The sequence below is a fragment of the Engraulis encrasicolus genome, unplaced genomic scaffold (genome assembly GCF_034702125.1).
Source record: "Engraulis encrasicolus isolate BLACKSEA-1 unplaced genomic scaffold, IST_EnEncr_1.0 scaffold_151_np1212, whole genome shotgun sequence".
Classification (NCBI taxonomy): Eukaryota; Metazoa; Chordata; class Actinopteri; order Clupeiformes; family Engraulidae; genus Engraulis; species Engraulis encrasicolus.
In genome coordinates this window covers 23,708-95,796 of record NW_026945032.1, presented here as the reverse complement: position 1 = coordinate 95,796, position 72,089 = coordinate 23,708, and the positions used below count along the sequence as shown (strand labels likewise).

At 41.1% G+C, this 72,089-nt stretch overlaps 2 protein-coding genes across 2 annotated transcripts in view; both read left to right on the top strand.

Moving 5' to 3' along the window:
* The window catches only part of LOC134442402 (NACHT, LRR and PYD domains-containing protein 3-like), a 5,669-nt gene extending 1,270 nt beyond the window's left edge, over positions 1-4,399 (top strand). The window contains exons 3-7 of the mRNA XM_063192574.1: positions 854-2,645; positions 2,755-2,928; positions 3,267-3,440; positions 3,663-3,836; positions 4,226-4,399. Of these exons, the coding sequence (XP_063048644.1) occupies positions 854-2,645; positions 2,755-2,928; positions 3,267-3,440; positions 3,663-3,836; positions 4,226-4,238 (2,327 nt within the window). The 3' untranslated portion in view covers positions 4,239-4,399. The remainder of the gene's footprint in view (positions 1-853; positions 2,646-2,754; positions 2,929-3,266; positions 3,441-3,662; positions 3,837-4,225) is intronic.
* Positions 4,400-51,568: 47,169 nt separating this feature from the next.
* LOC134442401 (NACHT, LRR and PYD domains-containing protein 3-like) lies at positions 51,569-71,340 on the top strand. Its single transcript, XM_063192572.1, has 6 exons — positions 51,569-53,313; positions 60,797-60,970; positions 61,384-61,557; positions 63,723-63,896; positions 69,921-70,094; positions 71,334-71,340. Exons 1-6 carry the CDS (start codon positions 51,569-51,571, stop codon positions 71,338-71,340), a joined length of 2,448 nt encoding a protein of 815 aa, XP_063048642.1.
* Positions 71,341-72,089: the final 749 nt, after the last annotated feature.

The window sequence follows — 72,089 nt, the reverse complement described above, 5'->3', positions numbered from 1 at the left end:
CCCCCCCTCCCAGCACACACATCATATGCAAGTCATATGGAGAGACAGAATATCAAAAAGAAAATCCAGAAAATAACTTTGAAGAATATATTTTAATTGATTTGTATTCCATTGAGGAAAATGAGTATTCGACCCCTCTAGTCACAGAAGACAAAATACTTGGTGGAAAAGCCCTTGTTTTCTTGTACAGAGGTCAGATGTTTCTTTCAGTTAATGACAATGTTTGTGGATATATTAGAAGGGAATTTTGTCCACTTTTCTTTGCAGATCATCTCTAGATCATTTAAGTTGTATGACTGTAGTTTGCCAAATGGGATCTTTTGTCCCCTTCACAAGATTATTATAGGGTTAATGTTTGGAAACTGTCTGGGCCACTTGATGACCTTAATGTGCTTCTGCTTGAGCTACTCCTTCGTTGCTTGGGTTGTATGTTATGGATTATTGTCATATTGGGAGGCCCATCCATGACCCACCTTCAATCTAGTGGTGGTGGGAAAGAGGTTGGCATGCAGCATTGTACGTTTACATGTCTCCCTCCAACCATGAAGTGACAGGTGCATTCTACTAGTCAGCGCTGATTCAAAACATTAACACATGCATCAATTGTTAGTTACACATTGTGTTTGCATACAACTTACCGCTCAATCTCAATCTTTTAAATCTTTTAAAACTGAGGGAGAGAGAAACGAACAGTTTTGCACATAGGGGGCAGTATTGGACCACTCAGAATGTGAATGCTAGAGTGCAAGTGGAAGAACCAAAACCTATACCGTTACATATGCATACAATGAATGCTTGTTCTATGTGTATAAATGAGACACAATTCTAACATCTTATATCGTATTTACTATAGATGGATTCTTTAAGTGCCAACAAAAGCTGAAAAACAGGCTAAAATCTAAGTACGAAAAGGTGTTTGAAGGCATAGCAAAGCAGGGGAACCCTGCATCTTTGCAGAAGATCTACACAGAGCTCTACATCACAGAGGGAGAATGTGTCGAGATCTGTACGGAGCACGAGGTCAGACAGATTGAGATAGCATCCAGGACACAAGTGACAAATGGAGAAATGTCAATCAAATGCACTGACATCTTCAAGGCCTTACCTGGACAAGACAAGCAAATCAGAACAGTGCTGACAAAGGGGATAGCTGGAATTGGGAAGACAGTCTCTGTGCAGAAGTTCATTCTGGAGTGGACTGAAGGACGAGCCAATCCGGACATTCACTTCCTGCTTCCTGTGCCTTTTCGGGAGATCAATTTAATGAAAGAGAAGGACTACTCTCTTGAGGACTTCATCCATCACTTCTTCAGTGAAACAGATGGCCTTCTATTTTCCACTGACGACAAATACAACATTGCCTTCCTCTTTGATGGTTTGGATGAAAGCAGGCATCCTCTGAATTTCCAGGATAATGAATGCATCTACAATGTATCAGAACCTGCCTCAGTGGATGTCATTCTCACAAACCTCATCAAGGGGAACCTGCTTCCCTCTGCTCTTGTGTGGATCACTTCCCGGCCAGCAGCAGCCAATCAGATCCCTCCTGAGTGTGTGGACCAGGTGACAGAAGTACGGGGTTTCACTGACTCACAGAAAGAGGAGTATTTTAGCAAGAAAATCAGTGAACAGGAAGTGGCCAGCAGAATCATTACACACCTGAAATCAAAGTCATGCAGGAGTCTCTACATTATGTGTCACATTCCAGTCTTCTGTTGGATGGCAGCCACCGTTCTGATGTCTATCCTGACTAAAGCCAAGAGTAAAGAGATTCCATCCTCCTTGACCCAGATGTACACACACTTCCTCATCATACAAGCCAAAAAGCACAAAGACATCTGGAACTTGAAGACCATTGTCTCCTTGGGTCGACTTGCTTTCCAGCAACTGGAGAAGGGCAATCTGATCTTCTATGAAAATGATCTGAGAGAGTGTGGCATGGATGCCAAAGAGGCTTCTGTATACTCAGGTGTGTGCACCCAGATCTTCAGAGAGGAGGATGGGCTGTACCAGGAGAAGGTGTTCTGCTTTGTTCATCTGAGCATTCAGGAGTTCCTCGCAGCTTTATATGTGTTTCTGCACTACAGCAAGAGAGAGAGCAACATGCCCAATATGTCTGCCCAAAGCCAAACCTCTCAGCTATATTCACTGCTTAGTACTGACAGACTCCATGAGCTACACCAGACTGCAGTGGATCTGGCCTTAGGGAACGAACATGGACACCTGGACCTTTTCCTGAGGTTTCTTCTGGGCCTCTCACTGGAGTCAAATCAGAAACTGTTACATGATCTCCTACCACAGACAGGAAGATGCACACAGGACACAGAGGAAACAATCAAGTATGTCAAAGACAAGATCAGAAAAGCCCAAAACCCAGAGAGATGCATCAACCTGTTCCACTGCCTGAATGAACTGAATGACCACTCTCTGGTAGAGGAGATCAATGAGTTCCTGCGGATGCGTAAAGAAGACAGAGAGGATCTCTCTCTTTCCCAGATATCAGCTCTGGCCTTTGTGCTGCTCATGTCAGGTGAGGACATGAATGAGTTTAACCTGGAGAATTATGGGAGATTGAGTTCACCTGCCAGATCAGATGCAGGTCTGCTGAGGATGCTACCAGTGATCAAAACATCCACAACAATTAAGTGAGTATTGCAGTATTGAGTATTAACTGGGTGGGTGTGTCTGTGTGTGTCTATGTGTTGTATGGTTTGAACATTAAACAAACGTGTTACTCATGTGTTTGCTTCTCAGGCTGGCAAAATGTAACCTCACAAAGGAGAGCTGTTCAGCTCTAGCTTCAGTTCTTAGGTCAAATCCCTCCAGTCTGAGAGAACTGATCCTAAGAGAGAATAATGTGGGAGATTCAGGATTGGAGTTGCTCTCCACTGGACTGCAGCATCCAAATTGTAGATTGGAGAAACTGGAGTAAGTCTGACAGTGTGTGTGTGTGTGTGTGTGTGTGTGTGTGTGTGTGTGTGTGTGTGTGTGTGTGTGTGTGTGTGTGTGTGTGTGTGTGTGTGTGTGTGTGTGTGTGTGTGTGTGTGTGTGAGGGAGAGAGGGGAGAGAGGGGTGGATCTGATTTGATTGTTGTGTTTATTCATTGTCATAAATGTGTTTGTATTTTGTATTTTTTATTTTGTTTTCCATGTGTGCATGCAGAGGCGAGTGTTAAATAGCCCTGCCATATAGGTGTTATATACGTTGAGCTTTGGCTTGAGTTTGTTTTCAAGATGTTGTTTTACTGACATGTGTGTTTCTCTCAGGCTGCAGAAATGTAACCTCACAGAGAGGAGCTGTTCCTCTTTAGCTTCAGCTCTCAGATCAAACCCCTCCAGTCTGAGACAACTGGCTTTGAGTTACAATAATCTGGGTGATTCAGGAGTTAGGCTTCTTTCTGTTGAACTGGGGCATCCAAAATGCAGACTGGAGACGATGCAGTAAGTCTGACACTGTGTGGACATGCACATTTGCATTTTTGAGTCTGTCTGTGTGGTTGTGCTAATGATTGAGTATATCATGACATTGATTTATTTTATTTTGTACAAGTACAGTATGCTTTATTTGTGTGTGTGTGTGTGTGTGTGTGTGTGTGTGTGTGTGTGTGTGTGTGTGTGTGTGTGTGTGTGTGTGTGTGTGTGTGTGTGTGTGTGTGTGGCCAGGCTGTGGAATTGTAACCTCACAAAGGAGAGCTGTTCATCTCTAGCTTCAGCTCTCAGATCAAATCCCTCCAGTCTGAAAGAATTGGACCTGAGTTACAATAGAATTGATCAATCTGGAGTGGAACCACTCTCTGATCTTCTGAAAGATCCTGCATATAACCTGACACAACTAGGGTAAGTAATGGCTCCATGTCACCCACTGTGAATTCACAGGCACACAAATATTATGCTGTGATGCGTGTTTTGTTTAAAATATTGTTAATGCGTGTAAATATTGTGAAGAGATTTTAGCTGTACAACGTCCTTAGCAGACCAGGGGTCCGTTTCTCGATTCTTGTCGTTGCTAACCGTCTTAAGACCGCCTTAAGACCGTCTTACCGTTCCCTTGGATTTAGTGGTGAGCGTCGCTGTCGAGAGAGAGTTGAGTCACTCATACGAAGGACTTTGCGAACGACGATAGCAAAGACGCTTTCGAGAAACGGACCCCAGAGCAGCTCCACATGTGAACAATGTTGAGGAAGACCACACTGAGAATTTTGTCCTCTGTTAAATCTCCTGCACAGGTATCGCTGGTGATCCGTCAATCATCCATCCATCTGACTGGAGCTGAGCTGCTGCAGAGGCTGCCCTTTCCCGACACTCACTAAGATACACACACCACTGCACCACACACCAGCACTGTGTGTCCACATCTTAACTGCCACACCTCAATGATTTAGTTTTTTTTAAGATTTTTTTTTTCGACTTAATTTCATAGGACAGTGTGACAGGTGGACAGGAAGCGAATTGGGAGAGAGATGGGGAGGGGTCAGCCACGGACCTGGGCCGGGAATCCAACCTGGGTCAGCCGCATGGCAGGCGAGTGCCCTACCGGTTGTATCTTCTACATGGGGACTGCACATTCAGAGTTAGATTTGTTTCGATTTCAGAAATGTTGATCCCTACAGTATATGTGATGTTTTTGTATGGTGTGATTGAGGTTAGTTAGGAAATGGATCGCACTCAGTTTTTTCTTCTTTCTTCTGATTGTCATATCAGTCCCTGCAATGACTAAATAAAAAGAAAAGAACAAGAAAAAACTGAGTGCGATCCATTTCCTAACTAACCTTGATTACTTCGGAGACGCACCAACAAGACGGGAGAACGCGGTGTGTGGAAGATAATTAGTATGGTGTGATTGACAATGAAGTACACTTTTACTCTCACATGTGGGTGTGTATTGTATTGTCAATCTACTTGTTATGTGTGAAATGGTAAATGGATAGTTGGTTGTAATCACCCAGTAGACTATATGTAACCGATGTGCCAGGTGCGTTCATTGCTCTAATTTTGTAAGATATTATTTTCACAATGTACATTGATATGAGGACTTAATCGTGTTTGTGGGGGGGAAATCAGCCTACTATGTGGTACAGGCCACTGCAAATGCTTATTATGATTCAATATCTGTAACTGATGTGTAAATTGTTACTTATACTGCAATGTAGAATTGGTTGTTCCTTATAATGTTGTTCATATATATTTTCACCAACTGTAGACAGTTTTCATATTGACCATTGGGATGTTGGGTAACGTACCTGATCTGTAGGTAGTGTCATGAGGACCATTAAACTGTATTTTCTGATAAACTGTAGTCTGTTGTTGTGTGTTTGGTTTCCGCTGTTCCATCCTCAGCACTGTAATACAGAAGAACAGCAGCAGTGTTGCCAAGTCTGCTTATTATAAGCGACCTTGGGCTTCTTTTTTGAGCAGTCACTTTTAATTTTGCAAAGTCGCGGTTGCGTTTTTTTTTGGGCTTGTTCTTTTCAGGGTTGGGCTTGCTGTTTTCTCCTGCTCTGCCCGTGATTTGAATGTGTTTGGATATGTGTTTCTCAATGGCAACGCGTTTTTTCTCACTCATCCTTACAAGTGACCCTACTACAGCATTGTTAACTCCAACCACTTTCTGTGGTCACTTGTGTGGATTTTAGCTGCTACGCAGACCCACGCAAAAAGTCTTCCCTAGGCACGCGACTGATGACCCACCCCTTCGGTCGCTTCATTTGGGCTTGTTTTCACGACACCAGTCAGTCGCTTCTTTTGGGCTTGTTTTTAGGACGTCAGTCGCTTCTTTTGGGCTTGTTTTTAGGACGTCAGTCGCTTCTTTTGGGCCTGTTTTTAGGACGTCAGTCGCTTCTTTGTCTTGGAAAATCTGGCAACACTGAACAGGTACATTAGCACCATTGAGTCTGGAAAGCAGCCGCCAGCAAGATGAACTACAACTGATTGTAACAGAGTGGTTACTTCAATCACAGATGACTCACTTCTTTAGTGCAGGGTCAAATCTTTAATGCAAAAGTCTGTCTGTGTGTGTGTGTGTGTGTGTGTGTGCGTGCGATATGTTGAAACGACCCTGTGTGTGTGCTGTGCCTGAAGTAGCTGTACAAACAATAAGGAGTGTGTGCATGTGCATGTGTGTGTGTGACAGAGAGATAACATAATCTATGTTTGTGTCCGCGTGTGTGTAGAGTAGAGGATGAGTCTGTGCTGTGCCTGAGGCATCTGACCATGATGTGTGTTAATGTGCACGCGTTTACGTGTGAAATTTCTGTGTGTGTGTGTGTGTGTGTGTGTGTGTGTGTGTGTGTGTGTGTGTGTGTGTGTGTGTGTGTGTGTGTGTGTGTGTGTGTGTGTGTGTGTGTGTGTGTTGAGCCAACCGTGGCCTATAGAGGTGGTCTTAGCATTGGAGGGTTGCAGATTTGAATCCCGCTTCCTACACCTCTAGTCGTGGCTGAAGGCTGAAGGCACTTAGCCCCACATTGCTACAGGGACTGCAACAATACTAAAACAATAATGAAAAGTAACTGTAAGGCCCATGCTGTCTGCAAGCATGCAACCACGTGTGTCAGAATTCGCATACAGTATTTTCTTCAGGATCACTTCAAACGATACTGGAGATTTCATACATATCTCATTAATATTTCTCAGCATTTTTGACAACAGAAGTTAGGAAGATCGTCCTTCGCAGTTGTGTCAATGTTGCACCACGTACATGAATCTGCATACTTTGTGTCAGGTGTCCTACCGTGTGAAAGCATATCCCCAGCCTCAGTTGGTTTGGGTGAGTTGCCTCGCCTTGCCTTGCCCTGTCATCATGTCATCATGCATTCCGTACAGATGACACGCTGATTTTAACTGACTATCGCGTGTGTCCAGTACGCCTTTGCAAATTAAGGCATGCTCCACAACACCCTCTGACAGGTAGGTTTAGGGATGGTTTTGGTTTAGGCAAACAAACTGTGGGCTGTCAAAGTCTGCTAACTCTTGTTTATCATTTTTATTTACTTGTGTTGTGTTTTAGTTACTTGTCTTTGTGTATTGAACCATGTGACAATGCTGCTCTCCTAAACGTAGCAGCTGTTTGGCACTGGCATGTTATCTAGTCGTTGTCAAGCCTCAGGTATGAACCACATGACCCGCTGGGTGAAAGCACAACATAACCAGCTCAACCTGCTATTCTTACGCTTGGGGCATGTACACATGATTCTCGAATTTCATACTGCCAAAACTGTAAACGTCATCCTGATGCAGAATAGGCCTTCTATTGAAACTCTGGGTTAAAGTTGGAGACTACTGGGGAAAACATTGGTGAGCTGAAAGCGTCTTTTAATTTAAGTGATTTTCTATGTTCCATCTTGGACCAACAGAATGGTAAGATCACTGCGTTTGCTGTGTGAAGTAAATTAAGACATATCAGCATATATTGTGTCTCTTGTGCCTTTGTTGTAATTATTTTTTTAAACGAATAAGAGGAAACCGACCAGATCACAGGCAGAAAATTATAGTTTTATTTTTGTGAATAATGCAAATTGAAATTCTTTCAACTTTGCCATTTCATAAACTAAATAGGTGACACCCAATTTCATTAAAATACCTCCTCTTAAACTTGTCATGGTTAAGGGATGTCATAAACGTCATCACACAGTAAAAATAGTGCCTTGAAGTCATACAAGATGAGAATCAAAGCCTAACAAACGAAAAAGAATGGAATATGCTTGGAAGCGTGGAAGTGAACGTTACAGCAGTTCCGTTTTGGCCACCACACACTTATTTTCAAAATTACTTCAAACTGTTAACATGATTGTGTGGCAGTATTTTGTCATGGTGTAAGTTGAAAAATACAACAAAACTACGAGAGTGTTGCTATCAACACAAAACAGCAAATTGCAAACATCAAACACAAATTGTGTTAATTATGACCAAGTTGTGTTACTTTAAGCTTTTTACATCTCAGAAACAACACACCATACAGTATATTGGGCTTAAAAACAGGTAACACCTGTAATAAAAAGCAAGCATGGAATCATGAAGGATTCTGGGTATTTTGTCACGGCAAGGAGGCAGCAAGTGCAGCAAGTCTAGTCTTGGAAATTCTACGAGTCAAGGGTGCGGGACTTGGTAGAATTCTGAAGCACACTTCACTTTGGAACGGTACTTGGTGAGTCGCGATGATGTGGAATACTCGAAAAGTGTGCCTTACTCCTATTAGCAAGGGCATCACGCGTCAGTTTGAGAAACGGTCACCATCAGTGATGCGCAGGTCGACGAGAAAATAAGATGCAACCGATCGTTTTTTCCCCTAGCCCGCCTGCTTGTCCTGACCGCAAGAAATATTTTGGAAAAAATACTGACCCGACCCACTTAAAAAGAAAAGAGTAGCTGTGCATCTTATGAATATCCTAGCGTCATTGGCAACGCACAATGGACCTTATAAGACCACGTCAATACAGGTCTCAGCATGGTTCACTAGAGGGATTTATGGCTCTTCGACGGGATCCAGATCTTAGTGGCTCATTCCTTTCAAAGAGCTGTTCAAAAAACTGGCTCTTTTGGCTCTTTTTGAATGATGTATTCAGTGTTTAGACTGTAATATTTTGACTCCACCTCGAGGTAACTGATTATTCTCCGGCTTCTAAAGACCTTTTTTTTTTGCTAGAGATGCACAGGATCCAAGATCCGGTTTCGGATCCGGCAGGATAATAGTGTTTTTCACAGGATCCGGATCCGGATCCGGCAGGATCTTAAGCAGTGGATCCGTTATCCGAGAGTTACCTAAAAATCAGGATCTGGTGCATCTCTAGCCTAGGTTTTAAGTCAGTCTTTCACAATCCCAATTGCTGCATGGAGTGAAAGAACTTTGGAAGCGGCCAGTGCAGGCAGTGTGTTAGTAAGCCAATGAGTCTAAAAAATAGTTTGAGGCAACCAAAAAGGACCCACGTGTGCGAGTAGGCTATGTGTTTCAAAACTTTCGTAGAATCGGACATCCGGTTCTGAATCCGGCAGGATCTCAAAGGATAGCTCCGGCATAAAATGAAAGTTTCACCATGGAGTTAGGTCCGTGTACCATTCGTTCTTTTGTTTTTCGATTCAGAACCAAATAACAAAAAACGAAAAAACGGATGGTTATTTCATTATTTCGTTTTAGTGATAAACGAAAAAACTAATTTTGATCTGTATTTCCAAATTTCATTTTCTACTTCATTTCAAAATAACACCAATGAAAAAAAGGTTGACGTGCTATTTTTATTTTTTTATATTTTCATTTCTCGGCCGTATGTGCCCCGGAAGTTATAGGCTACAAGCCGACCTCGATTAAATAGGTTGAAATCATAACTAAATCCATACTGGATGTTGTCAGAAGAGATGGTTTGAAACATACAGTATATCACGAAAGTGAATACACCCCTCACAGTTTTGCAGATTTTTGAGTATATCTTTTCATAGGAAAGCATTACAGAAATTTCACTTTGACACAATGATTAGTGACCTTTTAACAACATATTTAACCGCTTAAATTTCTTGTTCACTCAGAAAAAAACTAAATACAGCCATTAATGTTTGAACATGTACTCACAAAAGTGAGTACACCCCAGATTAAAATCCGGTAGAGAAGGGGCTGTGTTGGCTCGAATCGTCTCGAATTGAAACGAAATGAAAAGGGATGAAAAGGGAGGTCATCAGTGTGCGTTTCAACCTTTTCTTTGCATTGAACTTTTACATTTTGAGTCTGCATCTGGCTTAAATAGATTGGTGTGAGATTTGAATGCAATCCTATGGAGAATATCAGGATCTGCTTCAGTAGTCACAGTGCATGATGACATGCATGTTTCTTTTAGGTGTATTTCAGATTGCCAATGTTGACAGCATTCATGCATCCCCAAACCATGTCAGTCCCACTACCATGCTTGGCTATGGAGAGGATACACCTTTTTTGTAAAACTCACTTGTTTACCACCACACATGCTTGACACCATCTAAAGTATATTTCTTTACCTTGGTCTCTTCAGATCGCACGACATGGTTCCAGTGATCCATATCCTTGGTCTGTTCATCTCTCTTGAGACCAAGATAACCAAATTTGCTCTAGATGGTGTCAAGCATGTGTGGTGGTGAACAAGTGAGTTTTACAAAAAAGTTGTATCCTCTCCATAGCCAAGCATGGTAGTGGTACTGGCATGGTTCAAACACACACTGATGACCTCCCTTTTCATCCCTTTTCATTTTGTTTCAATTCGAGACGATTCGAGCCAACACAGCCCCTTCTCTACCGGATTTTAATCTGGGGTGTACTCACTTTTGTGAGTACATGTTCAAACATTAATGGCTGTATTTAGTTTTTTTCTGAGTGAACAAGAAATTTAAGCAGTAAAATAAGTTGTTAAAAGGTCACGAATCATTGTGTCAAAGTGATTTTTTTTCTGTAATGCTTTCCTATGAAAAGATATACTCAAAAATCTGTAAAAACTGTGAGGGGTGTATTCACTTTTGTGATATACTGTATATGTGAAATTCTGTGTCTAAAACAAATCCAAACTGCGATATTTTTATGAAAATGTATCAGTTGAAAGCTTTCATGTCCGTCTACATCAGTGGTTCCCAACCTATGGGTCGGGACCCACCTTATGGGTCGCCAAAGATCCACAGGGGGTAGTGGAGCCCTCTTGATTTAAACACTAGAACTACCACGGAGGGGTCAATTGACCTTTTTACCTAAAAGCCCCACAAGAGGGTCATTTGACCCTTTGGACCCCCTGTGGACACTCCTTTTGTTGTGGAAATGTGGCTGTTAGCAGCTCACAGCTGTCACTTGAGACACAGAGTGTGTGTGTGTGTGCGTGTGTGGATCATTTCCAATGCCTGTTGAGTGCTGTATCTCTGCATCTTCGTTCCTTGGAGAAGAGCTTCTTTCACCACAAAATTCTTGAGGGAAATGAAGCAGTAGTCCACATGCACTGGTATTTATCCAGCTAACAATTGCCAGGTTGCATTCACATGAGTCGTTATGGTCACATGGCATGGGAGATTCACACGTTACATTTTTTCTCGATTGGTTTGGCTAATTTCTCGAAACTGAGATGACATTCTCAAAACAACACGGACAAATCCCCAAACCAACTTGCAATTTCCCAAAACAGAATGGCATTTTTCATTGCTTTCATCAGATATCAAATGCTTTGTACATGTCTCAAATGTTTAGTACATCTCTGCAGATGGATATGTACAAATACCCTTCAGTTGACACATTTAGCACATTTTCCAAATAAATTCACCTTGCTTATCTAAACTAATTAGACAATTCTCAGTCTAATGGTTGCCCTCTCCAAAACACGTCAGCATTATTTCATTGTGTAAGTCATCATATGCAAAGTGGTCTACGCAATTCCCAAAACAGTCAAGGGCATCATATTTTAAGAATTTCATTACATAGTAAATTCATGACAGTGTTCAACAGGTCAGATGGTATTGTAACTTTACTAGTTAGTAGAAAATAATTTTACAACCGTGTATACTACAGTTTCCTCTGTTATTTGGCTAATTTCATGACATTTTTTCAAACGACATTCTCAGGGTTCCCACGGGTCATGGAATTTCTGGAATATCATGGAATTTCATAAAAGTTTTTCCAGTCACGGAAAGTCATGGAATTTTTTCATTTTGCATGAACAGTCATGGAATGTCATGGAATTTTCTTAACAGTCGTGTAAAAGCAGACGCTTTTTGTTTGTTGTATAACATTGTTTCTTACTGGCTATCCTAAAATGCTTTGCCAGAAACTGTTTGGTTTCACGCTGTTATGTGCAGCATTCTAAAATGCAATGAGCCCACTGAAGTCTGGCCGTGGCTCGGCGTCGGCTCTTGGGATGAAGATAATCTTCATCAGTTTTTACATTGAAAAAAAAAAGAAGAAGAAAGAAATTTACGTCATTTTTTTAATGGAAGTGATCATGGAAATTCTGTTTTTGGGGTCTGGAAAGTCATGGAAAATCATGGAATTTTATAGGCTATCTGAATTAGAGTGGGAACCCTGATTCTGTTTTGAACAATTGCTAGTTGCTTTGGCATTTGTCCATGTTATTTTGAGAATGTTATCTCTGTTGTGAGAAATGAGCCAAACCCATGAGAAACCTGTGATATATGGGCATTACTTTCTGTATATGAATTTACAGTAAAGAAAGTTACTGATAAATGTCCTTGGTAAATTATCTGTGTTGTCAAACTTCAATGGTTTCACTCACTTTTTATACATAGTCGAAATCTGTTAGCTGAACGTAGATAAAACGGTCCGTGTAACGCTTTGCAGTGCTTTGATCCATTTTCCGAATTTACTTGGAAAAAGATGAAAAATGGGTTCAAAATTTCCATTTTCAATTTTCCAGACAACTGGTGTGTGGGTATATGACATTTTGTTATCTGAACTGTTGTGCAGAAGTGTAAGAATGTTTGACCAAATGACCCAATGGTTATAGGAATGTCATATCAGTTTCAAGAAATGAGCCAAAACCATGGAGAGAAAAACTGTAATTCAACCATTATCTGGTTGCAGTCATATGATTCGTCATGATCACAAGGGACANTCACACGTTCATTGATGACTTGTATGAAGAAAATGTGCTGACATGTTTTCAGGACAACCATTACACTGAGAATCAGCCAATTGGGATAGATCAGCAAGGTACATTCATTTGAAAATTCTACTAAATGTAAGCTGATTATGTTAACTGTAGGATATTTCTACATAGCCATTTGCAAGGATGTACTAAATGTTTGAGACATGTACAAAAGCATTTGAAATTTGATGAAAGCAATGATAAATGCCATTCTGTTGTGAGGAACTGCAAAATAGTTTTGGGATCTGTCCATGTTTTGAGAATGACATCTCAGTTTCAAGACATGAGCCAAACCAATGGAGAAAAACTTTAACACACTGTCCGCCAAACTGTGCTATCTGTCTTTGCTGCTGATATCTTCATGCAAGTTGCTATTTGCCTGTGGTGATTTTGGAGGCTGACAGCCCTTGGGAAGAAGCTGTCTGTCCCTGTTTGTCTTGGCTGTTAGCACTGTAAGGTGTGACCCCCTCACCCCTCACCCCACACACTGCCCCTAACAGCCTCATTACCATAACAAAATGAGTGATTAGTGTATTAGGTAAAAGCTGCAGGGTCAAATGACCCCTCTCTGGTACTTCTAGGTAGGCAGAAAAATCCTGGTAGTTCTAGTGTTAAGGGGTTTCATTTTAAATATATATAGCCCATGTTGAATAAAAGACAAAGCATTTAACTAATAAATGCATAGAAGCAACAAATTGTAAGTGCTACATTAAACATTTATTCTATATTTGACCAAAGACAAATTGAGGAATAAAATAACTAAAATGAGTTTTCGCAGGAAACAGAGGGCATCTTGTGACTCCGTCTCGTGCGGGCGCTCGCGTGGTTGGGTCACCAAAGCTTACAATAGTAAAAACATGGGTCCCTTAAGAAAAAGGTTGGGAACCACTGATCTACATGGCCTGACGCGCCACTGTGTGCCCGCCGCCTTGCCTGCATGGACGGGCGGCCTGTGTCCATGGTGCTGAAATCGCTGCACCAAAGATTCTTTTAATTCTAACGTCTCTGGCGGCACTACTCTTATGTGTGAAGCACGTTACAGTTTCATGAGTGGATACGTACAGACAGTCTACAAAAGACCAAACAATACTGTTGTACCCTTTGCCGACATAAGGCTCTCACATGCACGTCACGAAACAATAATCCACACGGCGGGACTATTTTGATTACATTCCTTCCAAAAAATGTCAAAATGAAAAAAAAATAGGCCTATATAATTTGCATTGTCCGTAATTATACCAAAGTAAAACAAAAGTATACACGTAGAAGATAGTCCACGTTGACAAAACGTCAACAAAAATGCGAGCCATATCACAAGGCCATCCAAAATGCTGGTTTACAGTAAAATAAATTGAGGCAATTCCCACAAAAACAATAGCATCAGTTTTACACTGGAAAATGAAATATGGGCTAAAACTTCACCCCCTATCATCAGTACAGTAGGTTACATTTCTGAGTAGCTCTAGGTGCGATCATTCTCTCTGGCATTTGCAGCTGGTGCAGCCCTTGTATTGCACTGCGAGCTGTCCACGTGTGTGGTGCTAGGTGAAATGTGCACTGGCAGCACTCATCGTTGAGTTTGGGAGATGTCTTTAGTGGGAGTATTTGAATGTGTAAAAACACGTTGAACACAGTGGCAATGGCCATTTTCAGTAAGCTTAGGGAAGTATATTCTTGCGGTTGTCGAAGTTGAGACTACATTTCTTCATTAACATGTACAATTATTTATTGGAAATTAACAGATAATATCTTGTATGTAAACTAGCTTCATTTTACTCTTCAATGTGCTTCTGTGTATTTCTGGGCCCTTTCTGTGTGTCCACCGAGGACAGCTGTCCTGTCGTAAACTTAGCCGGGTCACTCACCCACCAACTGAGTAGCTCAGGCCTACTGGTCAGAGACATTAGGTCTGGACTGATCCACTGAGTTTAGCTGACACATACTATTTGTGTAGGTGAGATATCTTAGTTCATGGACACTTGAATATGGTATGGTTCTTCTAAAAGCCATTCAGAGGAGACTCTAAACTGACTAGGACTTGTGAATGTATTCTGGTATCTTCTTGCTGCACTGATGCTTTGACCATGTTTGTTACATGATGTAATACACTTGTGGGGTTTAAATACTGTTCTCAGATGCAGTTCAGGAGAACGGTTGGGACAGGATAGGTTAAGTGCTGAGCAGGGCGTTGTCCCTGGCTCAGAGCAAGCCGTTCTCACACTTAGGAAGAGCTGGGGACAACTGGGGATGCTCTTGGCGGATGGGCGCTAAATCCCTGATGCTAGAGGCATTAGGTTATGCTACATTATGGTATTGTAAGGGTTAACTGATTTGCTCTTCTCACTTGCAATGTATCAATAAACTATCTTAATTGCAATGGGATTCATCTCTCCTGACATTTCCTGGCCTCCTGGTTTCTCTTCACTGTTCTTCGGCACAAAGATGGGTAATGTATACTTATGGCTGATTGAGTCCGGTTAACTAATAATAATAACTAAGTATGTAGTAGTGATAACAATAATATAAGTGCTTAGGTATTAATTGGTAAATGGTTAAAACATACACGAGTCAGATAGCAGATGGTTATCGTTATCCTTGTGCAACTGGCAATATTGCCCAGGTTAAGTCTTATTAATTAAATTGGGTTATGACTATTTTATTGGCCCAGCTAATAATCTTAATTAGCAATGTGGGTTAATAAAAAANGTACCATACGGTACTATTTGTAAGACTATGCGTCTTGTTTCACCTCGTACTTGCATCAGCACATTACACTTGCCAAAATAACGTTGATGTGGTGCTGACATTTTACTGAAGCATAATATCTCTACAAAATCGGGAGTAAATTGAATTGAATTGAAGTCTCTCAACATGTCTTGCCATTCCATGAGGGATAAGGAGAATGCAGCTCACACACGCGGTGCGTTCCTTTGATAGATGCCTGCTGTGTTAAGTGCTGCGTGCACGCATTGTGTAGGTTTAGACAAATGACAGTGATAAACATATCCAGGTCAAAATTACTAACAGGAAAAGAGGGACAATGACAAAGGGAATGAATTCGCCAGGAAGACAGATTTTATTTGGCAAACTAGAGACTTTCTAGGGTTCATGACAAAAGAATGCTTGGCATTAGATCTGATGGCTAGTGGGGAAAACGTCAGAGGGCAATTCTTTCCGAGAGTCCAACAACAACACAATATCAAAATGTCATGGTGGACGCGACCACCTGCCACCAAAAGTCAGCTCCTTTCGGTTCCTAGAAAACAGGTGCCTTAAAAAATAATAATAATCCAGATCCCATTCGGCTATAGGCTATCTCCACATTGTTCCATAAAACAGCTTCGCTGACAAGCCTAGCTAATAGCTGTAGTAAGCCCACAAGACACCAAAACACTGTTTGGTGGTCGTTGTCTATTACAAAACTGTTAACCCTTTAATGCATAAGCCATTGGACTCACACTAACGCATAACATGGGTCTAAATAGACCCGCATTCATTTCCAATGTATTTCTGAGCATTAATCATGTATTCTCTCACACAACTTCTAAAACCAATACATTTTATCCCATAATTCTTCTAAAAGTAATTACATAGGTGGTCCTTAATTCAAAAAAGTATTTTTTAAAATGTTCTTATATTCTTATTTTACAAATAAACATGAATTTGGAATTAAATCACTAATTTCTAGACGTGGACCAAAAATGGCCCGCATTCATTTCTAATGGAAGTCTAAATCTTTCACTATAATAACTTCCACAATTAATGTATTTTAATAGCTAATGGATTAAAAGTTGTGATTTAGGCTGTTTTTAATGCACAAAATTGGTGTTATTTTTTGTATCTTATATAAATAAACACACAATTAATTTCCCACATTATTGCAGAAGTCTGAAGTGTTTCACGTTAGGAACTAACATATATTTAAAAGGATTCCATTCAGGAACAAATAAACTGTTTTTGACCACTGCTGACCTATTGGATTTAAGCATTCAAAGTCATGCATATTTGTGTAATAAGAGACGGTGTGATCGGAGGAGCCCAATAGCCTATATCAGGGCATAATTAATGTGCATAATTATTAGGCAACTTTGCTTTCCTATGGGAAAATATGCCACAAAAGACATCTAACAAACTCCAAAAATACTATAAACAATTTTGATGTCTTCCAGAGGGGTGTGGCTGTCTTGAAATATTGGTCACATCCGTCTAAAGCACTGTTACAAAGCCATCAGTGTCACATGACATGAGCTCACAAAGTCACTACCAGATTTAGAAGAATTGAAGATGAAACTACCACAAAAGTATTACCTGCAGTGATGTTATATTCCAGAACTGAAACCTACATTGAGTGTCCACAAGAACATTGTATTCAGCACTCAGAGACATGGCCAAGGTAAAACAGGCTGAAACCTGAAGACCACTCAACAAGTAACTTATGTCAAGACTGGGTCAAGAAATGAAGAGTTCAGATGCAAAACCCCCTAACTCCATTTCTGAAGACCTGCACTTTTATATTTTTTAGAGAACCCTGTTGCTGGTTTGGTTTACATTCATGTACTTGATAATACATATACATAGTTATATTACCTAAATAAAATAAACAAATATGCAATTTTGGTGGCTTTGTATTAAATAAAAAATAATTAGGGGGTTTTGCATCTGAACTCTTCAAATGTCTTTAGACAGTTTTTTGTCAATGGTTTTATGAACTAGTGAAGATGACTGTTAATGGACCAGGTAGATGAGTCTATGGCTAGATCAGCAATGTGCACACTTACATGAGTTCCTGAGTTCCACTCAAATGCCAGCAAAGTACTGCATAAATACCATGGTCTTCAAAAGATGCAAATGTCTTCCTCTCAATGATCCAGCCATGGGCTCATCCACCCTGTCTGTCAAGAGTCACTTTCCCAAGTCCATATAGGTCTAACTTTGAAAACTCTGTCCCCAGGTATTTTTGACCCAGTCTTGACTTAATTAACTTGTCTAGTGTCATCCCTTCTTACCTTGGCCATATCTCTGCTCAATGCCCTGTTCTTCTGGACAATCAGTGTAGATTTCTGTTGTGTAATATTATAGGACTGCAGGGTAATGCTTTTTTATAGCTCCACCTTAAATTCTTCTCAATTTTTGCCTGTGACATTTCTTACGAGACTGATGACTTTGTAATGATGCATTTCATAATTCTGTGGTAAAGTGACCAACGTCTTGCCAATTTCACGACAGCCACATCCCTCTAGAAGACTTCAAAATTGTTAATCGACTTTTCAGAGTGTGTTAGATCTATTTTGTGGCCCATTTTCCAAGAAGACAACAAAGTTGCCTAATAATTATGCACACCTGATATAAGGTGTTGGGCACCTTCGACCACAGCCCCATATTTTTATACAAATATGCATGGCCTGGAATGCTTAAATCCGATAGGTTTTCAAGTTCATATAGATTCCTGTTGGAAAATAAGCATAAAAAAGACAATATGGTCAAAAAACATGTTTGCCTAATAATTCTGTAAAAAAAAATTGAATGCGGATCATTTTTGACCCATGTGTGTAAATATCATATAATTGTATAAAAAGATGTCTATTTCAAAGAATAACCATAAAGTATTTGAATTAAGTACTAATGTTGGGAGTTAATACTCCATAAATGACAAAAAGTTGAATTTTTTTGTAAAAGAATCAAAACCCTTTCTCAATATGGCTAAGAGACATTAAGCTTGTGATGAAATTACATAGGAAATGAATGCGGGTCTATTTAGACCCATGTGTCTAAATATCATATACAGTTAGGGCCATAAATATTTGGACATCTGTACAATTTTCATGTTTTTGGTTCTGTACACCATCCCAATGGATTTGGAATGAAACCAACAAGATATACTATAACTGCAGAGTTTCAGCTTTAATATGAGGGTATATGCGTCCAAATCGAGTAAACTGTGAAGGAATTATGTCATTTTCTATCAGTGCTACCCCATTTTTAAGGGACCAAAAGTAATTGGACAGTCTAGTATTTATACATCAAACTTTCAATTTGTAATTATTTGGTTGCAAATACTTTCCAGTCAGTTACAGCCTGTAATTTGCAATCCATAGACATCAATAGACACTGGGTTTTATCCCTGGTGATGCTATGGTGAGCTCTCTATTGCAACAGTCTTCAGTTCCTGCTTATTCTTAGGATGTTTTCCCTTCAGTTTTGCCTCCAGCAAGTGAAATGCTTGCTCAGCCGTACTCAGGTGAGGTGATTGACTGGGGCATTGAATAATATTCCACTTTTTTGGGGTAGAAATGGCTAGTGGCGTTCAGATGAAGCTTTGGGTCATTGTCCATCTGCACTGTGAAGCATTGTCCAATGAGTCCAGAACCATTAGGTTTCATATGACATGATAATATAGCCTGAAAATCTTCAGAATTCATCCTGTGGCTTTTGTCGGTAGTCCTCATCATCAATAAATACAAGGGGATAATCGTATTGACAGATATGCATGTCCACACCATGACACTACCACCACCATGATTCACTGATTGGGTGGTATGCTTTGAATCATGAGCAGTTCCTTCCCTTCTCTATACCCATTTCTTCCCATTACCCTTGTACAAGATGATTTTTGTCTCCTCTGTCCATAGGATGTAACTCAAGACCTATACAGTCTTTTTAAGACGTTGTTTGGCAAAGCCAAATCTGGTATTGCTATTTCTGATGCAATCAATAATTTACATATTTTAGTGAACCATCTGTATTTCCTATGGTGAAGTGTTTCTGAATGGTCTTGATCTTTTTCTTGATTGTTGCCTTGGACATGTCTCCACCGTTCACCTGGACACTGTTCTACATCTGGCCAGCTGTTGGGAGATGGGTTTTTGTTCACCAGATACAGAATATTGTCTGTCATCTACAGCATTTTTCTTCCATGTTGCCGGGAAATTTGGTGTTGCTCTGGTATTTCTTTATTCCAACATTCTGAACTCTTGAATTAATCATATTCAATGTTTCCCCACCTCTCAAATGGGTTTGTTTTGATTTTTTTCCACCTTACGATGGCTTGCATCACTGATGGTGACAGATGGACTTTGGATCTCATGGATATTCCGTAAAAATATATAGAAATGCAAATGGACACTTCAAATGAACTCTAAGACCTTGTATTGACATCTTGGTGATGGTGTAGTATGGGAATAGCACACATCTGACTGGAAAATAGCTGAGAAGCCTACTGTCCAATTACTTTTGATCCCTTGAAAAGTGGGCAACACACACAAGAAACGTTGCTATTTCATTCCTGTTTATGCGATATGGATTTTAACACCTTCACATTAACGCTGAGAGTCTACAGTTAATGCACAGCTTGTTTGTTTTATTTCAAATCCATTGTGGTGGGGTATAGGGTGGAAAAGGATGATAATTGTGTTGGTGTCCAAATATTTCTGGCCCTAACTGTAGTTATATAAAATGACTTCTATATCAAAGAATAACCATCAAGTATTTAAAATAAGTATTGATGTTGGGAGTTAATACTCCATTAATGATAAAAAGTTGGACTTTTAGTAAAAGAATCAAAATCCTTTTTCAATATGGCTAAGAGACATTAAGCTTGTGATGAAATTACATAGGAAATGAATGCGGGTCTATTTAGACCCATGTGTCTAAATATCATATAGTTATATAAAATGACTTCTATATCAAAGAATAACCATCAAGTATTTCAAATAAGTATTGTTGCTGGGAGTTAACACTAGAACTACCAGGATTTTTCTGCCTACCTAGAAGTACCAGAGAGGGGTCATTTGACCCGGTGGCTTTTAGCTAATACACTAATCACTCATTTTGTTATGGTAATGAGGCTGTTAGGGGCCGTGTGTGGGGTGAGGGGTGAGGGGGTCACACCTTACAGTGCTAACAGCCAAGACAGACAGGGACAGACAGCTTCTTCCCAAGGGCTGTCAGCCTCCAAAATCACCACAGGTAAATAGCAACTTGCATGAAGATATCAGCAGCAAAGACAGATAGCACAGTTTGGCGGAGAGGGTGTTACAGTTTTTCTCCACTGGTTTGGCTCATTTCTAGAAACTGATATGTCATTCTCAAAACATGGACAAATCCCAAAACTAATTTATTAGCAAATTTCAAATGCTTTTGTACATGGCTCAATCATTTAGTACATCCTTGCAGATGGCTATGTGCAAGTATCCTACAGCTAACACAATCAGCTTACATTTAGTAGAATTTTCAAATGAATATACCTTGCTGATTTATCCCAATTGGTTGATTCTCAGTGTAATGGTTGTCCTGAAAACATGTCAGCACATTTTCTTCATATAAGTCATCAATGAACTGAGTCAGTGAATGTCCCATGTGATCATCGATGACTGCAACCAGATAATGGTTGAATTACAGTTTTTCTCGATTGGTTTGGCTCATTTCTTGAAACAGAGATGACATTCCTATAACCATTGGGTCATTTGGCCAAACATTCTTACACTTCTGCACAACAGTTCAGATAACTAGCAAAATGTCATATACCTCCCAAAACACCTCATTCTTGCATCAGCACTAAACCGTCTCACATGTAAATAGTCAGTACCATCAAAATGGCATAGATCCTTCTCAATTGCTTTGGCTCATTTGCATTCATTTAGTCCTTCTGTCAAAATAAACTGGATGGTTCAGCATAACTACATGGATCCTCATCACTCGCTCATATCACCCCAAAAACAGTTTACCCATGTGTCAAAACTAAATTTCTTCCCCACATATATCATCAGTACCCCCAAAATACATTGTCCCTTTGCCATTGTGTAAGCACTGCCAGTCAAAATGGTTAGGTGTTTTATCTACGTTCAGCTAACAGATTTCGACTATGTATAACAATGAAAAAGTGAGTGAAACCATTGAAGTTTGACAACACGGATAATTTACCAAGGACATTTATCAGTAACTTTCTTTACTGTAAATTCATATAGGCCTACAGAAAGTAATGCCCATATATCACAGGTTTCTCATGGGTTTGGCTCATTTCTCAAAACAGAGATAACATTCTCAAAATAACATGGACAAATGCCAAAGAAACTACCAATTGTTCTAAACAGAATGTCGTTTGAAAAAATGTCATGAAATTAGCCAAATAACAGAGGAAACTGTAGTATACACGGTTGTAAAATTATTTTCTACTAACTAGTAAAATTACAATACCATCTGACCTGTTGAACACTGTCATGAATTTACTATGTAATGAAATTCTTAAAATATGATGTCCTTGACTGTTTTGGGAATTGCGTAGACCACTTTGCATATGATGACTTACACAATGAAATAATGCTGACGTGTTTTGGAGAGGGCAACCATTAGACTGAGAATTGTCAAATGCGTTTAGATAAGCAAGGTCAATTTATTTGGAAAATGTGCTAAATGTATGCTGAATGTGTCAACTAAAGGGTATTTGTACATATCCATCTGCAGAGATGTACTAAACATTTGAGACATGTACAAAGCATTTGATATCTGATGAAAGCAATGAAAAATGCCATTCTGTTTTGGGAAATTGCAAGTTGTTTTGGGGATTTGTCCGTGTTGTTTTGAGAATGTCATCTCAGTTTCGAGAAATTAGCCAAACCAATCGAGAAAAAACTGTAACGTGTGAATCTCCCATGCCATGTGACCATAACGACTCATGTGAATGTAACCTGGCAATTGTTAGATGGATAAATACCAGTGCATGTGGACTACTGCTTCACTTCCCTCAAGAATTTTGTGGTGAAAGAAGCTCCTCTCCATGGAACAAAGATGCAGAGATACAGCACTCAACAGGCATTGGAAATGATCCACACACGCACACACACACACACACACACACACACACACACACACACACACACACACACACACACACTCTGTGTCTCAAGTGACAGCTGTGAGCTGCTAACAGACACATTTCCACAACAAAAGGAGTGTCCACAGGGGGTCCAAAGGGTCAAATGACCCTCTTGTGGGGCTTTTAGGTAAAAAGGTCAATTGACCCCTCCGTGGTAGTTCTAGTGTTAATACTCCATAAATGATAAAAAGTTGGACTTTTAGTAAAAGAATCAAAATCCTTTTTCAATATGGCTAAGAGACATTAAGCTTGTGATGAAATTACATAGGAAATGAATGCGGGTCTATTTAGACCCATGTTATGCGTTAAAGGGGTAGTAACCAAAAAAGTGTTTTCACGCAAAAAGTTATGATGCATAAAAATAAATTAAGTCATCTAAGGGACAAAAACAAGTCAATTGAGGAATTCATGGAGTGCTGAGTAAGAAAATTGTATTCTTACAAAGATATAGACATTTTAAACTCTGCCGGGTCTATTTAGACCCATGTTATGCGTTAAAGGGTTAATATAACCTGGCGTCTTCGGGTAGCCTAGGCCTACGACATTTAAAACTATGTCAGTCTTGCGCGCTGTCAAATGAGAGCCACGAGAAACACGGTGGGGCGCAACATCGTCCTCTGTTTCGCAACATCGCCAACGGCATGGGCAAACGCTAGTACTTCCGGAGCACATAAGGCTGAGAGATGAAAATATCAAAAATTAAAAATAGCACGTCGGCTTTTTTTCATTGTTTTTAAATGAAGTACAAAATACATTTAGGAAATTGAGATCGAAATAAGTTTTTTCGTTTGTCACTAAAACGAAATAATGAAATAACAAGTCGTTTTTTCGTTTTTCTGTTATTTGGTTCTGAAACGAAATTCAAAAGAACGAATGGTACACAGACCTAGTTAGCTTATTTTAAGGTTTTTGGCGAATAACGCAGCCAATGCATCACGGCGGGGCCGATTTGTAAATATTACTTTCTGATGTTTCCCCGCTATGAACAACCTCAAAAATTTTACACACATCAGCTGCCTGCAGACACGGTAGTCCCTCATAGCTGGGTCTCTTAGCGTCCAAAAAGGGCCTAATCGTTACGCGCTGGATAGAAGCACCAAAATCGGTGTAGACCTTCCTTAGGGTGTTCTCCATCATTTCAGAAGGGGTGCCCCAAATTTCAATGTAATTAAGGTCATTTTTATGGGGTAAATCCAAGATGGCTGCCCAAAACCAGCCAATAGTAGTAAAATGCTGTACTGCCTGGACATAATGGTGTTATGAGCCAATCCACCTATTTGTGTGTGATGTATACAAACTGAACTTTGAAAATATGTGCAAAACTTACCATAAAAACAATGTTATATATGTCTTATTTAGATTCAAAAACAGGAAAATCATAAAAACCATGGTCAGAATGAGATCACTCTACAATTGAGAGCTCATTTCTGGGCATTTAGCTATTGAACCAACATTCATTAAGAGTTTTAAAAATTTGCAGTGGGTCATATCTATAACATCCAAAAAGAAATTGTGGTTAGAAAATTTAGGGGAGAAGAGATAAACCCTTGAACTGGGCCACACATAACTGTCCCAATGTTAGCATGCTAGCATTAGCAGGTTCAGACACTCAGTCTGCTCTTCAGATAAAGATGGCAAACAATAATTTTAATCCCACTTACACATGCGCGCACACACACAAACTACTACTACTTCCTTAGGACCCCCTCAATGATTAACCCCTAGGAGTCCAACTGAAATATATTCATATCAATCAAGTCAATAATACATGTACATATCAAGTGTCAGTGACAGCTGTCAAATGACAAATGTATGCTGATTAATGTTCAGATATGTATATCGCAGTCCTAAGTGTACAATGGAGTGATAAGGGCATTTATGCTTAGGAAATTATGAATAATCAATATGCAATACACCATCCATACAGTATATTGACAGATACTTTGTTTTAAAAGAGCAAAATGGTAACATGTCTGTTTTTCCATCTACTTTTGGCTTTAATCTAGATGACATGTTGGCTACCTAACCACTTAATTTATTGTTTGCTCGTTATTTTTTATTTGTGGGTGTGGTCCTTTGTTTAAAACATATCTGCCTGCCTTCCCTCTCTCACATAGGCTACTAAAATAGTCTTTCAAAAACTTAAAACAACAGCATGTGGAAATCCTATTGGCTTTGGAGGGCTAACGTCTATAAGACTATACTGTACTCTACTGTATTGCACTGTACTGTACTCTACTATACTGTACTGTACTGTAATGTGATATACCGTACTGTACTCTACTGCACCGTGCAGTATGCTACTGTACTGTACTGTACTGTACTGTACTGTACTGTACTGTACTAGACTGCACCGTACTGTATGCTACTGTACTGTACTTAACTAGACTCCACCGTACTTTATGCTACTGTACTGTACTTTACTTTACTGTACTGCACCGTACTGTATGCTACTGTACTGTACCGTACTGTATGCTACTGTACTGTACTGTACTATACTGCACCGTACTGTATGCTACTGTACTGTACTGCACCGTACTGTATGCTACTGTACTGTACTATACTCTACTGTACTTTATTATACTGCACCATTCTGTATGCTACTGTACTGTACTGCACTCCACTGCACTGCACTGTACTGTACAGTACAACTATAGAACTGAAACATGTAGAGCGGTGGTGCTCAAACTGTGGTACGCGTACCACTGGTGGTACTTGAGACATCTCTGGTGGTACTTGGAATGCCATTATGAACCTCTCCTGTACTGACTGGCAAAAGTGAATATGGAAGGCCTTTACTGCGATATTCTAATGTTGGTTGTCAAGGTGGTACTCGGAGAGCTCAATATTTTCTCAGGGGGTACTTCACACAAAAGGTTTGAGAACCACTGATGTAGAGCATTCTGAGGACATGTACAATATTATGCAAAAAGGTGTAGTGGGAATGAGTTATGTTACTGTTACCACTCAAAATCTTGAAGGTTAAAAAAAGTCTTGTGGCATTTTGTTTGGGGGGGCGGGGTATGATCGACTATCCTTCCGCCCAGACTATTTATGTGCCTTGCATATCAAGAAAATGAGTCCAGGTAATGATTTACTTTCATAGTATATACCATATGAGAAGTGTTGTTCTATATAGATATTTCTCCTATGGGTAAGGGTGGCAAAAGACCTACAGTACATGTTGTCCATCAGCTGTCAGTTTTGATAGCAGTTTAAGTACTCAATGATTACTGAGCTAACTAATACAACTTTTGACACAAGTACTAGTTAAGGACTTGTCTGCAAATAATTTTTTTTTTTTATCTCTGTCTTCTTACTCAACACACACTAAGAAATCATTCCCATTTAATTTGAACTGAAGCCATACTGTGGCCTACATGTAGGCCTATTGAGTAATCTGTAATGCCATTCTAAAGATGACTGAAATGCTCTCACAATATGCACTTGTAAAAATATAGAATTAGGTGATCTTATGGGGTTCTTCATACATATGGAAAGGTCCTGTCCTTTACCCTCTCTCATACAAATAAAATACGTATATCTGTTATGGAAATTAGAGGATGGAGAACCTGCTACCTAGGGCATCTTGCACTGACACTATCCCATTCAAATCGAGCATTAGCAGCAGTCTATTCTCACCATAGTTTTAGTGTTGGCAATGCTCATTTTAATTCAGACCAAGAATCTTCTCAAATCGTTCACAATGTTACATGCTGTCATGCACGTAAGCACAGACTCACCCATACTTTCACACTATGTACATTTTGTAGTTTTATCAATCTGGTCTAGCAGGCTACCCTTGCTTCATCTCTTCTGAGGACTATATTAACATTGTCAGCTAAGTATAATGTCATGTAATAACAATGTAATGCGTTACCAACATGACATATTGTATATGACATAGTAGACATTTTTTTTTTTCAAGGGGCACCCCTTCTAGGATGTCTTCAAATCAGTCAAGGAACACGTGTACCGAATTATATGCTTCTATCCAGCGCGTAACGATTTCTCGGCTTAGAGCCCCTACTATCAAGGGATTATATGTCAGTTTCGTCAACTTCTAATGCTAATATGGCTGGTTTAGACAGTGGCAGTCGGTGAAAACTGTCGGGGTTCCAGCTTTTCATTTTATGGCCGCAGCCGGGATAAGAACACACGCGGACCATGTTTACCTAGCCACCTGATGGAGTAGCCTGCATCCGGGTCAGACTAGAGAGTTGCAACAGTGAGACACCTCTGAAAACACTGGCCAGTGAAAGACTGTGTGGTCCGATGATCTTCTCTGTGCCTCGGTTTGATTGACGAGACCTTTGTGATGAAGTGTGTAGCGTTTTTGAGGTTGTTTATAGCGTGGAAATATTAGAAAATAATATTTACAAATTGGCCCCGCCGTGATGCATTGACTGTGTTATTCGGCAAAAAGCTTAAAATAAGCTAACTCCATAACGGCGCTGCATTTCTCGGAATGGTTCATCATTAGATACATTTTGGGGCATGGGAAATCGATGGTGAAACTTTCATTTTACACCGGAGCTATCCTTTAAGCAGTGGATCCGGTAGGATCCTAAAAATCAAGATCTGGTGCATCTCTAGTTTTTGCCACTCTTTAAGGCAAACAATTGTGTTTTTTCCCAAATTTAATTAATCTGGTCAAAGTCACATGCTTAAAATGAATGAAAAATGTTAAAGGCAGACTTCCCTGCTAAAATCCACTGTTGGCGAAGCTGGGACACAACGACTTCAATTGACTGTTGGTTTTTATAGACGGGTAAAATGTTCCGATAGCCCAAAAAAAGTTTGACAGATGTCAAATAGCTATAAAGTTTGTCGATGTTCGTCTCGCTTGTAATGTCCGCTGATCCGCAGTCTACAGTTTTAAGCGCAGTGTCAATCCCACCTACTTCGAATTTTCTGATTGGCCGAGCGGATTCTGCCGCGGTTGCCAGGCCCAACTGTAGACAATGGGACGCGCTCATTGGTCACAAAACTGTCCAAACTGTAGACAACTGTAGACAATACGGACAATAGTCTACCGTCTACAGTTGCTGTTTGCACTTGGCTCGTTCCTGCCTCTGCGAACGTAAATGCACTCAGTGGCACAGAGGATTCGGCCGACGCAGGAGCCTCATTAAAGGATTTATCCGGAGTTGGAGCAAGTTTGGGATGAAATACAGTCACTCTACGTTACATTACATTACATTGCATTTGGCAGACGCTTTATAACCAAAGCGACTTTCAAAAGAGGACATAATCAAGCCAACATCACAAGCAAATACAAAGTGCACAGAGAAAAGTAAATAACGAGTACACACACACACTATACACACACACAAACTAAACTAAACTAAACATCATGTCAAGAGTCTGCCCTGGGGCAAGGCCAGCTCAAGCATTAGTCTAGTAGATTCTCTCAAAAGAGGAAGGTCTTTAGTTGTTTCTTGAAGGCTGCAAGAGATGTGCTTAGTCTTGCTGCCTCTGGGAGACCGTTCCACCACTTGGGTACCACAACGGAGAACAATCTTGACTGGGAGTACCTAGAGCGACTGGATGGCAGAGCCAGACGGATTGTGCTGGATGAGCGCAGTTCTCTTCCAGTAACATAAGGCGTTAGTAGGTCCTTCAGATAAGCTGGGGCCGTTCCTGTGATGGTTTTGTAGGCAAGGGTCAATGCCTTGTGCTTGATCCGGGCGGCGATCGGTAACCAGTGCAACTCAATAAATAGAGTAACATGGGTCCTTTTGGGTTGATTGAATATCAACCGTGCCGCCGCATTCTGGATCATCTGCAGAGGTTTTAGCGCACAAGCAGGTAGACCTGTCATGAGTGATTTGCAGTAGTCAACGTGGGACAGGACCGTGGCCTGGACCAGTCGTTGTGTAGAATATTGTGTCAGCGCAGGTCTGATATTCCGTACGTTGGACATCTGGAATTGACAGGTCCGGGTGACCGAGTTGATGTAGTTGGAGCATGACAGCTCATCATCAATCGTGACCAAGGTTTTTGGCGACTTTGTTTGGGGTCATGATGGTGGAGCCTATCTTGAGGTTGATGTTGTGACTGAGCGACTCTTTAGCTAGGATCACCAGGAGCTCTGTCTTGGCCAGGTTCAGCTGTAGGTGGTGGTCCTTCATCCATGTTGACAAATCGGTGAGGCAGGCAGAATTGCGTTCCGAAACCGTGGTGTCTTCTGGACGGAACGACAGACCTGTACATCTGGGAGTCACCAGCATAGCAGTGATAGGAAACCCATGTGTTCGAATGACATGTCCCAGGGAGGTGGTGTACATTGCGATCAGAAGGGGCCTCAAAACTGATCCTTGTGGTACACCTGTGGTGCAGATGTGAGTTGAAGACAGTTTCCACTGCCATGACACACTGAAAGTGCGTCCAGAGAGGTAGGAGTTGAATCATGAGTGGACAACGCCTGTGATTCCCATGGCTGTGAGTATCCTCAGGAGGATCTTGTGGTTGTCTGTGTCAAAGGCTGCAGACAGGTCTAGTAGGATGAGGATCGAGGATAGTCCTTCCGTTCTTGCAGTCCTTAGAGCTTCAGTCACTGAGAGTAACGCAGTTTCAGTTGAATGTCCACTTCTGAAACCAGATTGTTTTGGGTCCAGTAATTCGTTCTGGTTTGGAAGTTGGTGACCTGCTTTGCAACTGCCCTTTCTATCGTCTTGGATATGACATGAGCAGGGTTCAGTGTAGGCTTCTTCAGTAGTGGTGTCACCCTTGCTTGTTTGAAGGCGGAGGGGACAGTGCCGGAGGAGAGTGAGGAGTTCATGATGGATGTGATTGCTGGGACCACTGTTTGGGCAATGTCTTGAGTTGAAGAAGGTTCGTGGGCACTGGGTCTAGTAGGCAGGTAGTGGGACGGCTTCTTGTGATGAGTTTGGAAACGTCTTCTTCAGAGAGCAGAGTGAATTCATGAAGTGTTGCAGGAGTCGGCGTGTTTTCCAGGGTGGTGCCTTCTGGGCGGGAGGGCGGCTCACAGAATTGTTTGCTAATATTTGCTGTCTTTTCCGTGAAAAGGGTGGAATAGTTGTCTGGGTTCAAGTCTGTGGGTGCAGGAGGGGGGGAGGGTTGAGCAGTGACTTGAATGTAGAAAACAACTTTCGTGGGTCTGTAGTGTTGCTGATCTTGTCGTTGTAGTAGGTCGTCTTGGCAGCTGTTACAGAGGCTCTAGAGCAAAATCAAGGCAAAAGGATGCGTTTTGAGAAAGTTTGATAATATCACGTTAGCCTCGTTAGCCATATCAGCTATGCAATATGATAGATTGGGGGCATCATATCTGGGCGGTTACACACATTTTAAAGTCCTGCACAGCTCAAAACGACGTCACACCTCGTAATATGTTGAGGGAATCCACACACAAACCGAAGTGTCCAAAGCCCTTCATGTATTCTTGAAAGGTCTGCAGCAGTGACGTGCGGTCAAGTTTATGGCTGGTGAGGCACTGACTTTTCCAATATCAGATTTTCAAATATATAAATCTACAGCTACAGTATAATTAAATTGTATTAAATTTGCCAAATAGGCCTACCGATAAGTGTCATATGTCATAGCTTTCTTAACATAAAGTAGGCCTACATAATAAAACATGCTGCATTTCCGTAGAGAAAATGCTATTAGATCTCTCACTCACACACACACACACACACACACACACACACACACACACACACACACACACACACACACACACACACACACACACACACACACACAGGATTCAAACAGTGGTCTCACATAAACCACACAGCACCAATGTGGACAGGAGAGGAGAGGAGTGGAGAGGAGAGTAGAGTAGTGGAGAGGAGAGAAGAGGAGAGGAGAGGAGAGAAGGGAAGGGAAGGGGAGAGGAGAACGGAGGAGAGGAGAGGAGAGGAAGAGAAAAGAGGAGAGGGAGAGGAGGAGGGGAGAGCAGAGGAGAGAAGAGGAAAGAGGAGAGGAGAGGAGTCGAGAGGAGATGAGAGGAGAGCAGAGGAGAGCAGAGCAGGGGAGGGGAGGGGAGGGGAGAGAAGTGGAGAGTGTAAGCACACACACAGGATTCAAACAGTGGTCTCACATACACCACAAAGCACCAATGTGGACAAACAGGAGCATCACAGCGGATGCTCAATGAAACACACACACACACAGGATTCAAAACATGGTGTCATATAGACCGCTGAGCACCACGGCGAACAAACCGGTGTGATAGCTTTTGTGATACGCACTGGATTCTCGTGCAAATGTAGGCCTACATCTACTTGTACGAGGCTACGGCAAGCGATGTGGGACAAAGGTGTGGCAGGAAGCGAATGTCAACATAAACAGAGATTACACAAGCTTCGATATGGTCACCAAATATTTTGGGACTGTCATTTATGTTATGCCTACACTTTGGAATTAAATCAGAGTCTTGTAGTTACACGGGTATATTTGATTTACCTCAACGGTACCCTGTACTCAACTTTACAAACAGTTACAGGGCACATGAGAATCCAGTGCCTATATCACAAAAGCTACCACACCGGACAGAATCACAGCGGATTCTCTCTCTCCCCACGGGTCTCACAAACACAGGCTTCACACACATAGGAAACACTGGTCTTACCTTAACTCGTACATCAGGTCCATGCGCCGCTCTTTCACGGTTCTCCTTCACTTTGGCGTTGTGCATGCTAACGTTACTTTAGCCGGTGCTGTTCATCCAAAGCCACATCTATTCGAGACGCCCCAAACGTCTCCAAAGCAATTTGGCATTGAATATGAGTAGCCGCGAGAATTTGTGTTTCGTGAGGCTCCTTAGTGAATTGTTAAGTCGTAAAATCCCATGCGAATGGTCTTCCACACATTCTCGCCGGTTGCAAAAAAGACACAGGGGAAACAAAAAAATATTTTCTGTTGTACCACTCACTTTGAAATGATCGGGTAGTTCTAATCTTCTGACCGGTCACCTGCAGTAGCAAACCCTTCAGCTCTGTCGGTCCTCCATTCTTTATCACATATGTTCCCCTTGGAAATCCAACTTTGAGAATGCTCTTAGTTTCGTTATGAAATCTACTTGTAGCAGTCAAAATGAACAAGCTAGCCAACAACACCGACTGACTGTATTGTGAACTTCAGATTCCCTATGACGTAACTGGCCAGCAAGACTCTCAACGCCAGAACAAGTCTGCGGCCAGGCTACTGCTCGTCTCACCACTGTATCATTCAGTGGGCGTTATGCCAAAGCGTTCAGAGTAAAGAAATGATAATCACACATAGAAAATAGTAAAAAAAAGAATATCAGGAAAATGAGGGCACACCATACATACTTCTATTAAGTGTATAAAAACGTTTAATACAATATTACCAGGTTGCATTCACAGAACGAGCAAAATGGCGCATGCGCTCAAGCTTGTTAACGAGGGATTGCGCAATCCGGGGTGAGGCAAGTTCAGAGTTGCCCCAAATTCAGCGTATTCGGAGCAATTTGACATGAAATGGGCAAATATTACGATTTTGGCCACGGAAATGATTGAAAATGAGTGAAACTGTTTAAATACTACTCAAATGGTAGTTATGGTGCAGATGCTCGAAAACAATAGCTGTTATTGTTACTATTATTCACATTTACTGCATCTCATCATTCTCATGTGGAGCTGGTGAGGCAGTGCCTCCCCTGCCGTATTGGAGTGCACGTGCCTGGTCTGCAGAATGTGTTTTGTGAAGCCAGTACCTTGACAATATCTACCGTTACGGTCAAGCCAACTTTTTGAGACAAAAGTCCACAAAAGTAGATTGCAGAGTGCGTCGCATCATCATGATATCAGCTGTGGTTACACGCTCTGGAAATAATCATAGCTCTGTAATTAGCATGGACTTAACACATTTGATGTGGACAAGTTATTGGGTGGTATTGTAGATACACACAGTAGTATTGATGTGAAGGGTGTAGGCTAAATATTATTTTTGGTGCTCTTTTGTGAAAAAGACCTTGTGCCATTTAACCCAGACACAGGGCGCCCGTCCAGCTCTGTTTCAAGCAATCGATCATAAAATGGCATTAAAATTTCGTTCGAAAAGACATGGAACTCACCGTGTGGTCAGTGGTAGACAGCGATAAATTGACCAGAAAATTGCAGCGAAACATGCCTTCTAACTGTTGTTTAGCATTTACTTTTTTACTCAACCCCATCACGCCACTCGGCGCATAGGGCAGCAATTAAGTCTCTCCATTTCGGTCTGTCTGTAGCCAACTTCTCGATGGTCCCCCAGCTTTGATGGTGCTGCTGGAGCTCCTTCTCAATGGTCTGGCGCCATGTCATCTTTGGCCTCCCTTTCTTTCTTTTTCCTTCTGGGGTCCAGTGCAGAGCGACTCTTGGAATTGCGTTGTTTTCCATTCTGAGTACATGGCCGATCCAGGTCCATCTTCGCTTCCTGAAGGTGTATTGCATATCTTCTTGCTGGGTTATGTTGAGTAGCTTCTTGTTGGAGATGGTTTTGGGCCAGTAGATGTGTAGGATTTTGATGTTGTATGAAAGGTGGAGAGTTTGTGCAGGTCGCCTTCTGTGGTTTTCCAGCATTCTGCACCATATAGCAGAGTAGATATTGCACAGCTTTCATATAGTCGTAGTTTTGTTTTGATGGTGTATTGCTTTGAGTTCCATATTTTTCTTAATCTTATGAAGCTTGCGTGGGCTTTGTTGATCCGGTTCTGAATGTCTTTACTGGTCCCCCCATCATTATGAATGGTGCTTCCCAGGTATGTGAAACTCTTTGTGTTTTCCAAGCTCTGGTCCTCTATTGTTATAATTGTTGGTGCTTTGGTGTTGATAGGCATGACTTTGGTTTTGCTGGTATTGATGACGAGCCCGACTTGCTGGCTATAATGTTGAAGTCTGTTTGTTTTCTCTTGTAGATGTGCGTGTGTGTGGGACAGAAGGGCCAAGTCGTCCGCGAAGTCAAGGTCCTCTATGGTGGAATAGAGAGTCCAACGAATCCCTCTTATCTTGTCCTCTGTGGTCCTCCTCATAACCCAATCCATAGCCAGGTTGAAAAGTAGCGCTGACATCACACATCCCTGACGGACTCCAGATCTTACTGCAAAGCTGGTGGTGCATGTCCCTACAGTGCAAGAGAAGTTGGTGTAGAATTGCTGGATTATGCTGACTATGTGGGAGGGTATGCCATAGCTTCTCATGATCTTCCATAGGCTATCCCGATGGATGCTGTCAAAAGCCTTCTGGAAGTCAATGAAGTTTATGTATAGCTGTCTTTGCCATTCACTGCATTGCTCAATTATGTTCCTGAGAGTGAATATCTGGTCTACACATCCCTTGCCTTTCCTGAAACCAGCTTGTTCCTCTCTGAGCATTTTGTCGACTGCTGATGTTATGCGTTGTATGACAATTTTGCAGAAAATTTTGCTCGGTACAGAGAGAAGTGTGATGCCTCTCCAGTTGTTGCAGTCAGATAGTGTGCCTTTCTTTGGGACACTTATTATTACTCCCCTTGTCCATTCTGATGGGATTTCAGCTTTCTCCCAGATGTTGGTGAATAGCGGATGGAGGATGCGTGCAGATAATTGTGGATCGGCTTTGAAGAGTTCTGCATTCAGGTTGTCAGCACCTGGTGACTTCCGGGTTTTGAGGGATTGAATAGCTTGTATAATTTCTGCTTTTGTTGGTACGTTGATGTTGATGTCCAAGTCTTCTGTAGCTTCATATGCTTCTGCTGGATGAAGGGGGGGATCTCTGTTCAGGATCTCTCTGATGTGTTCTGTCCAGCGAGCCTCCTGTTCTTTCACTGTGGTGAGTATTTGTCCTTGTTTGTTTTTGATGTGACTGGTACTTCTGGATTTCTTTCCGCATATTAGATTTGTGATTTTATGAACGGCGCCTTGCTGGTGAAGGGCTGCTGCTTTCTCAGCTGCGCTTGCTAGGTCTTCCAAGTATATTCTTTTGTCTCTCCTTACTAGCCTTTTAACTTTTTTGTTGGTATTGCGGTATTGGGCTTGTAGATCTAGTTTTATCCTGGATGATTTAGCATTGTTTATTTTAGATTTCAAGTTTCTTCTTTCTTCACTAGTCTTCCACGATTCATTGCTGATCCATTCTTTACGTTGCTTCTTTCTGTGCCCAATCATTTTCTTGCTTGTTTCTTTAACGATTTCAACTATACTTTCCCAATGTTGGTTGACATCAGTTTCCCTATCATCATTCTTTACTGTGCTAGAGAGGGCTTGGTATCTATTCCTGAGTTGTAATGTGAATTTCTTCCTTATGGATGGGTCTTTCAGCCTGCACACATCGAATCTTGGGGGCCCTTTGGGTGTCGTTCCTGCTTTTCTTAACTTCAGTTTGATGTCTGCGGTTACTAGGTGATGGTCACTGGACACATCCGCTCCTCTTCTCACTTTGACATCTCTTAAAGAGCTTCTCCATTTACAATTAATCATCAGGTGGTCAATCTGGTTCTGGTCCTTCCCATTTGGTGAGAGCCATGTCAATTTGTGTATGTTCTTGTGAGGAAAAAGGGTACCACCAATAGCCAGGTTGTTGGATAGACAGAATGTAGCTAGCCGCTCCCCATTGTTGTTCATTACTCCACAGCCGTGTCTGCCCATAGCCCTCTCGTAGTTGTTATTTTCGCTGCCTACTTTTGCGTTCAGGTCACCACTTATTAGGAGGAGATCCTGGGCAGGTGTTTTCTGGACTTCAGACTGTAGGATGTTGTAGAAGGTCTTTCTCTTCATCTTTAACGTCGTTAGTGGGTGAGTAGCATTGAATGACGGTGAGGTTATTGTGCTGTCCTTTGAATCTGGCTTTTACTATTCTATTGTTGACAGGTTTCCATTCAATGAGTGATTTCTCTATGCCTGCCTGGAGGATGATGGCTACTCCTTCATGATGTTGATTAGGCCTAAGAAAAATAAGAGTTTGGTTCCGGTTGGTTGTCAGGTTTGGTCATGGGTCGGTCGGAATTTTTTTTTTTTTCCAAAAAATTTTTTTTTCCTTTTTTTTAAATGTCCGACCCACCCAACACCCCATATGCGCCAGATTTCGTCATAAACTTTGTTGAACAATGCCAAGGACGAGGAGTGTGGCCTGCTAAAGCTACAATGAAATATAATAAGAATTATGAGCCAAGATACTGACCGTCACCGAAATGAGGATATGATCATGCGCCGTTTCTGGCAATACCTGTCCAGCTGCCAGTTGCCTGACACTGCTATTTTAGCTCCTGTAGGCTATGTCCCGTTTTCTTTTTTTTAAATTCCTTTCCATCATCGGTTGTAGACCATATTTTCCTTGGGATGAAGGTTCTGGCTTGGAAACATTCTATTTACACACTTTTTGTTTTACGCGAGGATGTAGACCCCTGAGGCGATATGAATGTGATCGAGGGGCAACATCGTCATTGCCATTAAATCATTATTGTAGGCAACTGTAGTAGTCCTAGGTCTTCATCGAACAGTCGTATTTGTGGCGACATCATCGTTAATTTCTATTTCATTATTTGGAGGAGGTGCGGAGAGTGAGACCGTGACAGACGCCCTGCTGCTGCGCGATGGTGGAGGGACAAGCAGAGAGAGGGCAAGAAAATAACGGGCTCGGGCCAACGGACTTCTTGGTTAACAAGGCCTTGTGGTAAATGAAAGAATGAAGGGAAACTTGGGCAAAACATTTCCCTTCTCTCGTATTAACTTATTTTACAATTACAAGGTATTGATACAGTGCTACTTTAGAATTGCTGTAACAAGTTATGCATCTCGTCCAACATGCAGCGTGACTGAATGGAAGCCCTTTTCTAATACGACGAGACAATATCAATACATTCAAAAATCGTGGATACTCATAATGTTTGTGTGATGCATTTCGAGGCAGGTGGTCAGGCTGTGTCCGTGTCGGGTGTTGAGGTAAGGCGATTGACTTATCATTTGACAGGCATTTTCGCCAGGTTCCCAAACTACATCGCAGCAAATGAGTCTGCAAGAACGCTGTGAGGCAAGTTATTTAAAAACTTACGAGCTACAACGACTACCAATTAGCATGTTGTAGCATAATAATTAGCCAACAACGTGACCGATAGGTGCGCTGCGCAACTCTGCAGTGACATTTGGGGTTTTCTAATATCAAGCCGGGCGGCACTTGTGGCGTGCGCTTATGTTGCTCCTATGTGGATAGTCATGCGATGCAAATTCAGTAACTTGCAGGCAGGTAGAAAGTGAGAGATGGCGAGTTATGGGAATGAAGAAACGTGTTGTGTCTTGTCTATATGAACAACCCTCCAAAAAACATCGATATTTTTTTGAGGATTCCAAAAACTCAAAAAAAATATTTTGGGTCGCACAAAAAATGATAGGGTCGGTCGGCAACCGGAACCAAAACATTATTTTTTTTAGGCCTTATCACCTCGCCCAGAGTATAGGACTGTTTCGCCAGTATTGGTTTTGATTGATCCTGAATCGGTCCATCTCGCTTCGCTTATTTCAAGGATGTTAAGGTTGTAACGTCTCATTTCACTGGTGATCTGTGCTAGTGTTTAGCATTTGGCGGACCTATTTTTCCCCAAACGCCGTTGAATAGCAGTAGACATCCAGCCAGTAGGTAGCGATAGTGTGTTGTTTGTGTAGACATCTTTTAGCGGGACTGACTACAAAAACTATAGCTTGCATACAAACCATAGATAGTAACGTAAACAAACACCCATTTCCGGTCGCGCAGAGTAATACTAGTCAAACCAAAAATACAATCAATGAAGATGGACAATAATGACAATATATCTTCTCTGGAAGCGTATTTCGTGGTGATTTTCGAGCCAACATATCGCTGCCCACCTCTGACAACTCTGTGAGTTTCATGTCTCAAACCAAAGTTTAATGCCATGGAGGGGTGATTTCGCTGCATAAAGCAATAACTCCACAACCGACGGCCATGGAGTCGCAACTAAACACAGCCTCGACCCACAGCGCATTGTCCGAGGACCCTTATTAGTACTAGGGTGCTACAATAGCATCTAAATAGCATGCTGCTATCCTGCTAATATGGCTGTCAGCCAGACTCACCCGTCTTCGCACTCGAGTTAGAGATATCCGTTGGCACACCTGCTATCTAGGCCTGCTTGTGGTAATAGTATAGGAGTCTATTTCCAACCATGTTCACAGTCTCCAGATTTTTTTTAGGTAAACAACAGGAGGGGTGGAAATATTGTTTTTTAAATGTAGATGAATGATGAGAGACGAGTCATGTGGAAATTTTAGTTGACGAAAAGCCTTTAGTTAAAAACACATCTGCACTGTACAAAGACCAACATAAGAAGAACGGGTAACTTAATTGACATTCCAATATTCAAACTCAAACTGAAGATTCTGTTGACGCACATGACGTCATGCCTGTAAAACATAAAATGCACAAAAACCATTTCACACAGCCATTCTACTAAAAGTGTATATTTCCAACAGGAAATGCCCGGAGCACAACATTAATGTTGAGGTCACTTCGAAAACCAAGCCGATGCCTCCGTACACTATCAGCGCTGTTTTGACTTCTCCTTGTCAGCGTCAGTTCCAGTATTTTTTGACTTTGGGAAACTTGTGCAGAGAGATGCCTTCAGTGAAGCTAGTACTTGCTGGAACCCGCACCATTTGGACCGCCACGAACACAATATTTTCCACCGTGCTTTGATTTACTAGCCATAGACACAGCCATTGACTACTATAACTTTGAGGGTTCGGAGTTGGACTGTGTCAACCTTATGACGTTTTGCATAAGACAATAAATGCGCACTACCGGACAAAATATTGCCCCTTCTGAGCACATTTTAACATGACTTCCCGGATACATGATTACACACACAATATCTCGTTTTATATATTCTTTAAACACTCATGGCACAATGCCTGCAGTCTGACTAGTTCTCCACCGAATGTATAAACACACTGGCAGACTCAAATGTTTCCATGCTTGCGTTTTCTGCTCGTAAAACAGACTCTGTATGTCAAATAATGATACCAGTAGCCTACATTGCCTTTGCAGTTTGTGTGACAATACTAAGCTTACTGAGCTATAACGCTATAATGGCCACAGTGCTTGCAATGTAGCCTAGTGAGGGAAATCGCGCTGTTAAATTAGGCTCGCAATATGAGACCTCCAAGCTACAATTGATGTGCACAGTTGCAGAACCCTAATTTGCTCAAATACAACAGACACTTTCATGTTCAATACAAACGTTTGTATCTTTATTTTAAGTCTAGACTTAATATACCAACAGAGAAAGTAGCGTAATTCATCAACATCAAAAACACTATTGTAGGCGTTATTACCCCTAAAGTTTAATTCATTTCCCCTCATTTTACAAATGTCCGCCATTTTGTAAAATACAGACACCATTTTGTTTCCTACTGTACCTGATCAAATTACATACGCGGCTCAGCCCCGCCCCGTATGTATAAAGCCCAGGTAAAGGTATGAAACAATAGAGCAGGGGTGCCCAACCATTTTTTAACCGAGATCTACTTTTGAAGTTGATGATCTGCCGTGATCTACCAAGTCAAATTTAAGGATGTCAGTATGAAAATGTAAGACCACCATTTATTAATCACCATTATTATGAGCAAAATGTTTTTAGTAGGCTACTATGGCCGTATCTTTTCAGTGTGTTTTTAAAATGTGTTGAATAGCATATCTTTACAAAGCAATGCAGCACTGATAGTATGCAGAGATAATTTCAGTCATACACAAGTCATAAACAACTGAAACAATTTCAAAATGATAAACATTTGGTAGGCCTATATAAAATGCATATGTAGGCACAAAGGCCCTATTTCTAAAATATGATGAAGCATTATCATGCCTTCAGTGGTAGGCTACAAATTAAAAAGGGCTCAGAAATTCACCATTTGTTATGGGTAAATAGTAGGCTAGTTAAGTTCACTTTACTATGAGAGAGAGAGAGAGAGAGAGAGAGAGAGAGAGAGAGAGAGAGAGAGAGAGAGAGAGAGAGAGAGAGAGAGAGAGAGAGCAATGAGAGAACTCATTGGATTGGTTAACACCCCTGTTAAGAGTGACTTCTTCTATGAAGGTTTTTTTTTCAGCTCTCTGGGACAGTAGCACAGCAAAGGCTTTCTATTGTGAGTTTGGCCAATCGTTTTGTCCACAACTGAAGCAAGAAACAGCAGAAATTGAAGTGAATTCCATACATGTCAATAACTAACATTTCCCTTACGATGATGCATGTGACTAGCGATTTGGAGGAAGATCCTCGCATATCGCCGCGTCATAACGCATCGTTGCGCACATGTTCTGTTACTCACCCGATGTTACATGTGTGCACACATGAATCAACTGTAATACCCTTACGGTCACTTCCTAATGCTTTCCCCTCATTCTGTGTTACCGTGGGACTAATTATCTAACCAATACAGAACCAGCAACTTATAGCCTACTTTTGAAAGACAGTATTTTCCCCGTCACATTAGGCCTACATGTCTCGCGATCGACTGCCACTCCCCTCGAGATCGACTGGTAGCTCGCGATCGACTGGTTGGGCACCCCTGCAATATAGTTAGCGACCCCGACTTCCTCCATCGAGATGTGAAACGTGCCGGGACACGTCTCCTTGGAGAGACGTCTATTTTAGAAATTATTGAAACTGTAAGTTATCTTGGCCAGGTTAACACTACAGTCGATATATTTCTTCCTTCAACCGGTTTTCGTTTGTATTGCATTTGACTTTTGCGGACCCTACAAGGAGAACAGTGAGTCAGGACCCACGAGGAACTCACGCGCTATAGGATAACTTTTGTACGGACAATTGTTAATCTTTTACTAGTACCGAAATCAAGGACCTCGCCTAGAGTCTACGAAGACTCGGCTGAGCCTGATGGTCTGTCCCCCAAGAGAGTGTGGACAGCCGGTAGGCTATAGTTATTACGCGTGGAACGGACCTGCGTGCACCCGCCCTTCTCACTGGACCTTCGCAGGACGGCACCGCAAAGACAATCGGACTACACAACGAAATACCACTTTCCTTTTCCCCGTTCAACGAAGCAAGACCTTTTTTGGACATATCGCAGCCTCGCGCCGGAACCGCGTGGTATCGCTTAGAGAACAAAAGGAACTCGTGCGCACCAAGACGCACACACCCACCTTGCCCGAGAGATCAAAGGATTTCTTTCCCCTTCTACCAAGGATAACAGTAAGCACTGAAATTGGGCACATACGCAGTTAGAACTGTTACATAGCTTGGAGGAGTTGTGTTTAAATATCCACACTTGTAGAGTGTGATATATTTTATTTTGGGTTATTTTGTTCTATCTGTTCTTTCTTTTCTTTCTCTCCTTCTCCCCTCTCATCACCACAAATAGCCACACGCTATTCTTAGTTTACTGTAGTTGGATTGGCATACTTGCACCCACATGTAAATTATCTACTCACAGAGATACACGTACCCGTGTTTTAACCCATAGAGTTATCGAGTTGAGGACGTAAGCTATTGTCGGAAAAGCGCGCCAAGCGCTCCCTTTTCCCTCCCCCCACACATACTGTAACGCCTTTAGACAAAGGACAGTATTCTCTGATTAGGTTGAATTCTATCTTGAAGATAAGTTCCCGCTTTATCAGCCGAAAGCTTAACGCCCCTCCTCGTATCTCATATTTCGGTCCTGCGCGCAGCGCTGCGCAGAATCATTTGAGCCATAGTTCATAGAACATAGGCTACATCTCTCACTCTCTCTCTCTCTCCTCCCACCGCTCGGCACACGCGGTAATAGAGGTGCGCGGCGCTCACAGAAAGCGCTCGCCACTCGCCCCTCCTCTCTCTCTCTCTTTCTCTCTCTCGCATAGCGTACACACACACACTGAGCGCATCCTCTCATACCCCGTGTATATATTGTATATTTTACCTAAGTTCTTATGCCCTGCAAGTCACATTGGCTGTATCAGTGTTATGACCGGATGATGCTTTTACAATAAATGTACATTGTGGTGAACTGTGTTTGTCTTATTTGAACAATTTCTACGAAGTCAACCAGAAAAGAATTCACACAAAACCTTCAGATTATTAGTCAATAATGGTCATGATTTTATGAGACGGTCATGAACCGTGTTTTATGCAATCATTAATTAGACAATTGACGATTCCATAAGTGCACACCTACACATTATTGATACCCAGCGTGAAGAGTTTAACACACTCTTCATGCATCATTTCTTATACTCTTATTCCTCACATATAGTAATAACACATTACATATTTGGAACTGTATAAGAATTGTATACTTATTAATGTAATTATAATTACATTACTGTACTTCCCTTACATTTAACGTCGTACCCATTAAATGTAGTAGAACCTACATAATTTGGTGCCCTTGCGTGAGGAAGAATATTCCTCACGTCCAATAAATGCAGTTTTACCTACACCATATTGGGTGGGTCTAAAATGTGAGTAAAATCTAAACAGCTATGGCGACGAATGGATGTAAAATCTGTCAGATTAGAATAGACCTTTAAAATTAAAATAGACATTCTGTGTTTGTATTCTTGACTGCTATGACTATGCACACAATTGAAAAATCTCGGTTTTGGTCTGACTTTAAGGCCCGTTTCATGCTCTAGTCTGGATGATGTCCCCATCCCTCTCCCACCCCTTGCTTTCTCTGTCGTAATAAAGATGTATACACGCACACACAAGAAGTATTGTATGCTATCATAGACACTTAAACAGAAACACTCGTACAAAATGCAGGGGAAGAACGTATTGACTCTGAAGAAGACGTGTGAACGTCGAAACGTTAGTCTTGGTGCTTGCCCAATAAAACAAGTTATTTTCCATATCTGAAGGTGACTCCTTTCTTCCCCTGCATTTACCAAGTCCTTTCCCGAGACGCACCAGATTGTGAAGTGCAGGAGCGCGGAGGATATCTCTCTTTGCTACTCGTACAAAATGCCTCAGCGGGTCTCACTGTGGGGTTGAAATATACCTGCAGAATTTTACGGTGACTTTTAACTCCTCTATTACAGTAATTTGACTTGCCACTGTAAGTAATCCACCCGGAATATATGTTTACCCTTGAATTTTGACACCCCATTTTGTACTGATGTGACGGAGGAGTTCCTACACAGTCCGTCCCCCTTGGGGACGCGAACCTGTCACCTCGTCAGGAAATGGGACTCACAGTACGATATTGATGGACCAAAGGACCAGTCCTCCAGTCCAACGGCATCGACAATGCATGAGGCTTTCGGGAGGGAGGTTTACTAACATTCCACGCTAACTCAGCTAGTTAGCCTCCTTTACACTGAGCATCACAGTTATTGTACAAAGACTCAATCCATTATATCTGTTTTCCTCAATAGAGGTATATACAAATCTGGGTACACTGATGAATACTGTCAGGAGTGTGTTTAAACATTCTGCTCCTCCAATATGTATATTAGGAATGACTAACTTTAGCAGGCTTGGCATTATACAGTGAAAAATAATCTGCATTTATTTGAACTAGGGAGGAACAGGGGCAAAGTCTGAGGCCATAAATCCACTAGACTGTGTGAAGTCGTACGCCATAATAGACTTCTGAGTACGCAGAGGGAGATGAACACTTCAGAGCACGGACATATCTCCAGCCCATAATCTATATATATAATTCTCTCTCCCTGGCTTCGGTTTTCTGTGTCATACAAGGGAGTGCGTAAACACTCTCAAACACACACCTCTCCCAAAGCCAGCATGGAGTAGTCCGCATGGTCAGGTATGTAACAAATCAGTTAAAGGGTTAAATTCACCCCCTGACATCAGGCTCGCTTCCACTATCACTAGTTTTAAATCCAGACTTAAATAATTTAGCCTTGCCTCTTGGTCTTTCTTCTTTTTAACACTTTTGCGTGTCTCATTTGCTTTTTAACACTTGTTATAAGCCTATATCTTGTTTGTTTTAATCATCTATTGGAATGCTTGGCACCCGTAGGCTGCTCAAATGCTTTACTGTTTTTCGCTATTGTTTTAGTTAGACACTATACAGCAGTTTGATTATATGTGCTTTATAAATTAAACTTACTTACATACACTTTAGTTCTATGTAATTCATTGTTTCAAGTAATGATTGTGTTACCTACTATACAAAGAGTGTTGATGTACAGGTTTGGCAATGGTCTAGATATCTGAGAAGGAAGTGAAGACGGCAGCAAAACATTAATAATTAACCTGATAACCAGATTGTTTAACACACCGTGTAATCGTGTGGGCAGGCACAGGTCTTTGTATCTGTCCTTAGATGCAAATTACTGTATCACCTGGCAACACTGACAGACTTCTCTTTCAGGTTAAAGGTGCACTGTGTAGGATGGTGGCCAAAGTAGGTATTGCACCTGCGCTGTTCATTGAAACTATGCTGTCTACTGCCAACTTTGATCTTTTCATGAATATTTACTAAATAACAAACCAATATTGACTAGTAAGACCAAAGTACAGTACATTTTGCAGTGAAGTATGTATTTCTGGAAATTCAAATAGCGGACAATGGAAAAGATCTTCCTTTTCATGTATGAAAAGTGCAATTTTCACAGTCACAATGAATACTAAGAATTTGAAGGTAGTGGTAAGTATTCATAAAAAGGGTGACATTTGTGAATGGGCAGCATGAGTTCTGGAAATAAACTACAAATGTTACACAGTGCACCTTTTACAAGTACAGAGACTTGCAATAGACAGGGTAATCCCACATACGGTATTTAGAGTCCAATGGTGAAACATGGACCATCAGCCATAGACAGACAATAAGAGATGAATTCCAGGAGAAATCCATTGTTCACTCAAATTAAAATACAGCAAAACTACATCCACCAGAGGGTGGTGATTCATTTTTGGAATACTTATGATTGCTCTTCACCAACTCCTGGGAAGTGGTTGTGCATTAGCTTAGTAAACCAGCACCACCGGCTGGACGCCAAAAATGTTTGGATGGCGAATGGGTCTGGCCTCGGATCGAAAACATTTTGAACACTGTGCCCTGAGCCTGGCAAAGCCAATCACAACGCGGAGATTTGTTTTGAATCAAAGCCGGCAGGGTTTTGAGGGAGTGACGACGAAGCTCGCAACACTGTTCCGAAAGCACATCAACGGCAAAGATCGCTGATTGGTCAGAGTGCCGAAACGGTTTGAAAAAACAACAGGTTGTTCTCATCAACAATCTTCGGATGAATCGTTCATTGGGGCCAGACTAAATTCCAGTCACTTAGGCTGGTTTATCAGGCTAGGTGTGCATGGATGCTCCATACCTCTGAGTATTAGAGATGGGATTTATGGCTCTTTGACAGGATCCGGATCTTAGTGGCTCGTTCCTTTCAAAGAGCTGTTAAAAAACTGGCTCTTTTGGATCTTTTTTTAATTATTTATTCAGTGTTAAGAATGTAATATTTTGATTCCACCTCAAGGTAATTTTGTCCAAACAACAACTGATTATTCTCCTGCTTCTAAAGACCGTTTTTGCCTCTCTTTGAGGCAAACAATTGTGTTTTTTCCCAAATTTAATTACTCTGGTCGAAGTCACGTGCTTAAAATGAATGAAAAATGAACGAAAAAGTGGTCGAGTGGCTCCCCCAGCTGTGATCCGGTTCCTATCGTTCACTTCAGGGAGCCGTTCAAAAGAACCGGCTCGTTCATGAACGACACACCTCTACTGAGTACCACATTGCATTATATTTATCCCTAATGCTAATATAAAGTCTTGGACACTAGGGCCACTGTATGAGGGCACCGTGCTGCATGGAGAAGTTTGAAGTAAAGTTGCTAAGTTTCTAACTGCTGTTAATGTACTGTCTGAAACACAACCAAAAAAATGGCGTACGTCCGCTAAGATAGTGATGATGATTCAACTCAGTAGCATGTCGGCACTTGGCAGCATAACTTCTGTGGCCCAGAAATAGTCTGTTTACCACCATGGTCATTTGTTTGGTTTATAATATCAGGTAACACTTCCAAATAAGGGGCCATAATTAACAGTAAAGTTGCTACAACCTAATACTTAAGTAAGGGTTAATAATTAGAGATGTCCGATATTGGCTCTTTTGCCGATATCCGATATGCCGATATTGTCCAACTCTCAATTTTCGATTCCGATATCGGCCGATACCGATGCCGATCTATGTGGGTTCTTTTTCGGCATAACATTTTTTAGGTAACATTACAAATCTGCTGTTGTGGAACAAAATATGCTTAATTTTATTGTAATGCCCCACTAGATGCATTCTCAAATGCAACAAAGCTTTCCAAATATTAACATCGTCTGTGCAAAATAGAAAAATAATTAAGGAGAAAAGTGTACAGTAATTCAAGCATTATTATATCGGTTTTGATAGGTCAAAAATCCGATACCGATATTGACCGATATTACATTTTATGCTATTATCGGGCCGATAATATCTGTGGGCCGATATTATCGGACATCTCTATAAATAATAATTAATTAATGCTACTTTAGACACATATTAATTGTTATTAATGCATATGTTCAGCATTAGTAAGCAGTTACTTAACTATTAGATAACTATTACCTTGTGTTAATAGTTAGCATAACAGATAAACCATTCCATACCACTTATTAACCCTTGCTTAAAGATGGCCTCTCAACGTCATTCAATTAATATGGCCGTGTTCCCCATTGTTATTGAATGTGTTACGCGTTGGTCCTTTTTTAAAAAACGTTCTGGTTGCTTTGTTTCAAGACGTTTTTGCAAGCTGGCAAGGTGGCTTGTGGAGAAACGAGAGAGTGTTCCGTGTTTCTCGTGGAAATGCGTCTCTGATTGGCTCACTCCTCCTGCTCTCGAAGAAACGCGTCTCTGATTGGCTCAGTCCTCCAGTTCTTGGAGAGAATGTAATGGGAAACAGAGTCGCCACTTCCCCGGGTGGTACTGCACTATAGGGGCGCCAGCGGAGGCGTGCAGGCTCCATTCAGGGCTGTGCTCTTTCGACAGCGACCCCTAGGCGAGCTGCAGGCACGGAGCAACCAGAGTGAGCAGGCTGTATGTATGAGGCTTTGTGCTGTGTGTGTACCTGAGAGTAGCAACCAGCTGATAGCTAAGCTAAGCTATGTTTCGGGCCACCAGACGTTGCTTGTTTTGAAAACAAGCAGAAAAAAATTACTCGACATGTTTTTAGATAAATGGGTCGATATAAACCTTTGTGGGCAACGCCTTCTTTCGACGTGACGAAACACAGAAAGGCTTTCGTGATTCGCTCGTTTCTCTGCATTATTTATGTAAATTGGGAAACACCGGGAAACACTTCCAGGAGAGTTGACGCACCGCTATGAGAGCCTTGCAAGTGAGTTTAACTTGGGGTGACCGTCCGATCTTCGAAAGGAGTGAGTAAACTGAGTTTTATCGGAAGTTGGCCTTTAAGTATTAGATTGTAGCTACTTTACTGTTAACTATGGCCCCTTATTTGGAAGTGTTACCTAGTACAGTATTCATTATGCTCCAATGCATGTTCATTTCCTACATCTCCTGAAACAGGAAGTGATTGCAATTCCGGCTCTAACATGAGTCACCATGGAGATTCTGCTCATGGCCATGGAGATTCCAGGTGAGGTTATGCGATTTACTTTTATTTTCATATGATATGATATGGTATGACATGAATCATTTTTTCAACCACATTTTCCATCAGTCACAATAAAATGAGCAATATCATGAACAGAAAGATGAGGGGTAGTTTTAAAGAGTTCAATTTAATGCTAATTTTCATGCTTTACAAACAGAAAATGTAATACAAAATGTTTGGTACAACAGTTTTTTTTTACTTTGAAGGGGCACAAGGTAGGATGACGTTGTTTGCGCGGGGCCCGTGGCATGCCTGTCTCAAAATCTACACCGTAATGAAAAATGGCTTTTCAAATAAACTCGCTGTGAGAAACTCACGGAATGCCAGCAGTTGATACAGATCTGCGGACCGTGGAAGTGGTCGCGAGAGTCATCTTTCACTTACTAATGATTCACTTAAACATCAGCCAACTCGGGACAGTGATTATGAGACTGTTTTCACCGTATTGGATAAAATAAAATATGTGTAATATCACTGATTCTTGAAAGTTTGGCAAAAACATGTCCCAGCAGTAAAATGCTAATTCTGTTGACAAACAAAATGAATCCAGGTAATGGCCAAGGGGTCTGTTACACAAATACACAGTTGTTTGAAATATTTAAGTGTAATTTTATTACTTTTCATGGCTATAAACCTGTCCACACCCTGTAAAAACGTCTGTCCCAAGGACTGGCATCATCATTTCAATTGACTTAAAATACAAAAATCACTAACAGAATTGAACAATATCACCATGATGTGGAAGACCATATTAAAGTGGTTCTACAGATGTGCACATAGTGCATGTAAAACAATATTTACTATTATTTTCTGATTGCTCAAAATGTGTCCAGCATATTGTTCACCACCGTCAGATTTTTTCTAAAAGACAATAAAATCAGGTATGCACAAGGTCATTTTCATTACTGAGGACCCCTTTTCAAACCTTTAGGTCTACTGCATACTTCACCATCACTGAAGCTCCAGTAAGTGTACTATTTTGTCCTCAATTTGTTAATTTGTTTGGACACTGGTACTGTCCCAACCATAAACTGTCAACACCGTTGGATGTTTTAATAGTATTATATTACATTAATGTTAATTAATATATTCTTTCTGAGAGAAGGTATGAAGCACCCAAGAAACAGAGCAAAAAGGAAATGGCTAATCTGAACAAACAATGCATAATATGTAAAAGAGTGTTTTTTTGTCTCACACCGTCAGATGTCACCACCGTCAGATTTTGTTCCGCTCATCATCTTGTTCCATATTTTACTAAATTGTGCTGGTTAATGAAACATTACTAGGCATGTTAATAATAATTGTGATCCAAAAGCATACTCTAGCCACCACTGAGGTGCATTTGGAGGTTTTTTTGTCAGAAAACCTTACGGTGGTGACATCTGATGGAGTTCACCAAAAAACACATTTTTTCCATGTTTTTGACATGTTTTAGGAATATGCATACAATAAGTATCTACAGTTATGTTGAATTGTTAAAGTAATTCACTTTAATACAGTAAACATATGTTTTTACTTCTAATTCTGTCTGCCGCTGTTGACAAAACAAGAAAGAGCCCATTTTATGAAAAATGTTAAACATGGGGAGCTTGGGCAATACATTCACTGCACAGCCAAGACCTACATTTATAATAATACACCTCTATATTTTGGATTTGAACAACTTAAAACCTGTTTTTGCCACATTTTCAAGAACCAGTGGCCTACTTCCTAGAGAATCTAACTAATGAAGAAAAAACACATGTACAAACATACTGTGCACACACAAACATAAAGTGTTCATGCAAGATGCCATTGACTTGAGAGGGCTATTTATTTTGCTAAATGCAGGTACAAATTAGGCCACTTTCCCCACTCTCAGATTACTGTCACCACCGTCAGTACTTAAGTCACCACCGTAAGAAGGAGTTTTGAACATTTAAAATGAATGTGCTTACAACATTTTCCTTAGGAGTTGTTGAATTATCAAAGTAATAGCCAATTTAAGCCTGCAGGAATATTTGTGAAATTACAAAAAATTGTTTGTTCTATTTAGGCGTTAAGTAAGCATCGTATGACGGTACATATTTTCAAATTAGAACACATGAAACAGTATTAAAATAGAACAAAAGTGAATTTTCAACATTTAAAGGCATATGTGTGAACCAAAAAATACACATAATCACTTAAAAACTCCAGATACATATGCAACCAAATCAATACAATTTTAATTACTTTTAATTGTGTCTGACGGTGTTGACAAAAAACAAGGTGTGATCAGAGAAAAGTCAGATTTCTGAAAAAAATACAAAATGGGGAGATTGGGCTTGTGCATTTCTGAAAAGCCACGACCTTAGTCAACAAGGATATACCATATAATTTTGTAATTCACTTTGTTTTTTTCTGTCAACATTACAACCTGTTTTAGCCACTTTCTCAAGAATCAGTGATATATCAACAAGAGTGTTTAGAGACTGCATGCTAAATCCACCATTTTGTTTATAAATGTAAAGAGGTCATGTATGGAGAAGAGTGCAATACTTCAATGACCTGTCCATTGCGAGTGATCGACCAAAGGAAGAAACTCAGCGACATGCACAGACGGTTCCAAAGTAAGGAAAACTTATATTTTTCCAGATAGTACACATTTGTATTCATTGATGTACCTGTATGTGCACTGTAAAAGTAAAAGTAAATGGCATTACTCATGGCATCAATGAAAATAAGTCGAAAGACCAGTTGAAATCATCAGTTGAGTGATACTTCAGAAGTTCCTGTGCCAGAATAACCCCCACCTCGACTGGACAACCTGGACGTGTCAATGAGAGACGTGTTAAATTGCCCCCTAGTTCAGTACCTAACGCTTCCGCCTGATTTCCCCTAACCTCTTGAATGTCCCTGAATGCTACCAAAGACTTCATGAGGTGTTCAATGAGGGCAAGGCCTTTTCACTACCCCTACGTTGGCCCTACAACTGCCATTCCTTCCAGGAACCCCTCCACCCAAGGGTTGTGCACCCCCAAAAGAAGAGCCAGTACATCAGCAACTGCCTGGCTGCTGGAATCATTCGTCCTTCTTCTTCAATTACTGGTACTGGGTTCTCTGTTGTGAAGAAGAATGGGTCCCTCTACCCTACCAGGGTATAAATTACATCATCATCAAGAACCAGTACCCTCTTTCCTCTGTTAACCTCTGCCTTCAAGCAACACTCTTCACCAAATTTGACTTCAGAAAGCCTAACCAGCAGCTGCGGATAAAGGCGGAGGATGAATGAAGGATGGCGTTCAACACTTATCAGGCTGCGGTTTCTATCTCATGGACATCCGTGACATGAAAATGAGGCGTTTCTGATGGGCTTCATCCCCCTGCTCTGTGTGTATCCTAGAAAAGGTCATGAAAAGATCAAATTTGGCAATAGGTGTTATATACAATAAAACTGTCAAATACACGACGCAGAGATGTACAACTCAACAGCCATTTATTTCCGTGAACCCGCGTTCCGGACATGCCCTGCATCAATGTTGTTATCAAGCAGCATCCGGGAATATCAAGCATGAACAGGCAACAACAGTTTCAATGAGCATCATAGTTAAAATACTCTGGCCACCATTCTACACAGTGCACCTTTAAATTCCCAGCTCATTTTACTCATTCAAGTCACTCCATTATAAAATCTTCAACTGGAAATCCATGTGTGATAATTACAACACAACCTACACATATCTGTACATAAGCAGTATTAGCCTTTCTAACCGGAATATTCTTTTACAGGAGCACCTCCTCCAGGTATCATTGTGACAACGCACACACACACTCGGGCTGTTCAGACATACAGGATGTGAACACTTCAGCTGAGGGTGGAGGCATCGTCAGTGCTCCAGCTGTGTCACAAAGCACAGTTGAGGGAAGTATCCACATCACAACGAACATCTATCACAATGGTGAGGAGGTCTGATTGGTTAAAAGTGGTATAGTGCTGTGCAAGAACTCATGGATATATATATAGACTTCAACTTTGACAGTTCTTCATTTTCTAACAACAGCACAGTGAACATGTGCAAGTCTCAGACTTGGGTGGTAAAAGGAAACTAGTTTCTGATTTAAAAAAAACACCCAATCGTCATATCAAAGTTAGAATCTGACTGTTTTTCATGTGATACCGGTGCAGCTCAGATATCATCAAAGTTTTAAAAGTCATTCAAGGTGAATTACAATTGACAAACATTTCGATGTGAGGTATATTTTCACCTGTAGGACTAGTGAGGTTAGGTACATGAGTATGGGAGTAAATTATATGAATGCATGTCAGTTCAGAATGTCTTTCCTCCCTCCAGCTGCTACACCCTCAACTCCTGCACAATCAGCACAGAAACGTGGTAAAAACTGCTCTCTCTTAATTACTTCTTACTTTTACAAAACATTCTACTAACCTGTATACTCTATGTATGCATGTAGTAAATATTTTATCTGGGAAAATAAAAACACTTTTTTTTAATACTTCATTGTATGTAGATGGACTGTTTCCTAGGTGCCAACAAGATCTCAAACACAGGCTATCTATGAAGTTCCGAAGTGTGTTTGAAGGAATTCCAATGCAGGGCAGCCCTTCCTCTCTGGAGAGGATCTACACAGAGGTTTACATCACGGAGGGAGAATGTGTAGAGGTCAGTAATCAACATGAGGTTAGACAGATGGAAATGACATCCAAAACACACGTAACAAAGGTGGACACACCCATCAAATACACAGACATTTTCAAACTATTACCTGGACAAGACAAATCCATCAGAACAGTGCTGACAAAGGGGGTAGCTGGAATTGGCAAAACAGTCTGTGTGCAGAAGTTCATTCTGGACTGGGCTGAAGGACGAGCCAATCAGGACATTCACTTCCTGCTTCCTGTGCCTTTTCGGGAGATAAATTTAATGAAACAGAAGGACTACTCTCTTGAGGACTTCATCCATCACTTTTTCAGGGAAACGGATGGCCTTCTGTTTTCCACTGACGACAAATACAATATTGCCTTCATCTTTGATGGTCTGGATGAAAGCCGACGCCCTCTGGATTTCCAGAATAATGAAAGCATCTACAGTGCATCAGAATCTGCTTCTGTCGATGTCCTTTTCACAAACCTCATCAAGGGGAATCTGCTTCCCTTGGCTCTCGTGTGGATTACCTCCCGACCAGCGGCAGCTAGTCAGATCCCTCCTGAATTTGTTGACCAGTTGACAGAAGTACGGGGTTTCACTGACTCACAGAAGGAAGAATACTTCGAGAAGAGAATCACAGAAAAGGAAATGGCCAGCCGAATCATTACACACCTTAAGTCATCCAGGAGCCTCTACATCATGTGCAACATTCCAGTCTTCACTTGGATTGCTGCCACTGTTCTGGAGTTTATCCTGACAGAAGCTAAGAGTGAAAAGATTCCATCTTCCTTGACTCAGATGTACACATATTTCCTCATCATACAAGCCAAGCACATTAGTCAGAAGTACAAAGACATCTGGAACCTGAAGACCATTCTGTCCCTGGGCCAACTGGCTTTCCAGCAGCTGGAGAAGGGGCATCTGATCTTCTATGAAGATGATCTGAGAGAGTGTGGCATGGATGCCAAAGAGGCCTCAGTATACTCAGGAGTCTGCACCCAGATCTTCAGGGCGCAGGATGGGCTGGATCAGGAGAAGGTGTTCTGCTTTGTTCATCTGAGCATTCAGGAGTTCCTGGCAGCTTTATATGTGTTTTTGCACATCAGCAGGAGAGAGAGCAACATGCCCAATATGACTGCTCAAAGCCAAACCTCTCAGCTATATTCACTGCTCAGTGCTAGCAAACTCCATGAGCTTCATCAGACTGCAGTGGACCTGGCCTTGAAGAATGAGAATGGACACCTGGACCTTTTCCTGAGATTTCTCCTGGGCCTCTCACTGGAATCCAATCAGAAACTCCTACTAGACCTTCTGCCACATACAGTAAGCAGCACACAGGACACAGAGGAAACAATCAAGTATGTCAAAGACAAGATCAGGGAAAACCCAAATCCAGAGAGATGCATCAACCTGTTCCACTGCCTGAATGAACTGAATGATGATTCTCTGGTGAAAGAGGTCCAAGGGTACCTGTGTAAGGGAAAGTTATCCAGAGAAGATTTCTCTCTTTCCCATCTGTCAGCTCTGGCATTTGTGCTACTCATGTCAGACCAGGAAGTGGGGGAATTTATCCTGTGGGATTATGGGAAAAATGGCAGATCAGACGAAGGTCTACTGAGGATGCTGCCTGTGATCAAAAGATCAAAAATAGTGAAGTAAGTATTTCAGTCTTGAGGCTTTAGCTGTGTGTGTGTGTGTGTGTGTCTGTGTGAGTGCGTGTTTGTTTGTGTGTGTGTGTGTGTGTGTGTGTGTGTGTGTGTGTGTGTGTGTGTGTGTGTGTGTGTGTGTGTGTGTGTGTGTGTGTGTGTGTGTGTGTGTGTGTGTGTGCATGAATCTAATCTCACAGAGAAGAGCTCTGGGGCTTTATCTTTGCAGTGTTGAGTGACAGCATATTATAGATTTACTTCATTTTTTATTTTTTTTTACTTTATGATGGAAACAAACTGAGGAGAGTGTTTGAGCTGCAGTATTCAGAAAATCATTTCACCTTTGGTGACATCTGCCCTTTTGAGTTCCAAAGAGGTAATTTGTCTGAATCAGAGGAGAACATTTTAGGGGAGGGGGACTCTTCTCTCTTCTCGTGACAGTGAACAAGTGGAAAGATGCTCCCATTCAAATTGTACAATGTGGATTGTCCACTCATACACTCTCAGAAATAAAGGTACGGAATATGCAAAAAAAATGTCCGGGTCTGAAGGAATATGACTTGCTCACCGTCTCTCTGGTGCAATAAGAAGTGTACCCTAAAAGATACTTATTTGAGCCCTATCAAGTGTGTACCTGAAATATACATGGGAACACATAAGGGCCTTTCATGGACCAATTGTGATATTTTTACCTTAAAGAACTAGATTGTACCTTTACAATGGGTACTTACATGTGCTTCTCGGCATGCACAACTAAATGGGTGCCCTTTTTGACTGTAAAGGTACTAATTACTAAAGGTACCTTACTAAAGGTATTAATGTGTACTCTGCGAGAAACACATGTGAAACTGTAATGGTACATTTGTGAAATGTCTACCTTAAAGTCCTTAATTGTACCCTCACTGTACTTTTATTTCTGAGAGTGTAGACATCTCAGTGCAGCCAAGCACAAGCTCCCATAGAGCACACTTTTGGAGTTCGGTGTCTCTATTCTCCCCTTCTCAAATCCTGAAATATGTTGTTACTTTTTATTAACTCACATTGCTAATTAAGATTATTAGCTGAGCCAATAAATAAGATATAACCCAATTTAATTAATAAGACTTAATATGGGCTATTGCCAGTTGCACAACACCTGCTATCTGACTCGTGTATGTTCTACCTATTTACCAATTAATACCTAATAATATAGAAGTACTTGGGTATTACTTATCACTATGTAATACTTAGTTATTATTTAGTTCATTGGCATCAATCAGCCATAAACATACATTACCCTTCTTTGTGCAGGAGAACAGTGAAGGAAGCAGCCATAAAGTCACTCAGGAGAAGAAGTCCATTTGCCAAGAGATTACCAATTTATTGTACATTGCAAGTGAGAGAGCATAGTAACTAAGTTATTACAGTTACCAATAGCATAACCCAAGTTTTTATATTATGGTGGCCAAATGCCCCATGTGTCCCAATAGCATAGCATAGCGACCTGCTAGCACCAGGGCTATGAAGCCCTAATGGCAGCAAGCACCTGGCCTATCCCCAAAGCTCTCTCGCCCAGCTCTCTCTCCCTTGAACCCCTGCAAGGGCCAACACCTTTATACTCAGAAGTGACATCACATCATGTAACAAACATGGTCAAAGCATCAGTGCAGCAAGAAGATACAAGAATACATTCACAAGTCCTAGTCAGTTTGGATTCTCCTCTGATTGGCTTTTAGAAGAACCACACTATATTCAATAGCTGTGTCCATGAACTAAGATACCTCATTGTAGGTACAGTCGCGTAAGAATCGGAATTCTTACACGGACCGCACTAGTAATGTAATTGAAGTTACGTTAATGTATGGGAAGCTGCGTGTGGATTTACTCCTCATGCGGCTATACCAAGAATTGAAGGTAAAATCTCGTTTGGGAATTTAATTAATTATAAATTAATTAATATTAATAAACAAATTAATTAAAATGTAATTTAAGGACCGTCTCATAAAATCCTTGGTCAAGGACCGTCTCATAAAATCCTTGGACTATCAATCACAATATTCAACAATAAATTGCTTAACACAGAATTGATAATACGTTTTGTACTGGGTTACTCAGCGATGCACAGTGAACAATGAGACCTTTTTTCTGTAATCAGCTGGGATACACAAGCACAAAGGTTGATCTGAAGGCAAAGTTCTAATAATAGGTTGGTTGGGTGTACAAAGTAACAAGGACAACAAAATGCAATCAAATGATTTACTTTTATTAACTACTAGGTAATCTAATAAAATGCATTACATTCAAAGTCGGTTAAATGGAACAATAACAAAAATAAGGCACAATAATATAAAACAAGAAAGAAATAAAAGAGGGGAAAAGAAAGAAGAGGGGAACAGGCTTTCAGCCTGTGTGTGTGTGTGTGTGTGTGTGTGTGTGTGTGTGTGTGTGTGTGTGTGTGTGTGTGTGTGTGTGTGTGTGTGTGTGTGTGTGTGTGTGTGTGTGTGTGTGTGTGTGTGTGTGTGTGTGTGTAGCAGAGGTCTGGTTGCATTAGCTACAGAAAGCATAGACAATGGAAAGGCTACTGATAAGTAGCTGCTTAGCAAAGGCCTAATGTCGATTAGGCAGGGCCCAAAGGGTCCACAACAATGTCTGGGTTTCTGTAATAAATGCACACAATTCCGAGTGGAATAGAGAGAGAAATGAAAGGGGATGAGAGAGTAGTAGTCAGTGGGAGGAACTCGCACTGATTACTATGTGTGTCTGTTGCTGGGCAACAATGGCGTCCTCTCGGCTAGGTTAACGTTAGCATCAGAACCGTGAACAATAGGGATAGCTAGCAGCTATGTAGCAAGTAAACCGTGTGGTTTCAGGCGCTTCAAGTCCCTTAGTGGACGCGCAAATGTATCAAAGGGTTCTGGAATTAACGATAACAAGTCCGAGTAGAACAGGGAGAGAAAGAAAAACGAAATAAAAGAAATAACAAGTAGGAGACGTTGCCGTCTACGCAGCCATTACGAGTTGTAAAACTACAGGAAGTGGGGTTTCAGCGTGCTTGTGTAGACGCTGCAAGCCCAACTTGGCTAATGGCTAACTTGCAGAGCGCTCCGAGCAGAGTTTACTACAGATTATGCACTCAAAGTGTATAAAAGAGTACCGAAATGCTCGGAGGGTTCTGAGAATCAAGTATTTCGAAAGGGAGAGAGTGAAAGAACGAGAGAGAGGGAGAGAGATAGAGAGAGAAGGGAAAGAGAGATGGAACTCTAGTGGCTATGCGTGTCTGTGTAAACAAATGGTTAGCCTTGCGTGGAGCTAACCTAGGGCTTTATAGCCCGTTACAACAAAAGGCGCAGCGCGTGTATTTGTGGACTAATGAGCGAAACGGTCGCGCTGTGACGATTCTCGGAGAGTTCCGAATATTGATGGTTAAATCAATACTTGAACTATTCCGTGCGAACGCCACAAGCGGGGTCGCCAGGCTTAGTAGCCAGTAATACAGAATGGGTTAGCAGAGGGGAACCTAAGCTAAGAAGAAGGATAGACAGAGAAGCAGGAGAAATGCAAATAAACATGTGCACATGAAAAATAACTCAAGTCATAGTTCAAAAACACATCTATCTCAGTACATAAGCTATGCCCAGTGCCTACTGTGTGAGATGAAGAGGAAGATCCAGTTTCCAAAGGCTCGGTACGTCCGTCTGGAAATGGGGATTGCAGTCCACGTTTCTCTCGTCCTCGAGAGTTTGGGGGGGGGTGCAAAAGTCTTTCTTTGTTGTTGCGGCTTCGAGATTCTTCGGTTGAATCCCAAATGCGAGAAGTTTGTTCCACTGAGGCGTGCGTGGATATTTTCTCGCAGTGAGCTCGCCTTAGCCCACAGGGTCCGGATAAAAGTCTGCAGATATGACCAGGCAAGATCTAAGACTTGACGTGAGGAATTCTTTGCAAAGGTGTTTTAAGCTTACAGTGTGTGTAAGATGAACTCAGCAGTCTATGTTTGTTATTCGGCCAGATATCAAACAATACTTTGTCCAAATGTTGCGCAAGTTGCTCTATGCGTCTTGTCTGTCCCGCAGTCAAAACTAGAGTGAGGGGCTTGGGGTAAGACGATGGGTTATCAAAGGTCATCGATAACCAGGTGATTGTGAATGGGGCTTTAGTCACAGCGCCTCCTAAAGGAGGAGGACTGAGAACAACATGGCAGGGACCCTGGGCCAGCCATTTGGTGGTCAGAGGGGAAGTAACTCTTTTACTAATGATTCATTAACCCTTTAAGCGCCAAAGTCGCAGAATTGCGACAGTACGTCATCATGAACAAAAGCGCATGTAGATCAAACCAGCGGTCTTAATAGTGTTCATCCTCCCTACCAGTAGTTGGCAGACATGCTACCCTTTCAAACAAGACTACGATTGCGTCATTTTGTAGTTCACAGAGTCTTTGGTGAAGCAGTAAAAGACGCGACCTGTGACGCGACTACAAAATGCGGAAGTAGCCACTTTGCGTCTTTGACTCGAGGCGTGCGAGTTGGGTTTGTGTTGTTATCAGTGAACTATCAGCGAGCTATTTCATCATGGCTAGTGAGAAGTTGAATCGTGATGAAGTTCTGAGCATGTTATTTGCCTATTCTGACTCCGAAGGACAGTTTTTATCTCACGAGGGGGATAATGATCGGACGAGCACTCTTTGTTTACCGTGGCGAAACTTCCGAAGGCTGTGATGCCGACATGCGAAGCAAGGATGTTCTCTAAGCACACACATACATTGAAACTCATTCGGTGACTTTATCCGATCTCAAGTGAGTCGGTGGTAGTGGCGAATGCAATCGTAGTGTCCATACAGGTATTGGTGGAGGAATTAGGGTGAGAGAAGTGGGCCTGGTAATGTTAGCTTGGGCTGCCTCCATTCAGCCCTCGGAGATGCGGGTAGCCACCTATCCGGACGCAAGCGCAATAATCCTGGGATCAGACAAACACTGTTCACCAAGCAGCACACACGCACTCATTCTGTCCCTCTTTCTGACTTCTACTGGGTGGATGGCAGCGGCGAACGTGCCATATCTCCGCATGGAGAGGTTTTGGTAATAGAACGCACGGTGAAGAGAAGACGCATAGGCAACCCTAAAACATGAATGTTTTAGACTCGTTGTTGACAATCAGACTGGTCACAGCGTTTTGACTGTCTTTGTAAGAGTTATAAATCAGTAAAACAGCAAATAAAGACGAAAGAGGTGGCGATATATTTCTCTCAAACGGGGGAGAGGGTGGAAGGGCGCTGCGCTCTCCACGCGAGGGGGCGGGGATTGTGTTCCTGATCGGCTTCAGGTGTCAGGCTATAACGTAGCCTAATTACGTTGGACACAATACTATGGATATAATACTTGTGATTTCATACCCATTATGTTGACAATTTGCCCATTAGTTTTGTGAAATGTAAGTGACAAACTGTAGAAGTCACTGAGCTAGACTGTGCCATGATCAACCATTTTACTGCCTATACAGCGCCTGCTCCAAAGGCCATAGTAGGCTATACAGATGTAAAAATAGGCATAAATATGAATTGAATATGTGTGTGCTGACCCTTTCTGTGAAAGTTTCACAAGCTAAAAAGGTACAGGTTACAGATACAAACATGTTCGGCCCTCCAGGCAAAAGTAGTAATTGTTGCATTATATATTTCAATATTATTGCATTATATTAGGCCTATTGCAATATTACAATATATACTATATATATTCTGCCTAAAACTACTTATTTCCTTGACCATAGTGTATGTGCACTACGTGATAGTAATGGAATGTCAAATATTGCTAAATAAATTCAATAATCTATTGAAAATTATCAATATTTTCCAAAAATTATTAAAAATTCAAAATGGCCGCCACCATATGACTTCATAATATGCAAATTAGGTATGCATATTTACTCCCAAAATAATCTTGGGGTCATCCCCAATATTTGTCTAATTGACAGTCAAGCTCTATCTGTTACCAGTGTCAAGCCACAGTCATTTGAATTTATCATGCCAACATTCAGCTTTTTTGAAAAATATTGCATTATATTAGGCCTATTGCAATATTACAATATATACTATATATATTCTGCCTAAAACTACTTATGTCCTTGACCATAGTGTATGTGCACTACGTGATAGTAATGGAATGTCAAATATTGCTAAATAAATTCAATAATCTATTGAAAATTATCAATATTTTCCAAAAATTATTATAAATTCAAAATGGCCGCCACCATATGACGTCATAATATGCAAATTAGGTATGCATATTTACTCCCAAAATAATCTTGGGGTCATCCCCAATATTTGTCTAATTGACAGTCAAGCTCTATCTGTTACCAGTGTCAAGCCACAGTCATTTGAATTTATCATGCCAAAATTCAGCTTTTTTGAAAAATAAATTGTGGCGCTTAAAGGGTTAATGACCTTCGTCTCAATCATCATCAGTTTGTCACATGATTCTCATAACTTTGTCATGAGTTTCTCTGCGTAGAGAAGTGGCAGGAATTGTACCTACATCACCTACACAAATAGTATGTGTCAGCTTAACTCAGTGGATCAGTCCAGACCTTCTGTCTGCAGGCCCAGCTACCCAACCTTCGGCCATGTCAGTGTGGACTGACCCTCAGCTATACTTGTGCTTGAGCCACTGAAAGAGCAGGGACTCTTGACACCTTGACTGATTTACGACAGGACAGCTGACAGTCTTTAGGCACACAGAATGTCTCCAAAACCTATTGCTGGCAAAGAAGCCCATTTGAGGGTAAAACATCTCTAAAATGAAGCTAGTTTACATACAAGATATTATCTGTTCATTTCCAATAAATACTTCGACAAAGTGTTACCTTTCGATTTAACAGTGCATGTGAGCACATTCAGCCAAAAGGATTAACAACACTCCACAGCACACAAGTGCACACTGCACAAAACAAAATTAGTGGACATATCTCTGGTCCAGCACAAACAACAGAATCAATTCATCATGCACACAATTCAACAAACATTGAAAATGATTTTTGCACCTAACACTGTCCCCCATGAAAGTAATCGCCCAATCTGTAAAAAAAAAAAAAAAAACATGTTGATAAAATACCATGTGTGGTAATAGTGTGGAAATAGCATGTTAATAGCACTGACTATTTCATAAAATTATATTTTCGTCTCTAGCTTCTCCTCTGATGTGCGGGAGTGTGTGCTACTATACTCCATAAGCTCAATCAGAGAACCAACATCATAACCTGAAGCAGCACACAACTGTCTACCTAGAAAGAGTTAAAAAAAAAAAAAAAAGTCAGAAAAAATATTTTGGAAAACGTGTTTCACAATAAGAATGGGAGTTGGAGTTTTCCAGTAGGGCCTTCAATTTACACTTTCATTGTTGTAGTTGTGGTGATGTGTCTGTGTGCGTGTGTGCGCATGTGTGTGTGTATGAGCATGTGTGTGTGTGTCTGTTTGTCTGTGTGTTTGTGTCTGTGTTGAGTTTGGACTTGAATTTGTGTGTCTCAGGCTGAAGTGTTGTGGACTCACAGAGAGGAGCTGTTTATTCATAGCTTCAGCTCTCAGATCAAACAATTCAAGTCTGACACAGCTTGACCTGAGAGGCAACAATCTGGGAGATTCAGGAGTGAAGTTTATTTTTACTGGACTGAATCATTCAAACTGCAAACTGGAGGGACTTAAGTAAGTAAGTGTGTGTGTGTGTGTGTGTGTGTGTGTGTGTGTGTGTGTGTGTGTGTGTGTGTGTATGTATGTGTGTGTGTGTGTGTGTGTGTGTGTATGTGTGTGTGTGTGTGTGTGTGTGTCTGTGTGTCTGTCTGTGTCTGTGTCTGTATGTCTCTGTGTGTGTGTGTGTGGAATTTTGTGTTTTTGCACATGGCACAATTGTGTGTGTGCTTTATAATTTGTGATGTATTTGTAGTGTGTGTGTGCTAGATTCTTTGATATTGTGTCTATTATTATATTACTTTTACACACTTTATTTGTGTGTGTGTGTGTGTGCGTGCCTGCGTGCGTGCATGCCCTGCGTGCGTGTGTTGGGCGTCGGCTTGAGTTTGTTTTCAACATGTTGTGTTACTCATGTGTGTGTCTCTCAGGCTATGGAAATGCAACCTCACAGAGAGGAGCTGTTTATCTCTAGCCTCAGCTCTCAGATCAAGTCCTTCCAGCCTGAGACAACTGCACCTGAATGACAATAATCTGGGAGATTCAGGAGTGGAGCTGCTGTCTACTGGACTGGAGCATACAAATTGTAGACTGGAGACACTGACGTACGTCACACACACACACACACACACACACACACACACACACACACACACACACACACACACACACACACACACACACACACACACACACACACACACACACACACACACACACAAACAAAACACTCAGTGCAGTGAAAGTGATTGTCCTGGGTTATTGTCCTGTAAAGAGAGTCTCAGTGCAGTTCAAAATGCCCAAGGTATTATAGGGCAGCTATCACAGGGGGATGAAGAGGTAGGGTGCTCTTAGCACCCTCTGTACAGTCAAGAGTCTAAGGTGCACTCTTTATAGCAATTCAAATATTCGTAGTGTTTAATAGAGATGCACCACATCCTGATTTTTAGGATCCTGCCGGATACCGGATCCACTGCTTAAGATCCTGCCGGATCCGGAACCGGATACCGGATCCTACGAAAGGGTTGAAACATATAGCCTACTCGCACACGTGGGCCCTTTTTTATTACGTTGGCTCAAACTATTTTTTAGACTCATTGGACTACTGCCACACTGGCTGCAACGGCCGTGCAGCAATTGGGGTTGTGAAAGACTGACTGAAAAACCTAGGTTAGAGATACACCAGATCCTGATTTTTAGGTAACTGCCGGATACCAGATCCATTGCTTAAGATCCTGCCGGATCCGGATCCTGTGAAAACCCCTATTATCCTGGATCGATCCAGTGCATCTCTATTGTTTAAAAAGAAACCCACTGGGATTTTAGTCATTCGACCCTATTTCCTAGTTTGTCAGTCTTGCAGACATGTTGAGATATTATCTCGAGAATCTTGAGAAGTACAAGGTGTTGTATCATAGCTTTGCTGATGACACGCAATCTTACATTGCTGTATCTTTAAATGATTGTCTTTGAGCTTATGCCTTAAAAAAACGAATGTGTGAATGGAACTTCTTGCAGTTGCCAAATTCTTGTTAGGACAAGACTGAAATAATTATTTTGGAAACAGACACTTAGTTCTCTCCTAGAATGGAAATCTCACATCAAAACATAACTAAATCATCTTTTGACATAGGAGTAAAGCTAAGATCAAAGAGTATGTATGAAACCAGGATCCAAAACTAATCCATGCTTTTATTTCCTGTAGAGTTTACTCGTGCAAAGCTCTACTTATAAGCCTTCCCCAAATGTCACTGAGGTGCAACTGATCCAAAATGCTCTGTTAGAATTCTCACCAAAACAAAGACTTCATTAGTCACTCAATGGCCTGCTGGTTGTGCCCAGGGTAAATCCAGACAAGGTGAAATGACATTTAGCCATTACGCTGCCAAATGCTTGAACCAGCTTCATTTAAGAATTAGGCTCTCGGCATGCTTGCTGTAGGATACGCAAGCGTGTGCATGATTCGTTCATGAACGCGTTAACATGCATATTTAATGTCAATTTTGCGCGCGTTGGACACGGTAGCCAAATGCGTGCCTTAGGTGCAATATCTTCAAAGTCGCTGGGGGGGGGCTATCGTAAGAAAGACTGCACAGTTCCACATGTGTGCTTCTAATGAAAGCGACAATGGCAGCAACTTTTAAGAGCGTCTCATTGAGTTTTTCCGAAAATACAAACATTTGCGATAATACTTCCTCATTGTACTTTGAAAAAGGAGCGTGCAAATATAATACAGGAGTAGTAGCAGTATTGTTTCCTTGCCCAGGGAGCCCCTCTTTTTGTTTTTTGTTTTCCTTGCCATCTGTGTTCCCAATTTCCGCATCGCAATGCTGCTTGCTCTCTGCCCCCTGGAAGATACTGCCAGTATTTCGCGTCTTGGTCAACTGTTTTTAAAGCAAGCATGTGCATTCCGTTGCTTGCCTTAGAACCCCAACACGAGGCATGTTTTTTCATCTGCCTCAATTAGAGTTATTCGTCTTTCTGCTTTCTCAAGCACATTGAATGACAATTGTGTATTGCTGGCTGCGGCTGTGTGTGTGTGTGTGTGTGTGTGTGTGTGTGTGTGTGTGTGTGTGTGTGTGTGTGTGTGTGTGTGTGTGTGTGTGTGTGTGTGTGTGTGTGTGTGTGTGTGTGTGTGTGTGTGTGTGTGTGTGATAGAGAGAAAGAGAGAATGTGTGCGTTTGTGTACACACAAATGTATACACACATGTATTTTTGCCTTTGGTTTGAGTTTGTGTTCTACTTGTTTTGTTACTCGATTGTCTCCTAGGCTGCAGTGTTGTGACCTCACAGAGAGGAGCTGTTCCTCTCTAGCCTCAGCTCTTATAACAAAGTCTTCCAACCTCACACATCTAAATCTGAGTGCCAATTATCTAGGAGATCCAGGAGTGGAGTTGCTGTCTACTGGACTGGAATATCCAAACTGTAGGCTGGAAACACTGGAGTAAGTTTGATTGTGTGTGTGTGTGTGTGATTGCTTGTGTAAATTATTCAGTTCGTTCTGCATCCTTGATTTGCTTTATTGCGCAACATCCTTCCAAATCCAACCAATCTCCACCAGTGGTTCAGTGAAGACTCTTTGTGTGTCCTGTGTGCCAAACCAGCCTCCCTCCGACACATACAATACTAACAGGGTGTAAATCCAGTCTCACTCAGGAATTTTTGAAGAGCCTCGCCTCCACCCTGGATGGCAAGTGAACTGTCACTGCCAACATCTGATGCCTCATGGGTAACTGCCTTTGTCAGTGAAGGGGCCACAGCTGCCAGGAAGATCTCTAAACCAGAGAGAAGCCAGAAAACAGAGAGAAGCCCAGCACACAAGTGGATGATACTGGCAGATGTTAGCAAACAGCTACACCACTTCCACCTTGAGGTCTGACCTGGTGCACTGCAAACCCAAGAAGAAATTATCTCTAATTTTTAGAATTTTCATGATAACGATAATTTGACGATAACTTCCAAAAACACTTGCAAAAACAAGTAGGGTCTATTTCAGGAGGGAAGGGGGGGAATGTTACCAAGAGGTCTGCATAAATGATGGCATGTCTACATCACAAAGCATGGCAGTACAACAAAGCTACACATTTATAGTGTCTATTATTTGTGCATGATTCCAGACTAATTTCAATTCTGCACTGGGGGTAGTAGTGCTGCATGTGTGTTTTAACTGGGGAGGGACAGTGAGAAATAATGTGCTGATGAGCTGTCACTTTTTGAATGTAATAAAATGCATATGCTCTGGTCTGTAAAGTAATACTTAATCACATGGCATGAAAACATATCCATGTAAATAAAAAATAAATTTATGATGTATTGCCTGATTCTGTTAGATGACCGCTATTTTTGAATGGAAACAATGCATTTGGATAGGAAGCAGAACCTAACTGGCAGCTGCAAATTGCATGTTGAATTTCACACATTGTAATTTAACTCACTGCGCCAGTCTTACTTGACATTCCTTGTCCACCTAAGTAGTTAAGATACTGTATCTATACATACTCCCCTCCACTGAGTGACACAGAGATTTCTGACCTCCCAAGTCTGCCAAAACAGCCCGCCCCCCTCAGCACTGTCTGCTCATTGGTTCACAGACTTATTCTCCAGTTCACAACAACATTTCTATTGGCTGAAACGCTTGACTGTCGTCGCTGCCTGGACGATTCCTGTCACAGCGCTTTGTTGATTTTAGCAACATCATAATAATATCTTTATTTTGCAAAATTACTCATCGTCAAAACAGCATTCACGATAATTTTGCAGACGATGAATATATATATATATATATATATATATATATATATATATATATATATATATATATATATATATATATCTTATTGTACCCTGGGAGGACTCCATGGAGGAGGCATTTGAGCAGAAGCACAAATCATGGCTGGAACTCGGAAGTCTGCCTAGTGGAGGTTGGGTGCAGAGGCTACCTGGGAACATCTAAAACAAAACTCCTGAGGGACTTGGGAATCAGTGGGCAGAACTTGCGCACAGCCATCAAAGCCGAATCAGAGGGAGCCGAAAGGAGCAGCCAGTGTTTCTGGTTGAGGAGGAAAGACCCCAGTTGGGCCCCCAAGTAGTGCAGCAGGAGGTTTGGCCTGACCAAAGAAACTCAACAGAAGAACAATCTCTCGGGGGGAAAATGCATTGGCCACGGTGTAGTACGGGGGCGTTGCCTGAGGACACGAGTGGATGGAAAATTAACTCCCTTGCGCATGGTCATTGGTCAGTGGGTGCGATGGATACAATTTTTGTACTCCCTTGCACATGGTCAGTGGGGGCGACACCATGATGGATAATTTGTGGCCAATTAACGGCAGCTGTTGGTCAGCAGTAATTGCTGGGGGTAATTAAGGACAGCTGACAGACATTCACGCTGTCCTATGACCTGTTCCACAGTGAATAACATTTCCGTACTCCCCTCGCCATCATTTCGTACTACGCTGTTATGATGTGAGTAAGCCCTCTTGTCTCAAGCCTCTTTGGGAACTGGACACCCCTGTCATGCATAGTCCAACAAGGTGAATTGGGCTTGGGATGCAAGCTCAGGACTGATCACCCTGCAGCTGGCCGCCTCTGGAGAATGTGTATAGTGTTAAAGTATAGTGATGTTTGTTGATGTAAGGGTGCACACACATTGACAACAGCACAACAAATATTTCACCAAACACCTCTCACATTGGCACCGACCGCAATTAGCAGTGGTGTTTGTGGAATACCTGTTTATTTAAAATCCTGCCTGCCACTTTTGTCTACTCTCGCTATATTTTCGTGTAGCAATCAGTTGAGTAAATGCACATGTGGGCTACAAAGTTCACTGATGTAGTGAGATGTTAAAATGTATACAGTAGGTTGGTAACCACATATGCCGGTTGTTGCTGTTACAACCCAGCTCGTTTAAGGGTGCAACTTAAGGAAATGGTCAAAAAAGGCACTGCAACTATGCTGCTCATTGAAACTCGGTTGCCTATCGCCAAATTTGATCTTTTCATGAAAGTACTAAGTAATAAACTAATGGTATCTAGTATGGCCCGAGTAAAGTCATTTTTGCAGCTGGAAATGTCTATTTTTGGAAATTCAAAATGACGGGCCATGGAGAAGATCCCCTTTTCATGTATGAAAATTGCATTTTTCCCCGTCATAATGAATACTTAGAATTTTATGGTGGTGGTAAGTATTCATGAAAAAGGTAACATTAGTGAATGGGTAACATGGATTCTGTAAATAAACAACCAAAAATCTCACACAGTGTACCTTTAAAGGGAGACAAAGAAGATGGTCCTGCCCATGCATAACTAGGCACCTAGGAAAAACTTTGACAGACAAAATTCATTCAACTTCACCTCCTGTTGCTTTCTGTGAATCTCTCTCTCTCTCTCTCTCTCTCTCTCTCTCTCATATAACGACTTACCTAAGCCCATTTGTTACACCCCAACACATGAATTGGCCCTATGGGGCTAACAAAGAACCAACCGTAACCTTTAATTCTAAAAGATAAACCAATTAGTGATGTGTCAGTCGCGAAAAAGCTGGCTCTAAGAACCGGCTCTTTGATGTGAACGAGAGGAACCGGCCCCGCAATGGGAGCCGTTTCATATCTTTTTTTGGGAGCCGTTTTAGCTTTTTTGTTTTGTTTTGTCCTTCTCTCCCCCTCCTTCTCTTCGTTGTGTCCATTAAAAGTGCCCGTGGTGGAGAGAAGGTGTTACAGACACACTCACAGCGATCAGAAATACATATTATGTATTAAAACATTTTTTAATTTACTTTGCTTTTGGGAATGTTGGGTCATTATTGAAAGACTTATAGTAAATGGGTCATTCATAACATAAACTACCCAAAGTGCTTCACAATGTCAATAATGGAACAGAATGTTGTAAAATAAAATTAAAACTATTTAATTATTAATAATGTTAACATATACAGTGAGGAGAATAAGTATTTGATCCATTGCTGATTTTGTTGGTTTGCCCACTAATAAAGACATGATCATTCTATAATATTAATGATAAAATGTATTCTAATATGGAGAGACAGAATATCAAAAAGAAAATCCAGAAAAATAAGGAAAATGTGATGTGAGGAAAATAAGTATTTGACTAGTCAAAGAAGACAAAATACTTGGTGGCAAAGCCCTTGTTTTCTCATTCAGAGGTCACTTGTTTCTTTCAGTTAATGACAACGTTTGTGGATATATTAGAAATGATTTTTGTCCACTTTTCTTTGCAAATCATCTCTAAAGTATTTAAGTTGTATGACTGTAGCTTGGCAAACGGGATCTTTTGTCCCCTTCACAGGATTATTATAGGGTTAATGTTTGGAAACTGTCTAGGCCACTTCATGACCTTAATGTGCATCTGCTTGAGCTACTCTTTTGTTGCTTGGGCTCTATGTTATGGATTATTATCATATTGGGAGGCCAATCCATGACCCACCTTCAGTCTAGTGGTGGTGGGAAAGAGGTTGGCATGCAGCATTGTACGTTTACATGTCTCCCTTCATCCATTCCTTGACGATGTGAAGTTGTCCTGTGTCTTGGCCAGACAAACAACCTCAAAACATAATGTTACCACTTTCATGTATGATGTTGGAGAAGGTGTTGTTCTTGGGATCATAGGCAGCATTTCTCTTCCTCCAAACAGATCGAGTTGTGTTAATGCCAAACAGTTTGATTTTGGTGTTATCTGATTCCAGCACCTCCCAATCATATCCTAATCCAGTTTGATGTTCATTGGCAAACTTCAGGTGAGCCTGAACAGGTTCCTTCTGAAGCAGGGGTACCATACATGCACTGCAGGATTTTAATCCGCTGTGGTATTAAGTGTTTCCAATAGTTTTCTTAGTGATTGAGGTCCCAGCTGCCTTGAGATCATTTCCTTGCTCCTCTCATACAGTTTTAAGGTGCTTTATCTCTTTTTTTCTGGTTATTAAATTCCCACAAGGTCAAATCTTGTATGGAACCACAGACAGGCCTAAGATTGTTGATTGATGATCATTTGTATGTCCTAAAATTTTGAAGAAATGCACCAACAGCTTGCTCTTTAACATCCAGGAACCCATTTCAGCCTTGTTGATTTCTTAAATCTTGTCCCTGACATCCTTTGACAGCTTTTTGGTCTGTCCCATGTTGGCGAGTTTAGTTTGATTGATTGACTGATTCTATGGACTGATTCTGCAGATTCAATGTGTCTTTTGTGCAGGTTACTATTAACAGATGTGTTCAATTCAGATAACAAGTTGATTGGAAGTGCCATTTGATCTGCGGGATCAGAACTCTTAATGGTTGGCAGGGGATCAAATACTTATTTCCCTCAATGAAATATAAATCAATTAATATATATTCTTTAGAGTTAATTTCTGGATTTTCTTTTTGATATTCTGTCTCATCATATTATAATACATATTATCATTAACATGAAAGACTGGTCATGTCTTTATTAGTGGGCAAACCAACAAAATCAGCAAGGGATCAAATACTTATTCTCCTCACTGTATGTAGGGAGCCGTTTGGGAGCCGAAAGAGCTGGCTCTCCATTGTAAGAAGAGCTGATAGAACCGCATCTCAACGAAGAGCCGAAAATCCCATCACTAAGACCAATACCTTTTTAAAAGTCAACTCAGTCTGTGGGATTTTAAGTCAACAATGTCAAAATCATAATACACAAAGACAATAACAGGCTGGAGAGGCAGCAGCCATTGTGACAGTAAGATAGCCTCTGAAGTGCAGGAAGATTGGGGAGCATTTTAAACAGGTCTTGATTGGAGGCGCAGGTGCATCTCGTTAGGCCACCCCCCACACTTGCTTCATCTCATTGGAGGAACAGAGAACAAGGCAACGAGACATGCATGTAGCCGTAACACTGTTACAAATGGTGAATGGTTGAAGCATTTCATGCAAATAAATGAGCTTTTGACAAAGCTCTATATGTATGTTTAAATGTATAACACTGGTACTGTCACACTGGTACTGTCATTGCGAATAAAAAAAAAGAACAAAACAACAGCAAGCAAAAAGCAGGGGGAATACTGTATAGCTTTTGGTCACAATGACCATGATGATGACTATGAACATAGTAATTTGGAATAGCCTACTTAGGCTACCTTTTGGACTTAGGGAATTTTGTGGTGTATTGTTCCCAATGGTGTGTAACAAGGAAAGTTTTGACTCCGCAACATGTTTGGTGCCACTTAAACACCCAACATCAATCTACTTTTCACATTCACACACTCAAACTTCATGTTTAACGGAATAATCACTCACTCAGATAGCATGCATATTTTGAATGAGCCATTCTAATATGGATTACAGTGAGATTTATAAAATCATTGCACGTCCCAAATAATACCACTATTGTGTGTGTGTGTGTGTGTGTGTGTGTGTGTGTGTGTGTGTGTGTGTGTGTGTGTGTGTGTGTGTGTGTGTGTGTGTGTGTGTGTGTGTGTGTGTGTGTGTGTGTGTCAGGCTGTATAGCTGTAATCTCACAGACAGGAGCTGTGTCTCTGTAGCTTCAGCCCTCAGATCAAACTCCTCCAGTCTGACAGAGCTAGACCTGAGAGGCAATAGAATTCATCAGTCTGGAGTGGGGCTGCTCTTCGCTATACAGAACGACCCAACATATAAATTGATCAAACTGTGGTACGTTATGGCACATACATCCTGTGTGTGTGTGTGTGTGTGTGTGTGCCTGTGTGCCTCTTTGTATGTCTTTATCTGTGTTTGAGTGAGTTGTGATCTGTGTGATGTGTGGAATATTGTTCATGTATGTAAATGCTGTGAATATATATTACCTATAGAATCGTTAAAACCTTAGTGCAGAGCTAAACTAATTGTCACCAAAATGGTAACGAGCACATCTTAATCAATTACAAAGTAATTAAGACTATGTATTGTCATTGCATTGCTTTCATGATTTAGTTGAGTGTGTTCGGCAGGGTCTGACGAGTTCATCTGCAGTAAGAGGCCATTGCTCTGGTTGGCGCCAGTGTTAATTTTGTCAGCTTTTTTTGATTTATTCGTAGTCTTAGTCACAATGACGAAAATCAATTTTAGTCTTAGTCAATTTTTAGTCATTTTAGTCAACACTGTACATAATAGAACTTCTCCACACACTGCTTCACTTTTTAACATATATCATTGACTGGACAGAATAAACCTTCTCTGAGCACTGCTTCTCTTTTTAACATTTTTAACACACACTGCTTCTCTTTTTCTCTATTGTATTTAACACCAGTGTTAATTTAGTCAGTTTTTAAAAATGTAGTCTTAGTCTTAGTCACAATGACGAAAATCAATTTTAGTTTTAGTCATATTTTAGTCATTGGCTTCCCAATTTAGTCTTAGTCTTAGTCTAAATGACGAAAATCAAAAAAGGGCTTTGACGAAATATTTTAGTCATAGTCATGGTTGACGAAATTAACACTGGTTGGCGCTTGGCGCCATTAGTTTGATTGGAGTTCTGCATGTGAACGTGTGCCAGTGTTGAGGAATCCTATTGGAGGAAGCCAATACTCATGAACGGCCATCCGGGTACTTGGCTCGTAAATGTGTGTTACGCCCCTTTATGGTTGAAAACAAACCCAATGTCTCATCAACTTACATGCTACATCGGCTTGCCTAAATGAACACAGTCCATGCTTCAGCGACGGCTTTTTGGCTATATTTTTTTTAACAGCCGGCAACACAACACGTTTTCGGCATGTTGCGTGTGAACAACGCTAGTCTACAGGTACTTATCTTTCATTTATTAAACCTCAACATCACCAATTGACTTGCATAGGCTGTTTTCCCCCACAAATGGGTGTAACGCACATGGAAAACGTCACACCGTTCATGAGTATACTGTGGATGATGTCATCTGCTAAATTTCCCCCACAGGTGGTAACTACTAGTGATTCGTCAATCATCCATCAGACTGAGCAGAGCAGATGATGCCCTTCCCAGACACTTGTACACACCACCTGCACCACGCATTATCACTGTGTGTCTTCATCTGAACATTTTGTGATTGTACAGTTGTATCAAAGAGCATCTGTTGTGCAATTATGGTTTTTAAAAAAAAAAAAAAAAAAAAAAAAAGACTAGATTATCTCGTAGCTGTCCCATACCAGCTGCACTTTAGTGATTTGTTCCATGTAGGAGTTGTGTAGAATAACCATTTAGTAGTTGACCTTTTTTTCAAGTTTCTAATTAAGTAATTAATCAATCCTACTTTAGTAATTTGTCATTTCTTCAGTACAGTGATGAACCAGTGTTAACATGCTATGACAAACTCTAATTTGATATACAACACTGATGTTTACAATCACACAGTAACTGTAACTGACATTGAAGCTAAATAAATTCTTCCTAATACACCATGTTCCAAATTATATTGTAAATTATTTACTACATTCCAACCTTTCGTACTTTCCAATGATATTTTTTTTAATGAAATTCTTAAAATGTACATTAAAATTGCATTTTTATGCAAAGCAGAGCTTCAAAACTTACTTTCACATTGAAACATGACCTAGACAGGTTTGTCAAGCAAACACGCACACACACACACACACACACACACACACACACACACACACACACACACACACACACACACACACACACACACACACACACACACACACACACACA

Bases quoted from the DNA above. Each gene is read 5' to 3' on its own strand.
- LOC134442401 (XM_063192572.1), top strand. From the start codon at position 51,569: ATGAAGTTCCGAAGTGTGTTTGAAGGAATTCCAATGCAGGGCAGCCCT. The intron at 53,314-60,796 runs GTAAGTATTTCA...TGTGTGTCTCAG, and splicing joins AAAAGATCAAAAATAGTGAA to GCTGAAGTGTTGTGGACTCA. The intron at 61,558-63,722 runs GTACGTCACACA...ATTGTCTCCTAG, and splicing joins TGTAGACTGGAGACACTGAC to GCTGCAGTGTTGTGACCTCA.